This window comes from Sarcophilus harrisii, chromosome 1 (assembly GCF_902635505.1).
Source record: "Sarcophilus harrisii chromosome 1, mSarHar1.11, whole genome shotgun sequence".
In the NCBI taxonomy this organism is placed as follows: domain Eukaryota; kingdom Metazoa; phylum Chordata; class Mammalia; order Dasyuromorphia; family Dasyuridae; genus Sarcophilus; species Sarcophilus harrisii.
The window spans coordinates 328,092,315-328,164,403 of record NC_045426.1 but is presented as its reverse complement, the minus strand read 5'-3'; the positions used below and the strand labels follow the sequence as shown (position 1 = coordinate 328,164,403).

At 35.6% G+C, this 72,089-nt stretch overlaps 1 protein-coding gene across 1 annotated transcript; it reads right to left on the bottom strand.

Moving 5' to 3' along the window:
• Positions 1 to 22,697: 22,697 nt before the first annotated feature.
• Positions 22,698 to 68,979, bottom strand: GALNT12 (polypeptide N-acetylgalactosaminyltransferase 12). Its single transcript, XM_012543098.3, has 10 exons — positions 68,125 to 68,979; positions 62,551 to 62,720; positions 57,559 to 57,748; positions 47,354 to 47,539; positions 43,597 to 43,714; positions 34,659 to 34,835; positions 33,091 to 33,222; positions 32,799 to 32,912; positions 29,631 to 29,777; positions 22,698 to 24,933 (listed from the first exon to the last, which is right to left on the bottom strand). Exons 1-10 carry the CDS (start codon positions 68,553 to 68,555, stop codon positions 24,796 to 24,798), a joined length of 1,803 nt encoding a protein of 600 aa, XP_012398552.2. The 5' UTR covers positions 68,556 to 68,979; the 3' UTR covers positions 22,698 to 24,795.
• Positions 68,980 to 72,089: the final 3,110 nt, after the last annotated feature.

Genomic DNA, 72,089 nt, shown 5'->3' with positions numbered 1-72,089 from the left:
ATTCAGATTCATGCAGTGATGGTAGATAAATTCTTCAGTAATGGTTTTCATGAGTTATTATGGTCAAAATGATTCACAACCTGGTGGTCCAACCTCCCATCCTTGATTAGCCTAGTGTTTAATTAAATTAACCAATTAGCAAATATTTATTAATATTAATATCTAGCAATATGCTGGATGCTGAGGATACAAAACCAAAATAAAATAGTTCCTGCCTTCAAGAAGGTGACATTCTAAATTATGGGTTCTTAACAGGAGCTCATGAACTTTAACTATATTTCATTATAATCAGTTTCCTTTGTAATCAGATGCATTTTTATGTATTTAAAAAGCATTACTCGGAATAAGTGTTCACAGATTTCACCAGACTTCAAAAGAAGGCCAGCACACATCATCAGGCCCATATGTAGGACTTTTACAACTTACTAGGTCTGCCCTTCATTTTTTTCTGTCCCAAGGAAGCACCAAAGGAGACCTTCTGCAGAGGTTGTTATCACAAAGCACTATAAAACCATGAGTTGTTGTTATTATCTCTGATAGATCAGCAGCCCACCAAAGGCTCCTTAATCTGGAGAAAATATATAATTTATACTTACATATTGTCCCCCCCATTGGACTGTGAGCTTCTTCATCACAGGGATCATTTTTACCTTCTTTGTACCAAATAGACCCCATTTCCTCCAATTTTGGTTAACAAGTTTCCATTTTGAAAATATGGTTATCCTATGTAGCTCTACTTTGGACAGCAGGGACTTGGGGAAAAATTGAGATGAAAATTACACTAAACGGTCTGAACAAATTGATGATCTGCTCAGACCATAATTACCAGAGAAATCTACAAAATGTTCAGGAATGTGCTGACTTTGACCAGAAAAGTCTGTGGGGTACTTCAGATCAGGGTCACTGACAAAAACCTGAGTTTTGGAAAGTTCTGAATTTCTGCTGTTAATGACAGTTGAACAGTAAACCAAGAAAATAGCTGCAAGGAATAGAAAATACATTAAAGGACATACATGTGTGTATGTATATAAATATATATGTATATATGTACATATATACATATATATATTCAGAGAGACAGATCAGATAAATACATAATCAACCTGAAAAGAAACTTCCATAGACCACCAAAGAATACTGTCCCATTTCCTTTCCCTTTCACATTTTACACACACACATACAGAGACTACATTTATGACATCTTCCCCTTTTATGTTTCCTGTGACTATATTTCATTTGACATGAAAATTATGATTGAACATAACACTAGTAAGGGGGCCTTGTTAGAGCCATCTTTATCAGCAAATTCTGGGTTTTAATAGCCAATTTTGCTGAAATATTTACAAAATGCTTATCTCTCCAAAACTATGTGAGGTAAATAAAACAATTATCTTTAACCCCATTTTACAGGTGATCCCACTGAGGCTCAGAAAGGCTGAAGAATTTATCATGATCTCATAACTAAATGTATCAGAACTGGATTCTTTTTAGGTCTACTGAATTTAAACCTAGTACTATTTCTACCACACCCCAATGCTTCTCTAAAATAGAATGTAAGTTCCTAGAGGACAGGACTATTTTTCCTTTTTTATTTGTATCCTCATTCCCTAGTAGAGTACCTGACACAACATAGTTACAGAAAAATGCTTACTGAATATGCAAAACAGGGTGATGTAGTAGCAATGTGCTAGAATTAGAGTCAGGAAGATATGGCTTCAAACCTTCTCTCTGACACTTGAAAATATGGATTTATTTTCACATGCATGTATTTAAAATCTGTCTGAGGCAGCTAGACAACACAGCGGATAGAGTACCAGCCCTGAATCAGGAGAATCTGAGTTCAAATCCAGTCTCAGATATTTAATACTTCCTGGCTGTATGACCCTGGGCAAGTCATTTAACCCCAATTAACTCATTAAAAATAAAAAATTTAAAAATTTTTATCTATCTCCTCTCACTTTACTCCACCTTTACTGAACAAAAAAAATAATAATAAAACTTATGATAAATACTCAAAGTCCAACCAAACAAATTCTGATATTGGCTATGCCAGAAAAGATATTTCTTTATATTATGTTTGTCACCTCTAGCTGGATCTTCTTTCTTTTTTGCAAGTGAATCAAGATTAAGTGACTTGCCTAGGGTCACATATCTATAAATGCACTTTCAACTCTTCTTAGCTAAATGACCCAGGCAACTCACTTAATCTCTTTGTGCCTCTGTTTCTTCATCTGTAAAATAAGAAAGTTGGACTTGATAGCCACTCAGTTCCCTTCCAACACGAAAACTATGATCTGTTCCCCACCCCCCAACCTTCTATCAGATGAGAAAAGGTAGAAAAACCTATTTTCAAATGAAAGAAACTGGGGAGTTAGGAGTTATAAAAAAACATTTCCTAAACTATTAATATTATCATTTTTAGCAGGGAGGGGGAAGATGTAAATTTGATGCAGAACAGCCTGACATGTAAAGAAAAAGCCGTTGTTCCTGGGAGCATTCTGTGTGGGAGTGTCATTGGCTGCCTCCTCTCCCAGGAACATAAAACTCAGCAATATTGGGTTGGTGCCCATGGGAACTTAGCTTCCCTCTCCAAAAGCAAGTTTTTGGCCCCTCATTTTTCAAATAGGAAAAGTCTTTGTGAACATCTGCCTAGTAAACAGCCCTCGCCCTGGCTTCTAAATCTACTCCAAAACTCACGGTGATTGCTCATTAGTTAAAGACAGCACATTTTGGGGGGTCACCGCTAATGATCCAAAAAAACAAAGAATGCTGTTTGCTGCAGTGAAATGAGGGCTTGTCAGCTGTGACCTAACTGCTGGGATCCACATCTTTACCCAAGAAATCTGGATGTCATTAGGAGAGATTTAGACAGATGTTGCTATTTACAATTTCCTGTAGAAATTATGTGAGACTAAGATGGACCTTATTTAGGGGAAGGGAACATAGGAAAGGACTTATGTAAAAAGGACATACCAGCAAAGATAATGACTTATTGGATTAAAGTGTATTTATTTCCCATTTGGATTCATAAGCAAAGCAAAGTTAACCTCTCAAGAAGCCCTTACCTCAAGAAGTCTAGGCTTGAGGGATCTTGACTGTGACTCGTTGGCAAAAGAAGCCTTGCCTAATTCTTAGAACCAAAACAATAGTTCACTTTTATGGATATTTCAGTTTCTTTTGATCTCTACACCAAATTTACTGAGAAGATAACGTAAATATTATTTCCATTTTGCTTATGAGAAAATTCTGCATACCATTTAAAACTTGAAAAGACCTTAGAAATTCCAAATCAGAGATTGAATTTTTTTTCAACTGACAAAAATTCAACTCTTTATCCTCCCATCCCAACTAAAAAAAGAAAGGAAAGTAGAATCTTTGTAATAAATATGCCCAATCAAGCAAAAAAAAAAAAAAATAGTTGGGTAGTAATGTCCAAAAAGTTGTCATTTGACTAGCATGTTTCATCATAAGTTTCTAGGAATCAAGTTTGGTCATTGATGGATGCTAGTTCTTAAGTCTTTCAAAGTTGTTTTCCTTTACAATAATGTTTTGTATAAATGATTCTTCTGGTTCTGCTCACTTCACTTTACATCAGTTCATACAAAGTCTTTTCAAGTTCCTATTAAATCATTCCCTTTGCCATTTCTTACAACACAATAGTAGACCATGACATTTATATACCATCATTTGTTCAGCCATTCTCCAATTGATGGGCTCTGCCTTAGTTTCTAGGGATTTTGAATGATAGGAATTCTTGATTTTTTTGTCTTTTGTCATGGACTCCTTGTTTTTTGTTGTTGTTGTTGTTGTTGTTGTTTTTAAAAAAAAACTCATAATTAAAGGAAATGCTAAATTCCAGTCACACATTGTTGAAAATGAAGATATATGTATATATGTATGTAGGTGTATATGTGTGAATTTTTTTTTCCAGTCTATCCTTAGACCAAGGACCCAGATTAAGAATCCTGAATTTCATGTAAACCTCATTCCCCTGCCAACTGTAATGCCAGAGAAACTGAGGCAAGATAGAGATTAGAGAGTTTTTATTATTTTATTTGGATTTTTGAGAGGGAGAGATTGTGCTGGGGGCATGTTGCCTCCAGGGTGTAATGGGCTGAGGCTTGAGTTGATGCACTGAGGTCCCAAGCAAGTGAGGCTAAATAGTAATTGGACTATATTAATATACATGCTTGGATAAAGAATGGCCTCCGCCCACTCTCTGTGCAAGTCCTGATGTGTTGTATAGGAAATGACGATTTTGATGGGTGGAGGCAGAGAGACAGGAAGAGAGGCTGGGAGAGATTGAGCCTGGGTTCTATTCTGGTAGCTAGCTGCTGGTCGTTTGGCTTCTGGTCTAGTTAGCTTCTTGACTCAGCTGCACACATTGCTATTGCCCATTCTCTTCCACCTCCGATCTCTCTTCACTGAGAATAAAGATTGACGATTTTTCCCTAACCTGAATTCCTGACTCTGGCTGATTTTAAAATATGTGGTCATCACACGAGGGATGATGTCCAAAGCATCCAGCTGTGAATGTGGGTTCTCAATGACATATATATGCACATATAGCTCCAAGCTGGGATAGCCAAACAAGGGGTGGGGTGGGGGGGGAGAGACAGGGGGAAGGAGGGTGGAGTCCAAACTCTGGTGAAAGGGAATCTCCAGGCAGGGACCTTCAATCAAGTTCTGACAATTTTGGGGTAGGACCATAAATTCTTATTAATTTAGGAGGAGTTAGGAGCCAGGAAGTCTGAACTTCCCCTTATCTTGAGTTTACACATTTACAATTTATAATCTTCAAATGACTAACCCTAAGTTATATCAGTCCTAATGATCAGAAGGGGGGTTGTAAAGCAGGGGAATTAAGGCAGAAAATTCAGGGAAACTGAGGCAGAACAATTGGGGAAACTGAGGCAGAACAATTTAGGGAAAATGAGTCAGGACAATAAAAGAGAACTATGGCACAACACCAACTCCTCCTCATATACACATATACTCCCATACATACATATATATACATTTTACAAATGAAGAAATGGACATCTTTAATCTTTAATCTCTTTGGATTAACTAATTTGTTCCATTATGCACAGGTTGAACCTATTTTATAATCGAAAGATCATAGATATGGAGCTGGAAGGAACTTCAGTGGTTTAGTCCAATCATTTTACAGTTGAAGAAACTGAGGTCCAGGGACACCAAGTGGTTTGCCCAAGATCATAGCCATGGTTAGCACCAAAGTCAGGATTTGAACGGAGGATCTTTTACTCCAAGTCTAATACTCTTTCCCCAAACCTTCACTGCTCTCATATAATTCGAAATTGGAAATGAATGATTAGAACACATTATATCTGCAGTTAGCCTCTGTAAATATGCTTCATCTTCTACAAAACTGGGATTTCCAATAGATATTTTTTTTGAGTCCCATCCAGATATCATTCTGATTGAATAATTACAGGATAGGAAAATTGAGAAAAGAATTTAAATCTGATTGTTGGATTAAACCTTAGAATCTGCTGACCTGTGACTAAGGATAAGAAAGGAAACTTCAAAGAAACAGAGGTTATCTGATAGAAAAGAAAGCTTATTCATTTGTATTAGCACCAATGTAATATACCCCCCAATGTAATGATGCACATCCTCTGATGGCATCGCCACATGAAACAAGGCAGCAGGAGTTTGTGAGGGTGAAAACATGTAAATTACCTCACTCCACAGTTGTCACAACACTTGAAATGGCTCAATGCTTCTCTGATTTTAGAATTCTTGTCCTTGGATGGACTTCCACATATAGCCAATATCATAGCTATACTAGCAGCCAGCACTTTTTTTCCCCTTATCCCCTCCAGATGGAGGACATGAGAAGGTTATTCTATATTGAGTTACCACTAGAAAAACCACTTTGCTGCTCTTCAGCTGTTTGGGGGTAAGAGAGGGAGCAAGGGAGGTCAAACTTACAGAGTAAACAACCCACCATTTGCAAGGCTGGGTCTTCTAGGTTTAAAGGGCTCTCATTTGTTCAAACAAACCACTGTCTAGATTCTGAACCCATTGTTCTCTGGTACCACAACAGAAGTAAAGATGCTAATTTACCCAGGACTTTCCCACAGTCCCCAAAGTTACAAACTCTCATTCGCTAAGGATTGAAGCTCACCAATCCCTGAATAATTCCTTCTCAAAATTCTAAACACAAATCTGTACTCTATTCCATTGCTGTAAAACTCAAATTAAAAACATATCCCAGAAGTCAAAGATTAAGAAACCTCAAATTAACATAAACTATATTGTATTGTATTTTTATTAATTTCATTAAGCATTTTTCAATTACATTTTAATCTGGTTAGTGTTATTTTGCCCAGGGCTTGAAAGCCCAGCAGGCCTAGAATTTGCTACCTCTACTCTAGGTCCCTGGTCTCCCCATTCACCTGACTAAACTAAAACATATTTTACTGGGCAAGCCTCCAGAAACCTGGGGCTTCTCAAACATACCCTTGTATTCATTCTTCAACCTCTTTCCTAAATATTTCTGCCCAGATTTCATTATCCCCACACCATATTACTCATAAATGTTGAAATTTATTAATATAGTCTACTATAGACTCTCCCTTCTACTCCTTTCATACTTCTAATGCTGCTTTGAATACCCAAAAGCTGCTAAAAACTCATCCTTGAAAAAGCTAGAATCCCACCAGTACAAATATCATCTTCTCCTGGGAGCTCCTCATGAGTTCTTTGGATTCTACAATTAGCAAAGTGTCCCACACCTTATCCTAGGGAAATTCATGGATATGTGGGGTTTTTCTTTAATAATAACACCTGCCATTTTATCAAGACTAGAAATGATAAGATAATGGGTCAATAAGTGGGATTGGCAGAGAAACCCTGAAATACTGATGAAAATTACTCCCTGAGGCAAGTAGGCAAAGGCACTGAAGGGGATCAGCTCAATTTTACAATCCCACTTCTTGTAGAGGTCTTGTGTAACCCTCCCTTACTGAATATAATCAGAAATACCAAGTTATGTCAAACCCTAAAGTTTAAATTCTCCTATTAATCTGCCCATGGCCTACCCCAACTTTGTTGAATCCTTTTTTGGTTAGCCTATCACAGCATTCTTGTTATGGGCCAGAACTTGAAACAAGGTACTAAGTGGAATTGAGGAGACAATGGTTAAATCTAGTTTAGCATTGATTTAATCCTACAATAAATAATGGTTTCCTAGTGATATAATGATTGCTTTATACTCAGTGTGGAGCATATAAGCAGGAACTGAGAGTCACAGAAGAGAAGCTGGCAAAGGCAGAGAAGTCAAAGGACTGGTGGCAGGAGCTCAAGCTCTCAGAATCAAGAAGAGAGATAGGCCTCTAAGAAAGCTAATTGGGCCCCAAGAAAACCCACTAGAGAACATTACACTTTCTGTCTCATGATGTCTTTCTCCTTACCCATTCCCCCATGCCTCATTGTGTCTTTTTTTTTATAATAATAGCTTTTTGTTTTTCAAAAGACATGCAAAATTTTCAACATTCACCCTCACAAAACCTTGTATTAATGATGCCTTTCTCTTTGTTATAGCTAACTAACTCTTTTAAAGCACTAAACTCCTCTAATGGATTTAGGCTTCCAGTCAATGGAATTTTTCCATCTCATAGTATATTCCCTTTCTCCTGGTTAATTGTGCATTCCATTAGAGAACTTGTCTTTTCTATTGTTAATTGTTAAAACCTCTTTCCTTTCTAACTCTATGCTCTTCCAAATCTATTTCATATTTTACCACTCCTGGTGCCCATTTTACCTATTCATTTTGTCTGTAACTTTTTCATAAATAAGTTTACTTTTTGCCAAAGAAAAAAGGCCATTGTGAATTTGTCATGTGACTGAACCCCAACATTTGGTACCAAACTCTAACATTTGGTGCCAGTTTCTCACCTTAAGCACATCACATACAGTCATTTGTTTGCTTGTTTTTTTAATTCTGACTTTCAATAAACTATCCATTCATCATTTCTTTCAAGCTTCACAATTTCCTTGTGACATAGGTATTCTGAGTATTAATGATGGGGTGCAGGAGTTGAACTCCAAAAAGATATTAGGGTTTGGAGTCAATGTCCCAAGGTGTCTTAAAAGAATTTGTAGACTTAGACCTTCTCCACATCAAGAGGCAAAGATTTTATTATGACATTGGCAGTGGGCTAAATTCCAAAAGGAAGATGGTGATCAACAAGGGGAAAGATGAAGGCTATTTTCCCCAGTGTAACTCATGATTAACAAGGAGGAAGACACCATAACAAGTTCCTAATGAACTAGAGATTGTGATATTTAGTAAACAGGCAAAGATGCTAAAGAACTTGCCATCAACAAGGGGAAAGATAGGAGTAATGACATGATGCCATAAGGCAGGCTGCATTCCTAATGAACTAGCAATTTGAAAAGGAAGAGAAGAGGGCCTTATATAACAAAGGAATAACCTTGGAGGTTGATTATCTATAGTCCAGATTGCATACATTAACATTGGCTACAGGCTACATTCCTAATGAACTAGCAATTTGAAAAGGAAGAGAAGAGGGCCTTATATAACAAAGGAATAACCTTGGAGGTTGATTATCTATAGTCCAGATTGCATACATTAACATTGGATAACATAATTGGAGGCCAAGATAATCCTGTCGATGCAAGGAATTTAACATAAACCTACTGCAAGAAAGGCCCATTTAAGCACAACAAAGGTCCATTTAAAGACAAGATAATACTGTCAATATCCCTCCCTAAGTAGCAAGTAACATCTATAGCTTGAACAGCAATATGGGAATTTAACAAAAATCCACAGACAACAGAAGCCCACTTAAGTTCCACAAAGGTCTAGAGCAAAGACCCTTTCCTGTTAATGCCCCTCCCTATGACCCACCTGGCTACCTGGGACCTAGTCTTTTTGCTAGGGTCTTATTCACCCCATCTTTATTGGCTACCTTTTATAAATAAGAAAACTAAGATTGTGTAGATTGTCCAAGGTCACACACCTGGGAAACATCAGAGGCATTTATGTTTTAAATGCTGATTCATTGAGATGAAGGAAACCTGGTTTGATTCTGAGCCTCCTTATTGGGGAGAAAGAGTGCAGCAACTTGATATCATAGGTATAAGCATGGGTTTGGACTATTGTACCAGGGAAACTGAGGAGAATAGAGACTGGTTTTAATTTTAATGTGGAGAGTTTAATAAACTAGCTTAACAAATGGGACTATAGTCCAAAGCACTTCGTTCAAATAAACAGAGGCAAAGAGCTTATATAGGGTTTTCTTAGCTAACTAGGGTTTGTTTCCTTTCCTATCTTCCACAATATTATGTATCTCAGGACATTGTGTGGCAATGTGACATCCTCCTGAATATATTTTTTACCTTATAGAACAACAAAATGATACATTATCAAGAGCATGTGAGCAACAGATACTTTAGAATTTTTTTTCTAATTCCTGAAAGCACATTGATAAGATTAAGCAAGACAGTCTGAAAATATCCCAATCTGCTGAAGGACAGCACAATTTGTGATCACTTTATTATAAAACCAAAGAATTTTGTTGTTAAAAGGGACCATATTTTCAATCAGCAAAAAGCATGTATTAAGCACCTAATATGTTTTAGGTACTATATGTTGAATGCTGGGGCAAATTCAATTTTTTAAAAAATGCCTGTCCTCCTTAAGGCTACCTCCTTAGCTTTTCTCCGAGGAGCCTTGCCACATATTATTATACCTTTTCTGATTGTCAGTGCTCAGATTGTTAAGATTGGATATCAATAAATGTCTCGAAAATTAAAAAAAAAAAAAAAAATGCCTGTCCTCAAAGAAGTCACACTCTAGAAGAAAGACAAATAAATATTCCATCAATACAAAGACCAAAATTGTAATGCCTCAGTTTCCTGCCTCAGTTTTGCTGAATTATTATGTCCTGAGTGGAATTTTTGTGGCTACCTCCCTTCCTTGCTCCATTGGGACTGAGAGAATTGGGGCCTTGAAGATCTTGTTACTCTCACATCCTAGTGAAAGTCATAAAACTCCACATGGCTTATCTCAAATGCCTGAGTATTGCTCACTATCTCTTGTCCTAGACTCTCTCCTGCTCCCAACCTTCTTGATCCCCATCCTGTCAGGCTTGTCCACTCAGCCAGTGTTCTATTACCATCCCCCTTGCCTTTGTTTCCCTGAGAACTGGAGCCCTATAAAAATCTCTGGAATTAATTGCTCGTTGCTAGATGCTTTGAGACAAGAGTCCCATTCAGCCAGCTAAGGGTTAGACATCTTTTGGACGTGAGTCCTGTTTGATTGCTAGCCCAAATTCTCCACTATTAAAATATTAAAAACTAATCTCTGTCTTGCCTCAGTTTCTCTAGCATAGCAAATGAAAGAATTCCTTCCCCAGAGAATAGAAATCTCCTTTTAAACATTCCTAATAAGTGGTCTGCAATCTTTCTTTAACTATCTAGAAGTGAGACAGAATCTGCTTTCTCCCAAGAAAGACTATTTCATTTTGGAGACAGTTCCAATAGTTAAGAATATTTTCCTAACTTTGACCAAAATCTGCCTCTCTGCAACTTCAGTCTACTATTTATTATCTACTACTGCCCTCTGAGGTCAAGTAAAAAAAAGCCTAATCCCTTTTCCCAAGACCATCTTCAAATGCAGGAAGGGGAAAGAGTAAATATAATACCATTAGTAGATGAAATTCAGGCTGCTATACTTTTCCCTTTGGCAACAATCACCCCATGTCACTGCTGAACTGCTTGTAATGGTGGCCCAGTGCTACTAGTTGCTGTCAAGATTGCTTGCTTTTCTGAAGTATGGTGCTGACAAAGTCATCCATCCACAGCCAACTTCACTGCTTTCCCTAACCATGGTGCTGACATTGTTTTTCAAATGACCTAGCACTCTGTAACAGCCTTGCTCTGAATTGCCATTTCTCTGTGCTTGGCAAGAAAGTTTTGTTTGATGGTTAAGATGGTTTCTGGGCTCCTTTGGCTTCCTTGTTGTGGTTGCTGTTTTCTAACTGTCAAACATTTTTAGGAAATGTGGATAGCTAGTGTCATTACTTTTTTCCATTTTCTAATTATTTTTGGAGACAAGAGCTTGCTTAAATAGGTTGGGTTGTTACTGTCATAATTGCATGCAATGTTATCTCCTCATGTTTTAATTTGACTCCTGCACTCACCAGCTAATGATTTGACTATACACAGTAAACTGATTCTAGAACACTTGCTAAGTCAGAAATCAATAATTTCCTGACCATTTAAAACAGAAACAATTTTGCTTTTTTTTTTTTTTTTTTAAGTGTGGCATTTGACATTTGCCATATCCAAGGCCTTGCAACTATCTGGCAAAAAGTACTCATGAGTACTTACTTCTGAGTAACTTTTAAGTCTTTCATTTCTTGATCCTCAAACCATTTTTTCCAATACACCTTTTGCTATCTTGCCATCCTGTGCTCATTTCTGCATTAAATCCAATAAATATAAAAGTAAATAATGATATTTAGAAGGATCCTATCAAGTTCTTTATAAAATTTCTCTACTCATCTTTTCTTTTACTTTTTGATTTATGGAGCAAAATAAGCATTTCCATAATAAAAAAATGATTGTGAAACTGTAAATAAATTATGTTCAATTTGCTATTCCTTTCAAATATGCAACAAAATAAGCATGTATTTTTTTTTATTTTTTTTTCTTTCTTACCTCCTCCCCACCCTAGATATAGCTATATCAGTATAGCTTATATCAGTAGACATAAGTAGATATATAGGTAAAGCTACTCTATACATACTTCTATTTATAAATTCTTTCTTTGGATACAGGTAGCATTTTTCTTTATATGTCCTTTAAAATTAATTTGGGTATTTATAATATGCAAAATAACTTATTCACTTAAAGTCATTCTTAAAACAATATTGCTGTTACTGTATACAATGTTCTTTTGGTTCTTCTCATTTTGCTCTTCATTATTTCATGCAAGTCTTTTCATGTATTTCTAAAATCATTGAGCTCATCATTTCTTATAGTGCAGTATTTATCACAAGTATATACCACAACTCATTCAGCCATTCCCAAATGATTGCTATTTACATTGCTTTTTTCTCCTTTTATTTCCTATTCTATTTGCTTAAATTTATCCTAAGCATGGCAAGGTAAAAAAAATCAATGTGTTTCTTGTTCTCACTGCTATGTAAAAATAAAGACATTTTAACTTTTAAAGAATGATCCTGATTTTTATTATCATAAGAAGCATGGATAAAGTATAGCCAAGAAATTTTTCACCTTTAGGAAGTGGCAAGAAAATTGTTCTCAGTTGGAAGAAGAAAGAAATCCTTGTGTATCACAAAAGTTGTGACAGGAAGGATGCTCCAGATGTCACTTTTAGGAATCAGGTCATTTGGTAGCTTCCAATTTAAATGCATAAAAATTAGTTGCTAAAGTCAGTTTCTTTTCTTTTGGCACCTAAGAAGTCTGATTATGGATGAGGGGGGAGGGTGATAACAAATAGATGATTTGGGAAAAGGAACTGAAAGAGGACTTAAAGCCAATTCCTCTAATACTCCATGAGGTCTATTAAATTAGAACGAGAAGAGATTTTAGGGAGCATCCAGCCCAATTCCTTAATTTTATGGTAGAAAAACTGGGTCCCCAGAGAAATATAAAATGCTTGTCCAAAGTCACCAAGGAAAGCTCAGTCCACTTTTGATAAAATTGAAGTTGTCCTGGGGAGGGTGTGGGGTGTGGATGGTTTGGGGAAAGCCAAATGGAACCTTATTCTCACAGATTTACAAACTGTTCAAAATAAGAAAAGGCATTAAGATGGTTTCACCGACCTTCTCATGTTACAGAGGAGGAATAGAGACCTAGAGTTGTCAAGAAGGTAATCGAATCCAGGTCTGCTATGTCCCAGTCTTTCACTGGGGCTAGATAGTTGGCAGTATGGGTACAATATTCACTTGAAGTGAAAGAGAACTGAGTTTAAATGTGGATTATCTGATCCTGAGCAAGTCACTTATCTGAGTTTCCTCATCTATAAAATGGGAGTAATAACAGCATCTATCTGTTATGAGGATAAAATGAGTTAATATTTATAAATTGCTTTATAATTCTTAGAGCACTATATGAATGAATGAATGATGACTTCACTATTCCAGGACTAAGCTTCTCTCCCCACTAGTCCCATTAGTAGTGTTCTCTGTCCAAGGAACCCTATGAGACAGCCAATCTGTTTCTACTGTGGGAGTCTGCTGTGTATACATTCTCACCATCCTCTTATTAATTCTACCTAGCTATAGCTCCAGTCCCACCCTATTACCGTGCTCTAAGCCAAATCTACCACCAAGCTTCACGTATGCATCCTTCCTATAAAAATATAGTTATAACCTAAACTTGAAACAGCTGGATAAAGTGCCAGGCCTGGAATCAAGAAGACTTGAATTCAAATCCAATCTCAGACACTTACTGTGTGACCCCAGACAAGTCACTCACCCTGTTTGCCTCAGTTTCCGCATCTGGGAAGGGTTGGAAGGGAATGAGTTGGAGAAAGAAATGGCAAACCACTTCAGTATTTTTGTCAAAAAAAAAAAAAAAAGTGGATAGGCAGACATGAGTAAACAACAAAAAACTAAACCTTTCGATTTCTTACCTTTGAACAATTTTCTGCCTTGAGGAAATTTCCCATCCTTGTACAAAGCTCCTGGCCTGCCCTCTTCCCCATTATGGCTCTAGGAATTTGGAACATGCAATATGTAATCTTAAATTTCTCTGAATTACAAGTTCTTCATTTGAAAGAGTATCCTGTCTACTTTAAAGATTGACTGTGAAAAATAAAGCAAATCATAGCTAAAAAAGGTTTTATAAGTAGCAAGTCACATGTAGATTAAATTATTACTATTAATTAAATTATTGGTGATATAATGGTCAAACCAAAGTAAATTATCTTAATCTTAGTGATAAATTGTGAGGACATTTCTTCAAGTAAAATAAAAGATTGAAAAAAAAAGAGTCATTCAAGTTAAGGGATTTAGCTAAGATTTCACAGTGCCAAAGACAAGATTTTCTTTGTGACAGACTACTTCAAATATTATTGCCAAGGACAGTGGCTATTAGAAATGATGATGATGATGATATCAGTGATGACCATGATGATGATGGTGGTGGTGATGACAATACTTTCAGCTCTTAAGACAGTTTTTCCCTTTTTTTATATCAAAATGAGAGGAAAGAGGTGCCATTTAGTCATTTATCAAACTCCATACAAACCACATGTTTGTTATATAAATAGAAATGATAAAATTATGCAACCCAAAAACCAGATCACATTTAATGGTCTAAAAAGGACTAAAAAAAAAATTGGTAATGTTAAAACAAAAATAATTTCCCTACATTTGGATATTTTTAAAAACCTACCTATAAAGAACCAAGGCAGTTTTTCTGAGATGGCAGTGCCATCTACTGGTAAGAGTCAGGTACTTCTCTGCCCATTTTCTTTTCCCAAAGGGTAAATAATATCATAGAAATAAGGATTTAGGGCTGAAAGAGACTTCAGAGGTAGATAAGAAGGAGGAAGGGAAGAAAAGGAAGAGAAGGAGGAAGAGGAGGAAAAAGCCAACTATAGGAGTTTGCATTTATATAGAGCTTTAAGATTCAAAAAGCAGTTAACAAATATTGTTTCATTTGATCTGCACCCTAGGTACTATTATTATCCCCATTTTACATATAAGGAAACAGGCAAGCAGAGATTAAGTGACGTGCCCAGGGTCACAAAACTAGGAAGTATTTCAGGCTGAATTTGAATTCAAGTCTTCCAGTCTTCTGGTCTAGTATTCTATTCACTGCACCACAGAGGTGTCTTATTTTAGTCCAACCCTCTCATTTTTTTCAGATTAGGAAACTGAAGTCCATGGAGAGTAAGTGGCTTAACAAAGGCCATAGTCTTTTTATTTCTTTTAATATGTTGTTTATTGTTAGACATTGAGAAATGATGTGGTGCATTTGATAGAGAAGCTCCTTAGAATAAGATATTTAGATGCAAGTTTCACATCTGACACATGCTGGGTGTATGATCAGTGTCCTCAAAACAATACTAACAAGTGCAGATCTGCATTTATAGAATAAGTTACTAACTGGAAGTTCTTTAAAATTATGAATTAGTAAATCTGGTAAAAAAAAAAAAAAACTAGGAACTAGAAATAGAAACTAAAATTTGAAAGACTCTCAACCTAGAGAAAAAATACAAATGCAAAACCTTAACAAATAGTATCTATGTAAGACTACTGTTGTTGAGTAATTTTTTAGGCATTTCTAGCTTTTTGTGACCCTTTTTGGGGTTCTCTTGGCAAAGATACTGGAATGATTTGCCATTTCCTTTTTTAGTTCATTTTACAGATGAGGAAACTGAAGCAGAGTTAAGTGACTTTCCCAAGGTCACACAGTAAAAAGAGTCTAAGGCTGGATTTTAACTCACAAAGATGAGTTTTCCTGATCTCAGGCCCGGAGCTCCATCCACATTATTACAGAGATAAAGACTTATTTTGTTGTTAGGTTTTATGAGAGGTATTTAAGGATTTTTCATTCACTGATAAATGTGGTTTTGAAACAAAACACATTGACCTCTTCCCCCCAAAAAAAAACCCCACAAACCAATCCCCCTATAACATACAGTTCAATAAAACTGATAGAGCCTTGTAGTGTTATTCAGACTATTACTTGTCACTTTCCTTTTCTATCACTTAAGTGTTTGCTACCAGAAAGATCTCCAACCTGGAGATAACTCCAACTTTGGCCATTATATTTGGCCCATATTCTATTGCTTTTTGTGTTGTTTTTGTTATCACCATGGATTTTTTTTGGTCCCTCCATTTTCACTTTGAATCACTCCACACAAGTCTTCCTCTGATTGTCTGTATTCTTCATAGTCATCTTTCATTATGTCATAGTAATTTATATTATGTTCATATGTCATAATTTGTTCAGTCATTTTCCAGCCTTTTGTTATCACAAATAACTCTGCTATGAATGCTTTTAAACATAAGAATTTTTAGGCATGAACCCACAATTAACACCCACCGTACACCAAGATAAGATCAAAATGGGTTCATGATTTGGCCATAAAGAACGAAATTATAAATAAATTAGAAGAACTAGGATAGTTTACCTCTCAGACCTGTGGAGGAGGAAGGAATTTGTGACCAAAGAAGAACTAGAAATCATTATTGATCACAAAATAGAAAATTTTGATTATATCAAGTTAAAAAATTTTTGTACAAACAAAACTAATGCAGACAAGATTAGAAGGGATGCAATAAATTGGGAAAACATTTTTACAGTTAAAGGTTCTGATAAAGGCCTCATTTCCAAAATATATAGAGAATTGACTCTAATTTATAAGAAATCAAGGCATTTTCTAATTGATAAATGGTCAAAGGATATGAACAGACAATTTTTAGATGATGAAATTGAAACTTTCTACTCATATAAAAGGGTGCTCCAAATCACTATTGATCAGAGAAATGCAAATTAAGACAACTCTGAGATACCACTACACACCTCTCAGATTGGCTAAGATGACAGGAAAAGATAATGACAAATATTGGAGGGGATGTGGGAAAATGCATGCATTATTGGTGGAGTTGTGAATGGATCCAACCATTCTGGAGAGCAATTTTGGAACTATGCTCAAAAAGTTATCAAACTGTGCATCCCCTTTGATCCAGCAGTATTTCTACTGGGCTTATAGCTCAAAGAGATCATAAAGGAGGGAAAGGGACCTGTATTTGCAAAAATGTTTGTGGCAGTCCTTTTTGTAGTGGCTAGAAACTGGAAATTGAATGGATATCCATCAGTTGGAGAATGGCTAGGTAAATTGTGGTATATGAATATTATGGAATATTATTGTTCGGTAAGAAATGACCAGCAGGATGATTTCAGAGAGGTCTGGAGAGACTTACATGAACTGAGGCTAAGTGAAATGAGCAGAACCAGGAGATCATTATACACTTCAACAACAATACTATATGAGGATCAATTCTGATGGAAGTGGCTATCTTCAGCAATGAGAGGATCCAATTCAGTTCCAATTGATCGGTGATGAACAGAACCAGCCACACCCAGCAAAAGAACACTGGGAAACAAGTGTGGACTGCTCGCATTTTTGTTTTTCTTCCCAGTTTATTTTTACCTTTCTAAATCCAATTTTTCTTGTGCAACAAGAAAACTATATAAATATGCACACATATATTGTATTTAAGATGTACTTTAACATGTTTAAGATGAAAAAAGGGTTTTTTCTTAATATCAAAAATCTTTTGGGGGCATAATTCTGGCAGTGAGATCTCTGTATCAAAGGCTAATAATTTAGTAACTTTACTCAAATAATGCCATAATTTTTCAAGAACAATTGAATCAATTCATAGCTCTATCAGCATCAAATTAGTGTTATTGTCATTGCACAAAGCCTCCAATGAGTTTTTCCAGGTTTTACCTGGAAATTTTAAACTAAATTGATGGACGAACAGAAAGTCAATCTGACAATAAATTTTATTATATGAAGATTGTGATCCTGGACAAATCATTTCATTTAATGGGGTCACATATCAGTTTATTTTAATAGCTCAAGTGTGAAGACTGAGTTAGCACCCTGGATACCTTAGAATCAGCCGGAATCAGGATAAGCAAAAGTCCTTAATCTTCATTTTTTGTCCAAGTGAGAGGAATGGACACAGGACTCTCCATCTTATTCTCTCAGCCAGAAGTCATGTTACTCTCACTTCTCTTACTTCACCTTCAAATCCCTCCTACCATTCTCTGTATACACCAACAGATCAAGCCAGCACAGGATAGTGGGGCTGGCCATTTTCCAAGTATATGGTAATAGAATATTGTCCAATAAGTAATTAGCCTTAAGTGCTTGGCTGTCCAAGTGCATCTGTTCAGTTTCAGCCCATTACACTCAAGGTTAATTTAAATTGTATTTTTAAAAAATAATTAATGATTGTGAACGATTTTTTCAAAAAGTTATCCATAGTTTACCTTTTTTCTTTTAAAACTTGTCCAGAGGAAGAAGCATAGTAAAGTGGAAAGTGTGCTAGACTTGGTGTCTGAGACTTTGGACTCAAATTGTAACTCTGTTACTTACTAACTGAATGATTTTGGACAAATCAATTTCTCAGTTTTCTGTTTTCTTATTTGTACAATGAAGGGGTTGGCCTGGCATAGTGGCCTTCTTTCTAATATCTGCTACTGATGGGGATGAAACTTTAATATATAAAATTATCACTCTGAAATTGTGTCCCCTTTTGTTCTGTAAAAGAAGGGAGATTCCAGCCTCCCTTAGAAGTCTAGAAGAAGTCTGGGATTTTTTTAAAGACAAATCACCCCCCACCCATTGATCTTTTGGATAGCCAGATCCCCATTCAAATTCTGGGGAAAAGCCTTCAAAGTGATTTTCATTCAATTGGAGATCTGGGCCAGATATTTATAAGTATCTAGACCTGGGGGAGGCGGGGGCATTGGCTTGAAACCTGAGCTTCAGATTTCCTATTAAAGGGCTATTTTTAAACTCATTTCTTTGCAGAATGTCCAAAGCAGGACTATGTCTTATCAAGGAACTTCTTGGTATAGCTGCCTGTCAGGACTCCTGCTCACTGTGAAGAGACCCTCTTCTCCGCAAAAAATCTTTTCTTATTTCTCTGCCACTGAGGAAGTCAGTCTCCTAGCAAGGCTGACTTCTGCAGTGCCAATAAAATTTCCTTTTGGTCATTAATATTTCGGGTTTGTGAATTCTTTCACAAAGGATCTGCACCTTGACCAAAAGGGGATTACCATAACTCTCTACACTGCCACTAGAACAGCATCACGGAGGCTAAAGCTGGAGGATCTCTTGAGCTCTAGAGTTCTAGACTACAATGGCTTGAAAATGGCTCAACAAATTGAGTATCAAAATTAAATTTAGCATTAATATGGTGATCTTAGAGGAGCAAGAAAGGGAGAGTCACCAGATTGACTAAGGCAAGATAAAGTGGTGTAAGTTAAAAAAAAAAAAAAAAATAGGAATAACTCCAATGTGGATCAGAGTAGGACCACATCCCTAAGTAGTTCCTGTATTTCCAGCATAAGCAAGATCAAGATAGAGACCAATTGTTAAACAACAATAATGATAATAATGATTATGATGATGGAGGTTGGATTAGATGGCCTCCAAGATTTCATTCTATTCTTCGAACACTATTTAGAAAGAATCCTCAGAACGCCAAGTTTGACTTGAAGTACACGATTCTTCCTATTACAATATGTTGCCTCTCTTATTCTGATGAAATTTGTATATGTGTCATACTCATCACATGCTTGACAGAACATACTTAAGGCCCAAGAGTTGCATTTTTCATGGTATTATTTATGTAACATTAATATGTGCCTATTCCACTTATGTCCTACAAATGCTGGCAAATCCTAAACTATGAAAAGTTTCAGTTCCTGACCCATATCATTCTCATGTTTAAGAACCAACAAAGCTAAATATGGAAAGGCTCATCACCACAAGGTTGGCCACTGAGAGATGACTTTTTCAGCCTCAGAAACTCATTGGGACCATCCAACTAAACCATGGGAGAGTTCTCTTATTTGTGTTGGTAGAGGGAATATCCATATGGACTAAATCAAGGATCTTTTAAATTATTGGATTTTTATATTTTTTGAGAAAAAACATATAAATTATTTTCTGTTGTACTTTAAACAATTAGATTGTTTAGTCTGACTCCTTGGATAATAGAATGAGCACTTTCATTTAATAATATGAATTTATATAAAAATCAACAAAACTCATGATCTTCCCCTCCTTCCAAGCGCATTTTCCTTCCAAATTTTTCTAAATCTGTCAAAGGCATCACCATTCATTTCCTAAATTAGTAACCTTGGCCTTATTTCTCACTATTTTGGTCTTGGTTGATTTCTCACTATTTTGAACATATCACCCTTCCTCTACCCTTCCATTGGGAAGGGGCCCAATCTTAAACTAGTCTGCATCATCTCTATTTTAAACTATGGCCCAGAAATCCTGTTCTCAGATACCATCTTCTTAAATCAGGTTCCCAAATCTGCCTTTCTCTTTGGTAGCCCTTTTCTTTGATAGGAAGATGTAATAAAAATACCATCTGGACTTCAGATCCTAAGAACTCTTAAGATTTTTTTCCCTATTCTTTTTAGCAGTACTTTCTGAATTTTGACAGGGTTTGTTTGTCCTAATATGGATTACTAAAAGTACATAGCAGAACATGATACAGTAGTTCATATCTATGGTCTTTGCTCCTGTAGAAACAGAGGTTGATCTCTTGAGCTCAGGAATTCTGAGCTGAAATAGGCTAGGATTGTTTGGCATCTCTATCAGGTTCAACATTGATAAAATAATCCGAGGAAAGCGAAGAGAAGCCAGTCATCATGAGTAGGAAACAGGTCAGAGATTTTTGTGCCAGAGTGGAATCAATTGTGATGGATTCCTGTATCCCAGCTTGGACAAGAAAAGGAGACCCAGTCTCCAAAAAAAGAAAAGTGAACAGATTTATTTTTACTGTACTTCTTGGATATATGACCTGGGAAGTCATATTAATAATGTTCAATATTGGTCCAACAAATAGCAAAATCAGTAGTATATCACCAACCACCACTATTTGCCTCTTCTATTATTGGATAATCTCTTTTTATAGTACTTGCAGGTACACATCATAATTTCTTAAAACACAATCTGCTGCTTTCTCCTCAGAAAAAGTCCAGTCCAGCTCTATTTTGTACAAGAAGATCTTCAATCTCTAAGTGTTAAATGGTCCTGATGGGGTGATCCTAGGTCTTTGGTAGCTGGGTAGGTAAAAGGTAAGAGCATTAACAAGCCAGGACTTCCTAAGGCAGGTAAGAAGTCGTACAAACAGTACTATCTCCTTTCCATGGACCATTCTTAAGTAGGCCTTTTGATATCCTTAAGTGGGTCCTTTTTGCTAAAGGGCCTTGTTGAATGCCTCAATTCCCTTCATTGATAAAATTATCATGACCCCACAATTACTAAATCCAATCAGAAGGTGGCCAAGTTATGATGTCACACACACCCCCACAGGTTATTTTTCTTCTATAAAAGAACTTAGTGGTATCCCATTTGTTCACTAACTCCTTTTAGGGTTATACCCTTACTAAGTGTCATAATGGTGCATTCATTAGGAACTTAGCAAGCCTGTCAATGGGGGTGTTATGAAAAAAAATTTTGTCTCTGGATTTGGAGATAATCTAAGCCTACAAATTCTTTTGAAACAGTGACATTAGCCAGAAACCCCAATATGTTTTGGGGGCCCAACCCCTATTCTTCAACATTTGCTGGACCATACAGGGAGAGTCCTGGAACCCCAATATATTTTGGGGTATTCTGTACTTCTGCACCTCCCCTCCCCCAGTCCTATCAGTTCTTCACTTTCTTCTCTATCACATTTTTCCACCTTCAAAATTCCTGCCAGTCCAGCATTTTTCTCTGCTAGATACTTTTATCTCTTAGTTTTCATCTTCAGGGAACATTTCATTCTTCACATTAGAAAGGAATTCTTCAAGCCCCTTTCCATTTGAGCAAAGATAATAGCCTTCTCTTTGAGCATAGACATAGCAGTTATTTGACTATCTCAGAAAAATAAACATTGCATATGCAATGCTAGTCACTGTAGAAATTCTTCCTCTATTCATTACTTGATGAATCAAAGCTCCCCAGTTGCTCTTTTCTTAAGAATTGATTTTGTGGTCAGTTCTTAAATTGCTGTGGCCAAAGTCCAGCAGTCTTTGATTCTAGAGTCATCATTCCTTCATTAGTAATCCTTGCCAATACACTTTTTCTTCACTCTTCCTTATATGAGTAGTACTTATTGTGCACCATTCTTTCTGGGTTTAAAAAATTATAATTAAAGATCTTTCCAGACTTTCTCAACCCCACCAGGGGCAAATTCCTCTCCTGTTCTTGAGAAAGCTGGGTAGAGTCACTCTTTGGTCCTGTTCACCAGTCCTTCCTAGCTCTCCATCTTCCTCTTCTAGCTCAAGCCTCCTAGCTATATCCCCCATCCTTCAAAAAACAGCCCCAAACTGAGATATCCTCTGCTGCCCTACTGCTGAAGCAATTCTCTAATTCCATACTTTATGACCTCTATCAGAGTTCAGCAAATGTTTTGTTCCGATCTCATTCCTGAACCTGACTGAAAATTCCAATCTAAATCACTTTACTGAAGCAATAACTCCAGTTCTTATCCAAATTAAATCTCAGAGAATTACCATAACTACCATTCCAATTCCCAGCAACAAAAATTTTGTGAAAGAAATTCTGCAATATTAAAAGAGTGAAGAGATGCAATTCCCTCAGAGTTTTGAATTGTAATGTCAATGGATAAATTGAATAAAATGTAAAGGGTGATTTAAATGGAGTCATAAATAAAGAAATTATAGAGATTCATTTCAGATTTAAAATTTTTTAAAAATAGATGAAGATGTAATTAAGGAAGTGATATCAAAAGATATCAATGGAAGTGGCAAAAAAGAATAGATGAAGTAAAAAATGATCAATTGAAAAAATAAAAATGAGGAACAAATGTAAAATATAGCACAAATGAACAAAGAAGTAATGAATTTACAGACAGAACGTAGAAGAGGGAAGGGGAAAACAAAAAGGGAATGCAAGGAAAATCATTTAATAGGTACCAACTATGAGCCATACATTGTGCCAAGAGCTTTGCAAATATTGTTGTCGTTAATCTTCATAACAATTCTGTGAGGTAGGTGCTATTATCACTATTTTACAATTGAGGCAGACAAGTTTAATGGAGTCAATAGCAAGAAACTGAAGCCACACTTGAATTCAGGTCTTCCTGAGTTTAGGCTCAGTGCTTATCCACTACACCACCTAACAATACAGACAGGAAGTATTCTATGTCCTCTAAAGTAAAAAACAAACAAAAAACAAAGTCACAGGTAGAAAAAAAAGTGTTTCAAACAAAGTCACAGAAACTTTAATAAATTTGGTATGTGTCATCATCTTACATCGGATTGAATGAAAAATAACAATCAGCAATTGTTTCGAAAGACTTCAATATTCAAAATAGCACACTTCATATTTACATATTTCATTTTTTTTATCTTCAGCAAAACCATAGAAGTATATCTAGAATTTATAAGAAAATCAAAACTAGCTAGAGAAATAAAAACATTTAGAAAATAATTTCAAATAGCATTTGCTACAACTTTCAGAGTACTAAAATTAGTGTTCAGATTTAAATGATGAATTATGTATTAAAATTTTATTTCTTAAACTAAGGTTTACCAAAAATTTTTATTATATGTACATTTTTAAAAGTCACAGTAGTAATTAGTAGTAGTAATGATGGTTAAGCCACATTAAAGTGTTATTAAAAGTTTGTTTTATATGAAAGTTTATAGTAAGGTTATTGTTTCAAAATCAGTTTTAGGCAACATTAATAGAAGCACAGTGTTCAGAAAGAGTAATTGGCAGTCCTATTATCCTAATCTCTGGTCAAATCATATTTACTTTACTTGCTGGCTTCAGTTTGGGGCCCAGCACTGACAAACTAGAGTAACAGGATTGTTTCAGGTACTCAAATGCATGTCATATAAGGAATGGTTTGGATAAATTAGGGTGGGTTAGTCTAAAGAAGAAAAGAGTTAATGGGGACATGATAGCTTTTTTAAAATATTTAAAGATACATTATGACTCCAGAAGCCATGACTAGAATCAAATGGAGTTGAATTAATAGGAAGGCAGCTTTCAACTCAATAGAAGAAAAATATCTTAACAATTATGATCATCTGAAAAAGGAATGAATTGCCTTATGAGGTAGTATTTAAGCAAAGGCTGAATAGTCATATTCTGAGAATATTATAGAGAGCTTTTGGCTATTCAGCAGGAGTTTGGACATAATACCCTTTAAAACTCTTATGATTCTAGGTATCATTGGTAAGACCTCTCTGACTGTTGTTGACAGCTCTGTAACATACAAACAGTTTTATTTAAAATAAGCTTTGAGTATCCCAGTGATATGAAGGAGTTATCATCCCTTTCCTTATATGCAGCTTTTCTACAGTTTCATGCACTAGGAAAATTCTGGCCAAAATATTAATCACTGCAATCTACAATACATGTGGGATTTTTGTTTGTTTTAACTGTGCAAATAGCTTAATATATGAAAAAATATCAATATTCAACCTCTACCTTATTTCTGGAAAAAAGGCACTATTGTAGAATATAGGCAATATTAAAAAGTATTTGGTAGATAATTGCTTTTAAGTCACTGAATAAAAAGAGTTATGTGCTTCTCTCTATGAAAATAGGCCATCTTGAAACAACAATAAAGCTTTTAAAATAAATAGTGCAAAGTTTAAGCTCTTCTGCTAATTCTCAAAAAAATTCACACCTTATAAAATTATTTCCTTATGAAAATATTGCTGTCAAGTTTTGCATGATAACCTCACATTGCACTGAACTCAGTAGCTATTGGCTACAAAGTCCTCCTGAGCACAATCATTGTCATACCTTACATATATACGATGTCTTATAGTCAGTTAAAAAGTCTTTCACATATTTCCTTTGACCCTCACAACAATACTGCGAGGTAGGCTGAGCAAATATTCTTAAACTGAGATTCAGACATGAAGGGGTTTGCGTAAAGTCACATAACTGTAAATGGTGGAACTGGAACTGGAATCCAGACCTTCTGATCATCAGTCCATCATCTGGTTGGCTGGCACAGTAACATATTAATTTCTTTCTTTGAAGAACCATTTTTGATACTCTGAATTTGTACATGTTCTTAATAGTGGGGCTGGATTGCCATTAGAAGAATTTGCCTCAGCTTGTACACATTTCTTAGACTGTACATGAAATAAGGTTCCATCCTAGAAAAGATTGATAAGGAATTAGTTTTTAATTGTATTATCAACACTTTATAAGAAGATGACTGTTTTCTCTTTAAATTATACTTAATAATATTCAATTAATTTTTCTAAAGTATGATTTTAAATTAAAATTTCAAAACACTCATAACATTATTTGAAATAAGAAAAAAGGTGGAGAAAAAGAGCAGTGACAAGGAGATGACCAAATAAATTATCATAAATGCATGGGATATAATATTGCATAGTAGGAAATAATGAATTATGAAAAACTCAGAAAAATATGGAAAGATGTATGAAAAAATATATACTAAAGAAAGAAGAGTCAAAAGAACAGTTTAAAAATAATGCAAATTAGGTTGACATGGAGAGGTGGTGAACCTCTAGAATATGAATCAAAAAGTATTTACTTTCAGTTACTTGAAACTATGAAGGCAGATTTGGGTATACTCACCTTTATTCTGGGAATTTCACTTAAATATGTGGGGGAATAAAGAAATAGAAAAAGTTTGAAGGCCAATCTACAGACTAGTGGAAGTTCCAAATCAAGGAACTGATAGATGCTTAAGTGTGGTAATAAGCTAATATGCTTGTATATCAGCTGCATGTTAAATTTACTCTACCGGGTTCCAGAACTAGGACTCAATAGGAAGAAGTTAACAGGGAGATATAGTTCCATTCAGTAGAGGAAAGAATTTCCTAACAATAATTGTTGCTGAAAAATGGAATGAATTGCAGTGAGATAGTAGCAAGGTCCTCATCAAAGGATGTATTCATGCAGAGAGGCAACAGATGCTGTTGGAGTAAATCTCAGTAAGGGGATTACTCAGACTTTGTGAAATGGGGAAATGACTTTCTATTGACAAAATATAAGATTGCCTAGTTCCAGATGGATTTGTCCCTCAAGGGGTTACAATCCAATTCACCTGAAAAAACTTGGTGAAATATAACATGATGGATGTAGGAAAACATAGAGAAAAACAAAAGAAGAGTAATATCAATTTAATCCAATGACAAAAGGGACCTCAGTAGCCAACCAGTCTATGCCATACATGGAAGGAGTGTCCACTTCAACATACCTGCCAATCTTCCTAAATGTTCCTAAGGAAGTAGAACCCACCAATTTTTTGAGGAAACCTATTCTACTTTTAGACAGCTCAGATTGATAGGAAGTATTTTTTAATGTCAAGGCAGATTTTGACTTCTTCTGAAAGTCTTATATCTTTTCCCCAATGAAAGCATTACGAATATTTGAAGTTAACTATCGTCTCCATTTAGGCCAAACATCCCCAATTTCTTCAATACATCCTGATAGAAGATGGACATATGGATAATAGTCCATTATTCTGGTTGCGATGCTTGGGATATTCTGTAGATTATCAATATCCTTCTTCAGAGTAATCCCTACACTCAGTGAGCCCACATTCTACTGGAGGGAACAGCCATGTACCAAGATAAATATTTTTAAAGTAAATACAAAGTATTGTAGGGTAAACAGTACACCTTGAATTGAATAATATTTAGTAATAACTCATGGAATCAAGTAATCCTCTTCTAAGAGGCAGTACCTGAGTTAGGTTTTGAAGAAAATTAGGAATTCTACTAGAAAGAGAGGAAAAGAATATTTCAGTCATAGGATCTGTGAAAAAGCAAAGCTGTAGGAGATGGAACAAGAAATAAATCAAATTTGGTCTAGAGTATGATAAAGGGGAGTAAGATGTGGTCAGTCTGGAAGTATATACTACATCCAGATTTGTGATTTCATCCTAGCGATAACAGGAGCCACTGACATTTCTTAAGTATAGTCAGACATGACATTTCAGACACACGCTTCAGAAACAAGATTAAAAAGGCTGAAGAGACAAAAGGAGGGAAACAATGGAAACAAAGTAAATACTTCTATAGGGCAATGCATAGGAGGAGAAATGCTCTTCAAGAATAGTGTTCTACACTCAATGTGGGTATAGTAATCTATCTTACCGTGCAGAAAAGTGGGAGAAGAAGGGAGATAGAAGGGGTAGGGAGTGGTCAGAAGCAAAACTCTTTTGAAAAAAGACGGGGTAAAAGGGGAGAGAAAATAGAATAAACAGGGGAAAATACGGTTAGCAACAATAATTGTGAAAAGAATTTTGAAGCAACTTTCTTTAATATAGGCCTCATTTCTCAAATGTATAGGGAAATGAATCAAATTTATTAAAATAAAAAATAAGAGTCATTTCCCAATTGATAAATGATCAAAAGATATGAACAGTTTTCAGATGAATTAATCAAGCTATTTATAGCCATATTTTTTTAAACTGCTCTAACTCATTACTGATTAAAGAAATGCAAATTAAAACAATTCTGAAATACTACCATATACCTATTAGGTTGGCTAATGGACCAAAGGGGTAAAATGATAAATGTTGGAGGTTATGTGGAGAAAATGAGACATTAATGCATTGTTGATAGAATTGTGAACTTATTCAGTCCTTCTGTAGAGCAGTTTAGAATTATGCCCAAGGGTCTATAAAATCATGCATAACCCTTTGATTCAACAATACTACTACTAGCCACATATTTGAAAAGAGATTTTAAAGAAGATCTTTGTGTACAAAAAAAATTTGTAGTAGTTCTTTTCTTAAGACAAAGAGTTGGAAATTGAGGGGATACTAATAAATTATAGTGTGATTATGATGAAATACTATTATTCTCTGGTAAATGATGAGCAATATAATTTTCGAAAAACCTAGAAATCCTCCATGACTTCACGCAAAGTGAACTGTACTGTGTACAAAAAGTAATAGCAACATTGTGGGATGATCAGCTGTGAATGACTCAGTAATAGAATGATCCAAGATTTCTCTAAAAGGCTTAGAATGAAAAATGCTACCCAAATCCAGAGAAAGAACTGATTGTGTCTGAATATGGATAGAAATATACATTCTTTTTTAAGTTTTTTTTCTGAGGATTTTTTTTGGGGGGGAGATCGATGTTTTCTTTCACAACATGACTTTTATGGATGTTTTATATAACTTCAAATATGCCTTCTCTGTAGGGAAGATTGAGAGGAGGAATGGGGAAAGAGAAAGGGAAAGAATCTGAAATTCAAAGTTTTAAAACAAATGTTAAAAATTGGGGAAAATAAAATTCCAAATGCAAATGAAGGGGGAAAAAAGAATGTGTTCTATTTGGAACCAATAACACTAGCACTAGGGCTATACCTCAAAAAGAGCAAAGGAAGAAGGAAAATTACCCATATGCCCCCAAATTTTTATATTATCTCTTTTCACAATAACAAGGAACTAAAAATTACACTAATGCCCATCAATTGGGGAAATGGATAGACTTATTAAGGTATAATGAGTAAAATTGAATACAATTGCACTAAAGGACACAATGGAATAGTTCAATAGAACCCTTTGTATAGACTAGTATAACTAATATGCACAGTTGAAAATGAGAAATACAATTGTGGTAAAAATTATAGATTTATATGTCACAAACAATTTAGACAATGCAGATTCCAAGAGGATATTGATATGAAATACCTGACGCACATCATAAGTAATGAGTCAGTGCTAATAAGAATATTTCGAGCAGACCAGTGAAACATAATAGTAGACATTGTTTAGCAACAATACTAGATATAGATCATCCTTGAGTGATCTAAGTCCATGTTCAGCAATAGCTATCTCACAATATTTGTGGTCAAAAGTATAAATGATTTACTGATTACTAATCACTTAGAAAAAACTTGGTACTGAATGATGGACCTAAAACTCATACCACTCTATTAACATAAATGTCCTATTTTCTGGGACACTTTTTATACGAGATGATTATCTCCTATCACATGACGTTCAATTGGGTTAAATAATTCATTATGAAGTATATTCAAAACTATGAATGAGACAAGAACAAATAATTATTAATATAGTAACTAATGAATGATATCATAAATTATAATATAAAATATTTAAAAATATGTAACATACCTACATTTTTTTGGATAGTAGGAACTAAAAAACTGAGACTGATAGTATGGCTATGGGAAAAAACTTAGGAACGAACTATCTCCCTTAAGATAATGCTGAACTAAGAGTTAACCATCAAAGATATTCCATAGAATTTCAGAAAGCTGCATTTAGTCAAAGTTAAAGAAATCAAAACATATTAGATCATTATGTGATAGAAAATAAAAAAAAAATGAAACAGGATTATATTGTAAAGATCACATATATGTATCGATATCTTTAATAGCTCCACCGCAAGACTATCTAGTTCTACTGGGATCATAAAAATAGAAAAAAACAATGATGCTTATTTCGGAAATGATAATTCTGAAATTAAGATCTTATAATGGCAAAATATTCATTTATTATCTCTACTCACATAAGCCTCTAATTGATTCTGAACCACACTAATAGCAAGATTACAACTATCTACCCACATCAGAGCAAGCTGAGTTCCAATGTGTATGCAATCAGAGGAATCATGTTTTCTTGACTAGGACACAGAAGTGTACAAATAATAGAGGAATTGTTTAGGCACTAATTAATTTAGATCATCCTTGAGTACCTTCTAATTCCAGGATTCTGAAGTATGACTATCTCTCACAGATATTTTTGTGGTCAAAAGTATAAATGGCATTTTATGTTACTATAATCACTTGGAAACAATGGTACTGGAATAGATTAGGACCCTAAAAATATACCTACCTCTTTAAAAATAAATTTCTGATTTTCTGGGACATTTTTATAACAGAGATGCATGGTCAGATGATCAGTGCCTACATCAACAGCTGCACAGGCTTCTGGTTGGCGGGTGTTATATCGTAGTTCATTATGTGAAGTATATTCAAAAAACTATGAAAATGAGACATAGAACAAATAATTAAACTATAGAGACATAAGAAATGAATATAAAAACTTCTGATAAATAAAAACATCACTTTTAAAAATATTAATATACTCTACATTTTTTTTTTTTGTACATAGTAGGAACTTAATAAATACTTGCAGACTGAATAGTATGGCTCATGGGAGGAAAGGGAAACTTCTAGGAAGGAACTATCTCCCCTTAAGAAACTGGGCTGAATCCTAAGAGTTTAAACTGATCAACAGAATTTCATAGAATTTCAGAGAAAAGCTGTGCATTTTAGTCACAAAGTTTTAAAGTAATAGTCAACAACCATTTATTAGATGTCTATTATGTGCATAGGAAAATAACAAAGACAAAAATGAAACAGTGATTATATTGTATAAGATCACATATATTCATCTCCTCATTTATCTTTAGTGTCTCTCCACCTCCAATACTTCTAGTTTACTTGGATCATATCACAAAAAAAAAAAAAAAAATGATGCTTTCATATTTCAGAAATGGGATAATTTTCCTGAAATTCAAGATCTTAATAATCTGGCAAAATTCTGTCTTCATTTTATTTATCTCTACTCCTCAACATAAGCCCTCTAATTTTGCATTCTGAACCACACTCAAAGCAAGATTATCTAACTATCTACCCCCAATTTGAGCAAGCTGGTTACTCTAGCTATGTGTTAAGGTGGCCAAATCAGGAGGGGTCATGTGCTTTCCTGTGACTAAAAGGACAAGAAGTTACTACAATAAATATACTGACGCTTTGGAGTATCAGGTTGAATTAGACTATGGGTTTATAACTTAGAAATCAAGGGCAGCTAGGTGGCACTGTGAATAAAATGCCAGGTCTGAAGTAAGGAATTCTCATCTTCCTGAATTCAAATCTGGCCTCAGATACTTTCTAGCTATGTGACTCAGGGCAATTCACTTAATTCTGTTTGCCTCAGTTTCCTCATATGTAAAATGAGTTAGTTGGAGAAGGAAATGGCAAACCACTCTAGTATTTTTGCAAAAAATAAAACAAAACAAAATAAAAAACAACAAAAAGGTTAATCTAGACCAAAGCTTCTTAAGAGGTGGGTTACAACTCCATAAAGGGTCACATAATTGAATATGGGGGTTGCAAAATTTCAATTTATTATCTGTAAGTCTTTGATTTGCATACTTATTTTGTATACCTATAAACCCAGGACCATGTAAAAATTTCTCTGGCAAAAAGGGGTTGCTAAGTGGAAAAAGCTTAAAAAGTCCTGCTAGACCTAGAACCTGCCCCCCCCCAAAAAAAAAAACAACTAAAAAAAAACCAAACTGATTTTTAATTTGTTGTTGCTTCTTTCCCAGCTCAAATTTCCTGTCCTCTATCTCCAAGGAGGATTTGGCAGTTTCCTATCCATTGGCACCTGTCTAGAGAGGGGAATAAGCATAGTCAAATTACAGACAAGATTTCTCTAGCTCTTACATCCCAGCTCCTTGCAATTCTGGGTGATCTTCCAGCAGGGGGCACCAAGGCATGAGACATTATAAATGTCAAGGTTGGAATGAGCCTTGATCTCCAAACTGCCCATCTAGAAAAACTCTGTATGTTTTTAAAATTCAGGAAGAAAAAAATAATCCAGAATCCGAAACACTAGATCTTGTAGCAAAGGAATTAATAAACATTGATCAGGATCTTTGACATACAAAACAACCATAACCCAGAATCCCTTCTCTGCTTATTCTCTGTGTGGCTTTGGGAAATCAATCCATTAACAGAGGTGATTTATCAAATACCTACTGCGTGCTGAGCTCCAAGCTGAGAGTTCTGAATACAAATACAATGAAAGAAACAATGTCTACTTGCAAGGAGCTTTTACACTAATAGATGATCTATGTATGGGAGCTGGCACACACATACACAATTACTATCAAAAAATGAAACATAAATAAATACAAAGTAGCTGCATACAAGTTGATTTGGAAAGGACCGCTGCTGAAAGGATCAGAAAGTCTTCATGCAAAAGATAGTGCTGGAGTTCCTTTAAGGGAGTAAAGCATCATATACAGAAGGGAGAGCATTCCAGGTATAGAGAGAAGAGATATGTGCAATAAGGCTGGAACTTTCCTGGGACTCCTTCTTGTTTAAAAAAAAAAAAGTAGCTGAGTGAAATTCCAAGAAAGGGCATTGGTCCTTTGTCTTTTTTGGCTGGATTCAACTACAGACCTTAATTATAACTTGAAATCATTGGAGTCGGAAAAGACTTTAAAAGTCTCCTATTTTACAAATTAAGACACTGATGTTTGTTCCTGATAGAGGAAGTCAGAATTCAACCCAAACCTTATGATTCCAGATTCAGTACTCTTTTTATCTTTTCCCAAAATAAAGGACCATGATTTATAACTGTAATTTCAAAAAAAGGAGCAAAATGAACCCTGATGTAGCTGACTAGTCCATCATTTTTCTCTCCTAGTAAAGTGAAGTCAGAAACAAGGTTACTATTAATTGCCAGTGGTCAATCTCTCCTCTAGGAAGAGTTGTGGTTGCAAAAAAAAAATCTAAAATGGGCAAAAGGAGTAAAGACAGGGACTTGCAGGATGCATAACTTGAGTTATATGCTAGATTTAGGCAACAGGAGTAAAATTAGGTCCAACAAATTTCAAGCACAAGGTGAAATATTAGAGAGAGTATTCAAAAAGCTCTGCCACTAGCTTATGTGAGTCTGAATTAGATGACTTCTCTGGGTCTCTGTTTCAGCAATTACAAAATTAGGATACTAGTGCCACTTCCCTCAAAGTATTGTTCTTGTAAGCATTTAATAAGACAACAAAAATAAGTGAAAACATTTGGAAGTCCAGGAAGTATTATGCAAATGGGATATTATTACAAAGGTGGTTAATTTTGCAGTAGTGTGGTCTGTCTACAAACAATTCTGCAGTGCACACACCTTTTTAATTCAACTGAAGAAAAAAAATCTGATCAGTATTAAAATACTACTCATCCTAAATGAAATGCTGATGAAAAGAAATCTCACCTGATTCTGACCCATTCCATGACAGAGATAAAGAATGACTTGGTTTCCTGTTATTTCACTTTCACTGGGAGGATTATAGTCAAAACAATAATCTGCCATTCCTCTGTTTACCAACTAAATAAAAGAATATATAGAAATATTTTAGACATAAGTATATCAATCTGCCCACATACCCATGTAATCAACCAATTCTCTTTAATATTCCCAAAGTACTGCCAACATTATAATTATTATTAATAAAAAAGAAAGATCTAGACAATAGGAGACATCTTGTACCACAAAGTCTACTTACCATTCCAAAGTAGCCAGGTCTATCTTCAGGAATGTGAAGTTCTGGATACACATTCTCTAGGAACCATCTGAAATCCTTACATTTAAGCTTATCACGAAGTTCTTTCCTCTCTGTTATATCTCCATATGGTTCCTCAGGGAGAAAAAAAAAAATCAATCAGTTTTGGAATTTAGCCTTCTATATTTTAGACATTACCAATAAATTTACACTCTCACCTATACCTAACCCAGGCTTAACTCCAGATTAAGTCCACTCCTTCTATGAAGCCCACCTTGATCACTTCAACCCATAATAATCCTTCCTTTCTCTGAACTCACAGCACTTTGAGGCTAAAATAAACTTTGACACAGCAGCATTGGAATCAATAACATGCAATCTTATATCACTTGATGTGCTGTTAAATGATTTTATTCTGCAGTATATTTTATTAATGTGAACTCACATTATTTTTTATATGAACTCAAAGAATTTTTTTAAAATTTTTTTTCAGAGGAAACATTTATTGCTATTAAAAGAAATTAAATTGCTAGTCAATAAATGAAAGAAATTAAAACAACTACACTAAATTTTGCATAAAAAATACAAATCATTTTAAAATGAGACACAAAATACCAATGATGTTTTTGACGATATTAGTGTGTCTCTAGGCATACTGAAGATATCCCACACACATGCCTAGTTGTATTGCCTTGTTATTTAGCTCTTATACTGATGTTATCTTTTCTTTTTTTTTCAGTTTTCAATTTACATTTTCATTTTTACTGTGTTTTAAGTTCTACAAAAAAAAGGATCACTTATTGTACTTTTTATATATCCAATAATATTTAATAAAATGCTGTGTACATAACTCAAACTCAATAAATATTGGATACATGAATGGCTTGCATATAAGGTATAGCAGACAAAGCACCTGATCAATCAATCACCCCTTTAGTTGTGTTTGATAGGAAAGAGCCTACAGATAAGTAGAGACTAAAGGACATCATACCTAGAAATAAAACATGGAGCAATACAGCTTATATAATAAGAAGGGTAAAATAGAAGAACTGCACTTTTGTTGACCCCATTATCAAGGGGAAAATCAACAGAAAAATCTAAGGCTAAGAGGAGACTGTTCTTTTTTCCTTTCAGTCATGTCCAACTCTTTGTGACTCCATTTGAGATTTTCTTGGCAAAGACACTGGAGTTGCTCGCCATTTCCTTCTTCAGCTCTATTTTACAAATAAGGAAACTGAGGCAAAAAAGGTGATGTGATTTGCCCAGGATCATATAACTAATAAATGTCTGAGGTCATATTTGAATTCAGGTATCCCTGACTCTAGACCTGGCACTCTGGCACTCTTATCTACTGTACCACCTGACTGTCCTGCCAAGATTAGGAAACAATCCTAATTCAGCCTCAGTATGTAGCAAATTAATTGAGGATAACTGAGGTTATGAGTCACAAAAAGGGAGGCAGGGATGAGGAGGAAGACATCATTCTTCAACATAGCATCAATGGAGAAAAAGGCAAGATGAAATTGATTCTTATTCGGTTCATTGCACAAGAATTCAAGTTACAAACTCACCTTACGTGCATGCATATTTCGATGGTAATAAATTTCTTTAAATTCATCCATCCAAACTTCAGCAGCACGAACACTATTAGCCAGAGCCTTGCTCCGTGAATAAGGAGCTTGCTTAGGGAAGACATGACCTACGTGAGAACAAGGATGGATCTCAAGACTTCCTCCACACTGCCAGATCTAAACATATAACATTGGTGGTGAATCATAGGTCAGCATGCACCATAAGGATACTATACATAGTAATATGTAAACACCTCACTTTTACCTTCTCCTAAAGGTTCTAATAAAAACACACATACACACAGAGTTCTATAGTCACTGTCCTGAATCTGCTTACTTTACTCAATATCAGTTCACTGCTTTAAAATATACTTTAATTTTTAAATATTGTATGGCTTTTCTTTTAAATAGCATGTTTATGGGAAGCAGAAAACTGGGGGAAAATTTTTTTCATTCAAGAGTTCTGATAAAGGTCTCATTTCTAAATCACTATTATTCAGAGAAATGCAAATTAAAACAACTTTGAGATGCCACTATACATTTCTCAGATTGGCTAAGATGACAGGAAACGATAATGACCAATGTTGGAGGGGATATAGGAAAACTGGGACACTGATACATTGTTGGTGGAATTGTGAATAAATCCAACTAGTCTGGAGAGCAATTTGGAACTATACTCAAAAAGTTATCAAACTGTGCATACCTTTTGATCCTGTAGTATCTCTACTGGGCCTATTTCCCAAAGAGATCTTAAAGGAGGGAAAGAGACCCACATGTGCAAAAATGTTTGTGGCAGCCCTGTTTGTAGTGGCAAGAAACTGGAAACTGAATGGATGCCCATTAATTGGAGAATGACTGAGTAAGTTATGGTATATGAATGGTATGAAATATTATAGTTCTATAAGAAACAACCAGCAGGAAAATTTCAGAGAGATCTAGAGAGACTTACATGAACTGATGCTAAGTGAAGTGAGTAGAACCAAGAGAATATTGCACAGCAACAACATGATTATGTGTTGATCAATTCTGATGGACATGGCTCTTTTCAACAATGAGTAGTTGTGAAAATGCCTTTTAGCACTCATGATGTTAGCTAGCGCTCAAATAGGTCACATGACTTACTAAGGGTTACAAAGATAATAAGTGTCAGAGGTAGGATTTGAATACACACCTTTCTTGAGGAAATAGGATAGCAAGAAAAGTAAAAATCCCCTTCAATTAAAACAGGCTTTTCAGAAAGGCTAGCCAAACAGCACTGAGGTAACAAGAAGAACTTTATTTATTCTTCTTAACAATTATACTAATCATGATAGATAGCATTTACATAGCACTTCTCATATGCCAGGCTTTCTGCTAAAGTACTTGACAAATATAATTTCATTTGACTCTCATAATAGTCTTGCAAAGTTGGTACTATGATTATCCCTATTTTACAGATGAGTCACTCAGCTAGTCGATCTTTGAACCTGGATTTGAACTCAGGTCTTAGTGATTTCAGACCCAGTGCTTTCTCTATTATGCCACCTAGCTAACTATAAATAATCACAATGGTTAGCTACATGATTAGGTTGGTTTTTTTTGTTTTGTTTTGTTTTGTTTTTGCTTAAGTTTGAATCAGAAGTTTTTATTCTTCAAACTTGTTCCTGTCTATGCTTTTATGGTTTGTCTTGTTTTTTCTTCATTTCTTAGTAAAGTTTCTTTTAAAAAATTCCAAGCATAATTCAGCTGACTTAGGAAAAAGGTTTTTTTCTACACTTAGATAAATACAGAAAAGAGGGAATAACACACTCATACAGATTGGGTGTGATCATAACAATATTCAAAAACAGCTCTAGAGCCAGCAAAGGTATTTTAGAATTACAAGGCCCAGAAAAAATTAGAACCAGCTATCTGTAACTATTACAACCTTTCCTTGCCTGGCTGACTTATTATATTACATAATGAGTTGTATATCAAATATAATATTTTTATGATTTTTAGGATTCAGAGTTAATCATTATGAATATCAGTTATTGTACCATGATGCAATACGATGTTGTCATTCTGGACTACTTGGTAACCTTTGCTTACCTCTACACTAAAAATACCCTAAATTATTGTGCTCCAAGTTTTACATTAGCTTTTTATACTTTTTAAATGGTTTTTATATCTGCTCTCTTGAAAACTACCTCCAAATTATTAGAAAGTTACAATTAAGAGTCTTACCAAAATTGTTATTACTTTACTGCCCTACAATATTACTATCTCTCTAAAGATCCTGAATAATAGAAAGGAAAAAAGAAGAATAAACACACAAACACACATACTCACATACATATATATATATATATATATATATATACTCTTTATTTATAGAGAGGAGATGGGTAAAAAAGGAAGAAAGAAAGCTAACAAAAACAAAAATGATAATAAAAGAGAACAAACATCTTTTTAAACTTTCTATCTTAAATAGTATATTAATTTCTAGTTTAAATGAGGAAAACATAATAAAAATAGAAATGAAATTTGAAACAATAGTGGTTTCACTTTGCACCTGACAAATTGGCCACAAAAAAAAAAAAAGACAAAAGATGGAAATAGTTGGTGTTGAATAGGATGTAGGAAGACAAAAACCCTAATAAACTGTTAGCGAAGCTATGAATTAGTAGAATCATTTTAGAAAATAATGTGGAATTATGCTTTTAAAAAATTAGCTAAAATATCCAGACCCTTTGAGCAGGAGATCATTTTACTGGGTATATAACTCATAGATCAGAGCAAGTCAAAGATAGAAAGGACTCATATATTCCAAAACATTCACTGGAGCATATTTGGGGGGGCAGGAAGGGAGAAAAGAATCAGAAACAAAGAAGGCACCTGCCTATTATAAAATGGCTAACAAATTATAGAACATGAATATAACAGATTATTACTATACCAAAGTGAACAATGACTACTGTTCATAGTACATAGAAGTCAGAGAAACATGGAAAGATAAATATATGTGTATTAAGATAAATATATGTGTATAAGATAAATATATATATATATATATATACATATATACATACACACACGCACACATACACCACACATGTAAATTGATAAAGAGTGAAGAAGCAGGAAAACAATATAAATAAAGACAATAATAACATAAAGAGTAAGAAAAAGAAAACTGAATCCCAGATAAATATTGAGAAAAAGCATGTCTTGCCACTATCTCTGCCCCCTTTTTCTGCAGATAAGAAAGCTATGAGTATGGAAATTACTGTCAGATATGATTAATAATAATAATGAATAATAATAAAATTGGTTTTGCTTAATGTTTTTCTCTTTCTTTTCACATTTTTCTTTTCACATTACAAAGAAAAGTTCACTAGGTATAAAGAGAAGTATATTCAGAATTGAAGATGATGTTAAAACAAAAGATAGCAATTAAAACTTTAGAAAATTACATTTAAAAAATAAACTGGTGTAGTATAGAGTAAGCAGAATCCAGAAATCAAAACATAAAAATAATAATTACAACATTGTAAAGGAAAACAACTTTGAAATGCTTGCAGAACTATAGTCAGTGCCATGATCACAACAGATGATGGTGATAAACTGCCTTCCAACTTCTTGACAGAGAAGTGAAGGAGAATGAAACATATTTTTGGGTAAGGCCAATGGGTAGATTTATTTTGCTTTGATTATACTCATTTGTTACAAGAGAAAGTTTAGAGGAGGTAGCAGTGTAAGAATGATGCCAAAATGAAGAAGAAAAGAATGAAAAGACTATCAATGAAATATTTTAAAAACATATAGATGTGACAGCAGAAGAAAGTTCAAAAAGGGACAAAGAAACTAGGACTAGTGTTTGAACAATTGTGTTAAATTTACAAGATACTATTTTTAGAAAGCTGTGTATAATAGATCCATAAGTTTTATAGGCAACTTTTTTCTGTTCTGCTTTGTATATAAACATAAGCAGTCAGGTGGAGCAGTGAATAGAGGCTGTGGGACTGGATTCAGGAAGACTTAAGTTCAAATTCAGCCTTAGGCACTCCCTAGGTGTAAGTTCCTAGGCAAATAATTTTACCTCAGTTTGCATTAATTTCCTCATCTGTAAAATGGGGATAATAATAGTACTCATCTCCCAAGGTTGCTATGAGGATCAAATGAGATAATAATTATAAAGCACTTAGCATAATTTCTTCACAAAGTGTTACACATGAATGTTATCTAGAAAATTATAAAAATGTTCATATCTGTTATTTGATGTTAGTTCAAAAATAATTAGAGGAATTTCTATTTAAAAAGAAAATATGCCTTCTTTCCCTTCATTGTAAAGGAAAGGACAATGGCTATGAAATATAGCACATACTAACAAATATGGTCAGTGTTTTGGGGTTTGATAAACTGGGTTTCCTGACACACACTTTTTAATCTTTGTTACATTTGTTTTAAAAAGTAGGTAAGAAACATTCTAAAATGAAATGTCTTTAATTTTAAAGAAATCTCTTTGAGATCAAATTGTTTCAAAATTTGTAAAAGATAAAGAATATTGGCTCCTTAAAACAAAGCAAAGCAAAACCAGTTGTATCACTTTTGTATAGGGTCAAGGAAGCAACAATGAATAACAATCAAAGACATATGCTTTCTTAACCTTCAAAAGGTACTTCAGAGCCATCAGAGATGAATAAAGAATCCAAACATACTACTGCACCACTCTTGCCAAGAAATAAATGGTACTATTCTCTATCCCTGAGGAATGAATTATTCTATATAGATGAATTTTCTAGATAACTGAAAATGTAGTTTGTTTTATCTATAACTGTAATAAAAGTGAACTTTCTAGACAACTGAATAGATTAGATTATCTATAATTACATATACATATATGTGGGTGCAATATATATATTTAATATTCTCTATATAGAAAACAGTGTTCTAATAAAAACCCTTCATTGATCATAATCATCCTTATTATATAAATTGAAACAAAAATAAAAGTTAAGATAAATATTTCCTCTATATAGCTTAATGGTATGCAGTTGTTTTCATGTTGTCTGCCCCATTAAACTGTAAGTTCATTGAGAGAATGGGCTATCTTTTGCCTTTCTTTTTATCCCCAGTGCTTAGCCCAGTATGGGGCACATACTGACTGACTGTTCAGTATTAAAACATTTGGTCTTTTTAGTACTTTTAAAAAAAAATCAAAGGTATATAATGGCAATTTACAGTTTTTTATAAACTAATTATCTAAGGTAGACTAGCTATAAGAAATCTTGCTTTTGAATTCCTGACACATTTATTTTCATTACTTAATTATTTTGTTGATATTAACTGTTTGGTGTTACTCAGCATAGCGGTCGTACAGTGAAAGCTGAACATCTCAATACTTGATTTCATTGTACCATAGAAGGCATAATTCAGAAAAACAGCTTAACAAAAAGCAACATTAACTTTGGCTGATATATACTACTATTAGCCAGAATGAACCAACTGTAGCACAGATGAAAACCCAGGAGTCATACAGGATGTGGGAAGTGGTTAGCTTGTTACTTCCTGTTGAGCCAGAGCATTATAATGCAGCTTCATGATTTTACCTGAAGTATTACAAATTCTCCAAATGTAGTTCTGTATATAGAAATTTGTTGGCTTAAGATCTGTATTACCACTAATGAAATCTAATCCCCTATTGCCTACTTTTGGCATTTCACTACTATGGGAGAGTAAGGAAAAGAAAACTTAAATAAGTTAAACATTTCTACTTATTAAAAATCTTGGCAAAAGTTTGAAAGGGGAAAAAGAGATTGATATCCCTTATACTAAGAATAGAGAGAAAGAAAGAAAATATAGGAAGGAAGGAAGGAAGGAAGGTAGGTTGGAAGGAAGAGATGGAGGGAGAGGTGGAGGGGGGAAGGAAGAAGGGATAGAGGAAAGGAGGGAGGAAGGGAGGGAGGGAGGGAGAGAAGAAAAACATGAAAGAGAAAGAGATAGAGGGAAAGGGAGGAAGAGAGAGAAAGAGGAAGGAAGGAAGGAAGGAAGGAAGGAAGGAAGGAAGGAAGGAAGGAAGGAAGGAAAGAAGGAAGGAAAGAAGGAAGGGAGGGAGGGAGGGATGGGAGGAAGGAAAGAAGGAGAGAGGGAAGAAGAGATAGAGGGAAGGAAGGAAGAAGGGATGGAGGGAGAGAGAAGAAAAACATGAAAGAGATAGAGGGAAAGAGAGGGAGAGAGAGAAAGAGGAAGGAAGGAAGGAAGGAAGGAAGGAAGGAAGGAAGGAAGGAAGGAAGGAAGGAAGGAAGGAAGGAAGGAAAGAAAAGGAAGAAAGGAAGGGAGGGAGGGAGGGAAGGAGGAAATGTAAGAATTTCATGTAACAAAGTCTAAAGTTCACTAGTCTTTCTAACCAATATAATCACAGGGTATCCTAAAGACCTCACCAGAAAATATTCATCTAGAGGAAAAAAAGAAGACTCGATAAGCAAATACCAAATTCACGACTCACTGGGGCAGAAAGAATTTGATGGGTTGTTTTGAGTAATAAATTTAAGAAGTAAGAATTGAAGAGACAGCACTTGATGGATTCCTTCACTCAGATAATGTAGAAAGTATAAGTAGAACACAATAGGTACCTCGAATGGGTAGACCCTGAGGTAATATAATTCAGGTACTTTAGGAAAGAGGTTCTGAAGGGCATCAGTGATTCTGCCCAAACTGCTTTAAGATTATGTACTGCTTTGCTCTTTATTAATGTAAGCCTTTCTGGATGTTGGTATATGGATTATCAGTAAAATTGACATTTACTAAGGAGATGATGTGATTGAGGTTCAGCAACAAATGATAAGATTGATGTAGACATCAAATGATGAGACTGAAGTAAGCATCTGGCACCAATTGTTAGGGTTTGACCATGTGAAGAATTCATTAAAGCAGATTTATGAATTCTTCATTAAACCTAGTTTAACCTGTCTACTAAGACAATTTATGAGGGTGTGACCATTGTGCCTGCTATAGCCACAGCTCCACTGGGTTTCTAGCCACAGCTGAGAGTTGAGTGAAAGGTGGATGCCAAAGGTGAATGAGCAGCCCTAAAAAGGGCTCCATAAGCCTTTACACCAGAGCTGTTAGTCCTCTCTAAACATTCTGATGTGACTAATGTAGCACCAGATGATGTGCTTTAGAAGAAGTACCAAATGTTGGGGTTCAGTCATGTGAAAAATTCACAATGGCCATTCTCTTTAGCAAAAGATAAGTTTATTTAGGAGAAGAGGTTACAGACAAAATGAAGAGATATAACAGACACCAGGAATGGTAAATATGAAATAAAGTGGGAGAACACATAAAAAGGAAAGGAATTTTAACAATTAACAATGGAAAAGGTGAGTTCCCTAGTGGAATTTACAATTAGCCAGGGGAAAGGAAATACCCCCAAAAGTTTGGGATATGCCTTTAGCTGGCAGGGTAAATCCTAAAAGGGATTTAGCACCCTAAGAGAGTTAGTTAGCTATAAGGAGAAGAAAGATACCATAAGGCATGGTGGAGGTTGAGAGGAGAGAATAGTGGGGGGATGAGAGGAGAGACACTATGAAGCATGGTGAGGGAATGAGAGGAGAGACACCACGTGGCATGGGAGTAAGGGAAATACAGAGTGCCAGAATAGGCTGACCCAAAAGCATGTAGCTGAAAAAGCAGGAGCCATAAGCAAATTTATAGGGGCAATTTTACCTCAAGGATAAGGATTTCTGAGAGGACATAGCAAGGTGAGGCTGCCCACGACCCCCAAAAAAGGTGGGCCTCAGGGGTGTGACATAACTTGGATTTCTTGGCTGGATACAGCAACTGGGGCCACTCAAAGGGGAGGGGGAACTCCACAAAGGGCAGGATCATGAGGCTAACCTGAGTCCTATCAGTGCTCTTTCCTGCTTGCCCCAGCAAGTAATTGCATCTATGTGCCATCCCTTTCCTGCCAACTGCACCCAACTAGTGAGGGACCTCATCAATTCTACATACTCCCTGGTACACAGTGGACATTTCATAAATGTTTGGTGAATGACTGATTCTTGTCACTAATTAACATATATATAAACACCAGGATTTTTTTTTTTTTTTTGGTTCAAACTACCTGTGATTTTATTAACATAGGGCAAGAGTCAGCAAACTCCAGTCCCTTGGCCAAATTTAGAAGAGACTTGTTTTTGTATGGTCTATGGTTATAGAACTAGGAATGGTTTTTATATAACCACAATAGGATTTGGTAGCAATACTTTGCCTACCTCTGGCAGGGAATTCCTAGTACAGAAACTTCATATGAACAATTGTTCTACAATGTATATAGCTTCAGACAATTGCCTGGGGCATAATTTGCCTGTAGTCATATAGTCACTATTAGAAACAGCTTTCAGGTCTTCCTGACTCTAGAATGAGTCAATTCACAATCACCCTGATCCATCTCTTTTGCTATTATTTGGTCATTTAATATTCTAGGGTTTTCTAGGTAAAGATATTAGAATGGTTTGTCATTTCTTTCTCCAGCTCATTTTACAGATGAGAAAACAAGGCACACAGGGTTAAGGGACTTGCCTAGGGCAACACAGTCTGAGCTCAGATTTGGATTCAAGAAGAGAGTATGACTGACTTCAGACCCAGCACTCTATCTACTCTACCATCTAGCTGCTAATGTACCTCCATAATCATTATAGAACAATTATTTTATGTTGTTGATGGAGTTACCATTTTGTAAAACTAGTGAATGTCTATACCTGGTTGAGTGGAACAACCTGAGTTACGGTTCCATACAAGTAAGAGCTAACATAAAGCTAGTAAAGGTTATATATTTAGTTTATACACTCATATAAATGACTGTTGTTACAGAGAGAGCATTCTCAGTACATCTTCATCAACAGTTCATGGTTTTATATTCCTGAGACCAGTTGAAAATTTTGCTAAAATTTAATTCAAATAGTTTATTGTAACTTACCCTAAATGAAAACTCAAGGTTTTCTCCTCCCCATACTTCCATTCCTGTATCATACGATCCAAGATATTCAAAGTACCTCTTATTCACAGCAAACAGTCCACCAGCCATGGTTGGGGACCTAGAAAATATTTCCATATTGATTCTAATATATGTAGAAAAAAAGCTACTGACAACTTTAATAAGTCAAGTATGGCTACATCTTCAATTTTGTTAGTTTAAGAGGATCAAGTTCAGTTAGATTAGAAACAAAAGAAAGCTATTTCCATTTATTTGAGCTTCTCTTTGTCCTATATACAAGGGCTATCAGCAGCCAAGTTTAACAGTTTCTGATTCTTCTCACAGCTATCCATTAGCCTCTATTATGACTAGGCTTAATTTTTTCTACCACATTTTAATCCAAATATAGGCTGCCCTGGATATAGGCAAATTAGATCTCTTTGAAATGGAAAAAAAAATATATGTATAGGTACTTAATCCTTCAGGGACTTATAATATTGTTAGCATGAGTACACTTTGTACTGGCACAGATTGCATCTCTTCAGTGACTCACTGTAGCTCTAAAAAAAATAAAAAAATAAAAAAAGGAAAAAAATCCATCACCCTATTGCCAGTTTGGGGATGGGGCTCTACAACCTTGGTTTAACTAGTCTTCAGAATAACAGCCATACAATTTGCTACTGGGCCTGTACCAGAAGTCATTTCCATCTAATATCACCTGTTAACATCTACACTACATAGAAATAGCCAATGAGAAATTGCAGTGTGGCTCCTGCAGGAATATTTAGGAAATCTAAGACTTTGGTGGAAATAAACCTAGGAAAACTATGTCAATTCCTAGATACAATCAGCTTATAAACAAGTCAGATTTTGAGGAGAAATAGCCTTTATTCAGTCCAATTTGGGATTTTGACTGTAAATGAACAATTATACTCCCAAAAAATTTGATTAATGCATTGATGTCACTTAAAAGGGGCAGATTCTCCAGAGGTGCCTGGATCCTGTCCTGTTTTGTTTGTTCATCAGTAAGTTGAGCATATCAACATTAGAAATATTAACAAATTTGCAATTGACCCAAAGTTAGAAGGGAGAGCTAATAGGATAAACAATAGAATCAAGATTCAAAAATTACAAAACAGGCCAGAATGATGTCTAAACTGCCATGGCCATCAAATTTAAGAGGGACAAATTTTTGTACAAATTAAAGGAGATTTAGTTTGTCAGTTCATTAAAACAAACAAAAACAAACCTGGGAATTACCATTCAGGAACACCTTAGTATAAATGAGCAATGAACAATATGACACAGCCGCTTTTAAAAAATATGACTCACGTAATATTGGGTTCCATTAATAGACTGTGGTGTTTAGACCACTGAAAGTATAACAGCCTATACTGGTCAGCCCACATCTGAAATACTGGGTTCAGTTCTAAGAACCATATTTTAGAAGGATGTTAGCAAACCAGAAGAATGTCCCCAAGAGATAACAAGAACAGTGAGAGTTCTAGAAATCGTATCATAAGGAAAAGCTGAAGTCATGGAAATATTTACTAAGAAATCTTGTGAGTAGTAGGAAGGAATAATTATTATCTTCAACTAATTAAAGATTTGTTAGTATCAGCTTAACAAAAAGAACCAAATGTTCTTTTGGCATGGTTTGGTCTTGGTGAAAGCTACAACTTCTGTCCTCTAGTCTCACCTTGTTTGATTGATGGCTGCTTCAGTCACCCACTATCTCAAAGATTTACTTCCCATGCCTACCAGACCAGAAAGCAAGTTCAACTGGATTTAATCCTTTCATTCTCAAAATCCCATCCCTAAGATCCCCATAGTACTTATAGGTGATTATCTTAGTCACCTACTATAACCAGGTCTATTTTCAACTAAACTTCACCTCACTCTCCAGTCATCTACTTCTAAAACACTGAGGATGACCTCCCCATTCCCATCTACTTTCCAGTGTAAAAGGCACGACAATCTACTTCTTCTAAGGCTTTTCCTTGTGACTTTCCAAATCTAAATATCCCTCTTTGGCCTTCACTCTCCTAAATGTTAGCTCTCCCTTTAGAACAGTGGTTCTCAAACTTTTGTTTTCAGTGTCTTTATCCTATTAAAAATTATTGAGGATATCTCCAAAGCTTTATCCTATAAAAAATTATTGAGGATATCTCCAAAGCGTTTTTGTCTATCTGGGTTATATTTATAGACATTTACCATATTGGAAATAAAAACTATTTTTGAATTTGTAGACCCTCTAAAGGGATTTCAGAGATCCCCAAGATTCTCTAGACCATACTTTGAGAACCACTGCTTTAGAATATAAGCTTATAGAGGGTAAGGACTACATAAACTGTCATAGTTACACCCCAGTCACTTAACATAGTAATTGACAAACAATAAATGGTTTTTCATTCACTCATTGATGATCACCAATTTCTTTTAAAATGGCTAATTAACTTTTGCCTAGAAATCCCACATTTATCATTTGTTATGGTTCAGTATTAGACTTATAATCAATAGTTTTCTGAAACCATTTTTTCTCCCTTTCTGAAAACTGAGACATAACTTCATTGACCCCAGACTTTTGGCACCTTTTATTTTCTCTTATTCCTCAAAGATTACTAACAGGGTTGCCATAATCACTTTTACAAGTCTTTTCTGAGTACTCTGGTAGAGCATTTGCCTAGAGACTTGAACTAATTTTAAAATGCTCCCTTTCTATAACAAATAGAGCATCTAACATTTATATAACCCTTTAAAGTTTTCAAGTCTGTTTGTATGTATTATCTTATCTGATCTTCACAACTATGAGATAGGTGCTGGTATTACATGCCTATTTTACAAATGAGGAACTATGAACCAGAGAGATTAAGTGAATTGCCCATAATCACGTACCTCATAAGGGTCAGAAGGGTCCCTCCTGATTCTGGATCTAACACTTTTCTCATCATAACAGGATGCCTGTAGGCTTTAATTTCCCCCTTTATGAAACTTATTTTAAATTTTTAAATTTGACAAACTCTTTCCTGGAGAAAACAGAAACACTATGGGGTCAACAAAAATCACAATTAGGGGAGGTCACCATTCACTTCTCAGACCACTGTTGACTCCAGTCACCTTATGAATTGGAGTTTACACAATTTATCAACTTGCCAGAACAAAAACTGGCTACCCAGCCCTATAATGGGCATTCCAATAAGAACTTATGCAGTCTAACAAAAACTCAAAAGAACACATGGTTTTCTTGATCATTATTAACTTCAATTCTGTACCTATCTTACAAGCTCATCCAACTGAACAAAATTTAAAAGGCCTTACTTATGATTTAACTGGAGTGTCATAGGATTATAAATTCACAACTAGAAGGGATCTTATTAGGTTTCATCCATTTTTGAAACTAATAGTCCTCTTCAAAATATAATGAACCTGATTATTCAACACATACACACAAAACACATGCACACACACACACACACACACACACACACACACCACTTGGGAACACAGATAACTAAACAACAGGTAGCTAGAAAGACTCCAGCAAAAAAAAATTTTTTTTGAGCAGATCAATAAGAAATGTTAGTTTCCTAACAGGAAAGGGCTGAGAGATCAAGATGGCAACCAACTCAAGATTGTGTCATGGAGTTTCCTGGGCATACAAATATCCAAGTCCAGGCCCTGAAAATACTCATAGTTACAAATGACTTGTAAAACAATGAGCGTGAGAAATCTTGTAAAACAGAGATAAATGATTCCTCACCTGATGACATCAATCTTGGAACGCCTTCGTTTTTGCTCCTTTTCAGGCACTGAATGCCAAGTGAACACCAGTCTCCAGTCAAAACCTCCAATCTGTGGATCTCCTGAATTTCCCAGATACTCAAATGTGTTCCAATCAATGACATCAATCACAGGACATACAACTGCTGATTCTTCTTCATGAATCCTGAAATTAGCAGTTAGACATTTTCCCCTTAGTACATTTAAAAAGTAAAGCTCTATTTGCACTTCTATTTTGAAAGATAATTGTCCATAATTTCAAATAAGAACATATGCTTAGATTGTACTTGTCACACTACTATGACTAGAAATGGAACTTTTTTACTCTCTCAGGTGATAAATTCCCCATCTATTGTCAGTGTTGGTGCAGAAGTTTGTCGGCAATGTAGAAGATGTTGGAGATAGGCTTCCTGCACTGGGTGGAAGTTTAGACTACATGAGCTCCAAAGTCCCCTTTGAGACTAAAATACGATGAGAATATTGTCTGACTTTTGGTCTTTGCTGTAGAACATTAAAAAAGTTACATATTTATTCACAGTCAGTTTTTAATTAAATAATAATATATGATTAGCCATGACAATAACATTATAAACAGAACCTCCTAAAATGATGTTTTTTATCATTATTTTTCCTGGTTACCATAGCCTATGCTTGGTCTTTATTCAATTAGTCACTGACCAAAGTAAATATCTAAGATCTGATCTGAACTTAGAAGCACCTGTTTGCCATAAAAATGTGCTAAAGTTGTGCAAGATATAAATGAATTAAAAGCTATTACTGTTTTTAAGGTACTTATAATTAAGTTGGGGAGTTAGTCCATACATAAAACCATTCAAGAAAAATCAAGTCATTTCATGTCCAAACATAAATTCAGGCTATAAAAACATAACTGATTTAAGAATTCTGAATAAGGAGAAAAGCCTTGGGAACGAACTAGACCATATGGAAATAATTCATGAAAAAAGTAAGTTTTGAGTTGGGTTCTGAAGGAAACACAGAATTCAATTCAACTAATACTGGAGACTCTACTTTGTACAAAGTACTGTGAAAGCTACAAAAAGGAGTGAGACAGAGCCTCTGCCTTAAAGAGCTTAAAATCGGAAAGGAGGGCTAAAACAAGAATGTAAATATTTTTATACAGGGTACAGAGTGCTAATGTGCCTTGGCAAAAGAACATGATGTCTTGTGTTTTCAAAGGAAGAAAAGCTGATATTTAGTTGGGAGATATAAAAGTTTCCTAAAGGTGGAACTTGAGATAAACCTTGAAAAACAAACAGGAGTTTGGCAGGAGAGAATGGACAGAGGAAAAACACGAGTAAAGCACGACCTAGATGGCTCAAGAAAGGATTAATTTCAGAAATAACAAATGATTCCGTTTGGCTAAAACAAATGGTATAACATTTACTGTTGTTCAATCATTCCTTACTCTTTATGATGTCATTCTGAAGTTTTCTTGGCATAGATACTGGAGTGGTTTGCCATTTGCTTCTCCAACTCATTTTACAGATGAAAAAAAAATGAGACCCAGAGTTAAGTGATTTGTCCAGGGTCACACAGGTAGTAAGTGTCTGAGGCTAAATTTGAACTTGGGAAGATGAGTCTTTCTGACTTCAGGCCCAGTACTCTATCCACTCTGATGTCACCTAGCTGCCCCTTGTACCAGTGGTCTTCCCTTTCTAGAATGTAAACTCCTTGAAGGAAGGGATTATCTTTATTTTTGCATATATTCCTTGTGCTCAAATGAATACATGACACATAGCAAAAAGTTAATCAGTGCTTTTAAAAAGAAATTCATTAATTTATTCTCCCTTTATGCTCCATTTTAAAAGAGTCAAAAGTGATAACTTGTTTATTCTAGTATAATAATGATAATGCCAATTATGTCAACAACAATGTTACCTAATCTTTATATAGTGCCTTAAAGTTTACCCTCAAGGAGCTTACAATCTAATAGGAGAGACAAGATATGCATATGTGTATATATGCAAAATAAATAGGTTTTGAGGAAAATATAGTGAGTTCTGTTGTGGGAATGTTGAGTTTAAGATTCCTTCTAAATTTCTAGTTTGAGATATCCAAAAAAGTAATTTGTGATAATTAACTGTAGCTCAGAAGAGATACAAGAACAAGATATATAAATGTGAGAGTCTTCTGTGTAGAAATGATAATTGAGTCTAGGGGAATTAACAAGATCACCAAGTAAAAGTATGTAGAGACAGAAGAGAGCCTAGGACAAATCTTTGGGTATACTTATAATTGGGCAGCTAGGTAATGCACTGGATATTGTAGGTTTGAGTCAGGAATATCTAAGTTCAAATCTAGCCTCAGTCTTACTAGCTATGTTTCTCTAGGCAAGTCACTTCACCCTATCTGCCTCAGTTTTCTCATCAATAAAATGAGCTGGAGAAGGAAATGATAAACTACTCCAATATCTTTGCCAAGAAAATCCCAAATGGAGTCATGAAGAGTGGGACACAATTAAAAACAAGCAAACAACAACAAATACCTCTAATTAGGAGAAAAGACTGAGAAGGAGCTTGTCAGAGAGGTTAAGTGCAAAAATCAACAGAGAAGTGTCACAAAAACCCAGACTGAGGAAAGTATCCGGGAGGAGAAAGGGATCATTAGTGTCATAGGTCACAGAGAGATCAAGAGGGTTGAGGACTGAGAAGAGGTCATCAGTTTTGGTGATTCAAAAATCACTGGGAATTTTTAAGAAAGCAGTTTCATTTGAGCAATCAGGTCAAAAGCTAGATTTATTAAGTGGGCATAATAGTGCCTTGCATTGACTTTCTAATATTTTTATTATCTTGATTTTGTTATTAATATTCTGAAACTCATCTATCCATTTTTTATTGATTATACTCTTATCTGGTACAGTAAGAACAACAAAAACAACAAAAAAAAAAGATTATTGATGATTTTTCAAGTAACCATAATTGAAAACTTCCTTGCAGGGCATCAGAAAATTAAGATCATAGGCTTCCCTGAATTATGTTTAAAACTTGCCAAGCAGATTGTGTTTTATATTTCTGTTGTTGACTGATGATAAATAAATATATGATTTAATACAAATAAAAAATACAAAAACCCTATTGTTTAGTTCTGCACACTAATCAAAGTATTATTTCTGTTGTTGATATATACAGATATTTCATGGCCATCATGCAGGTCTTTATCACTTCAGGTTCAAATTGACGTAATGGTCTCTTAACTGGTCTCCTGGGCTCAACCCTCTTTGTTATAATCCTGTCCAAAAAATACTACTTTCATTATATCTCTACCTTGTTTAAGAATTTATAATGGCGCAGGACCAGGAGATCATTATATACTTCAAAAACAATATTATATGATGATCGATTCTGATGGACGTGGTCCTCTTCAACAATGAATTGAAGCAAATCAATTCCAATAGAGTAGTAATGAATTGAACCAGCTACACCCATGAAAGGACTCTGGGAAATGACTATGAACCACTCAGAAGAGATACAAGAACAAGATATATAAATGTGAGAGTCTTCTGCATAGAAATGATAATTGAGTGTAGGGGAATTCCCAATCCCTCTATTTTTGTCCACCTGCATTTTTGATTTCCTTCACAAGTAAATTGTACATTCAAAGTCCGATTCTTTTTGTGCAGCAAAATAACAGTATGGATATGTATACATATATTGTATTTAACATATACTTTAACATATTTAACATGTATTGGTCAACCTGCCATCTGGGGGAGAGGGTAGGGGGAAGGAGGGGAAAAGTGGAACAAAAGGTTTTGCAATTGTCAATGCTGAAAAATTACCCATGCATATAACTTGTAAATAAAAAGCTATAATTAAAAAAAGAAGAATTATTTATAATGGCTTCACTAGTGCTTATATATAGGATCATATCCAAATTTGTTCACTTGACATTCAAGCACTAGTGTCTTCCTCTGTTAAAATAGAATACTATCTGCTTTACCTACCATAAAAAGGTCAGTGAGAAGATCAAATGAAATTATATATATGAAAGCAATTTGAACAGAAGTATGGAACTTTATAGTTTACAAATATATGGCACTATGCTAGGCCCTTTAATATAAAGTATGACTCTTGTCTTCAATGAGTTTGTGATGTAACAGAAATAACATATATGTATGTGTGTGTGTGTGTGTGTGTGTGCGTGTGTGTGTGTGTATGTATAGGACTCCAGATAATGGGGGAACTCTGAGTGAGGTATAGGATTCAGCTCAGAGGGAACCTGATGATAATATCTGGTTTTGCTCCCCATCTCCCTTTAGTGTTTCTTACCCTTCCTGAGAAGTCAAGGAGGGTGTGACCACCTGTGTTCTACTTGAAGCAAGGGATACTTACAGTAAGGAGGCATTTATATATCACTAGCAGGGTGCTTATAGCTAACACTTGCGGTGTGCTGTGGTGACATAATGGTTCTATAGTTGGCACATGCTCAGTGTGCTGTAGTGATGTAATCTATTAAGGTATTTAGGGGCTGAGAGGAATTGAAATAAATGGATTCCATTTCTGACTAGCCTCCTGGGTCCCCTGCTTCATCATTCTTCCACTAAGACCAAGAACTCGGGCTAGTCCCGAGATCCTCCAGAGAGCTAGTCTGGATGGTATATTTTGGCACCCCAGCGTGGGGGCTCTAAAAAGCATACTACATACACACACACACACACACACACACACACACAAGTTGTTAAATAATAAAAGAACTAAATAATAATAATCACATCCTTCTTGTGGTTTATGGCATTAAAACTAAAACTAGAAAATGGGGACATGGCTAATAGCTCCACAGATTCTAGTATTTAGAAGGTCCTTTGCAGTTTATCTTCTATTTTGCACTATGCTTTTGATAATAATGAATTCTAATGAATAAAAACTAACAGAATATAAAAACATAAATTTGACACAAAAAAGTGAGATGATAATGGCACTGCTGCCATAGCCACTGTGACATTAAGTGAGCTGGATGCAATTTCAGGACAATTTGGGTTCAAATCTTACCAAAACAACTGCTTTCTCTGTGATCCTAGGTAAGTCACATTATATCTCTCAAGCTCAGTTTCCTTATCTATTAAATGGGGATAATAATAACAATCACCTTGAAGAGTTGTAAAAATTACATGAACTATTTATGATCCATGACAAATTTCAAAACACTGCTTGTTCACAATGACTTCCATAACTAAGGCAATTCTGATTCAGATAAAACTTAATAGCTCACACTTCCCAATTGATAAACGGCCAAAGGATATGAGCAATTTTCAGATGAAGAAATAGAAACTATTTCTAGTCATATGAAAAGGTGTTCTAAATCATTATTGATCAGAGAAATGCAAATTAAGTCGGCTCTGAGGTATCACTTCACACCTCTCAGATTGGCTAAGATGACAGGAAAAGGTAATGACATTGAAGGGGATGTGGGAAAACCGGAACACTAATAAATTGTTGGTGGAGTTGTGAATTGATTCAGCCAGTCTGCAGAGTACTTTGGAACTATACCCAAAGGGCTATCAAACTGTGCATACTCTTTGATCCAGCAGTGTTTCTACTGGGTCTATATCCCTAAGATATCATTAAAAAAAAATTGGAAAAGAACCCATACGTGCATGTTTGTAGCAGACCTTTTTGTAGTGGCAAGAAATTGGAAACCGAGTGGATGCTCATCAATTGGGCAATAGCTGAATACGTTATGGTACATGAATGTAATGGAATATTATTATTCTATAAGAAATGATGAGCAGGCTGATTTCAAAAAGGCCTGAAGGGACTTACATGAACTGATGCTAAGTGAAGTAAGTAGAACCAAGGGAACACTGTACACAGCAACAATAAGATTATGTGATGGTCAACTGTAATGGACTTGGATCTTTTCAGCATTGAGGTGGTCCAGAGAAATTCCAGTAGACTTGTGATGGAGAGAGTCATCTGCATCCAGAGATGGGACTATAGAGACTAAAAGTGGATCACAACATAGTATTTTCACCTTTTTAGTTGTTGTTGTTTGTTTGTTTTTCTCATTTTACACCTTTTGATCAGATTTTTCTTGATAAATGTGGAAATATGTTTAGAAGAACTGCACATATTTAACCTACATCGGATTACTTGCTGTCTGGAGGAGGGGGGAGTTAGGAAAAGAGGGAGAAAATTTTGGAACACAAGGTTTTGCAAGGGTGAATTTGAAAACTACCTTTGCATGTTTTTTTGAAAAATTAAAAGCTATTATTATTAAAAAAAACAAAAAAACAAAAAAACTTAATTGCTCAAACCTAGGGTGCTGTGGTCTAGAATTATTACCACAGTAAGTGGATGTTAGGTAAACCAATTCAGTTCCAAATATATCCATGAGGATTTAGATTAATATTCTATAGACTTCAAGTATAGTTAATAGTACAGGACTCCCAAGAGCCACTGCAAAAACTTCCATGGAGCCTTTTCTCTACAGAGAAATCGAAGGCTTCTCCTGAATTTGTTCTATTATGTCTTGATTCAGATCCAAAGCCTGATTCATGAAGTTCTCTCAGAAACAGAACATTTCCAATCTGCTAGATACTTAGTTTCTAAACTATTAACATGTCTGATTGATGGCTTACTAGCAAATAGATTTTCTTTGGATATTCTGTATTGAGTGAGATTCCAGAGTCACCAGCAGAATGATTTGGCTCTGAGAACCTTTCAACCAGGGTCAAGGTCACTCTCAATATAATTGCACTGTCTGGCCAAACTACTTTGATACCTATTTGATATTTTGATACTTGATACCCATCCTTGGTACCTATTATTTCCCTAGTGTCCTCAAGATCTTGGGTAAATGCTAAGTCTTTTTCTGTAGCAAAGAAAGTTTTACTCATTTCATATCCCTACAATTTCTGTTGTTCAACTCAGTCTCATCCATCCCTTTTATGACCCCATTTGGGGTTTCCTTGGCAAAACTAACTAGAGTGGTTTGTCATTTCCTTCTCCAGCCCATTTTACAGAAGAGGAAACTGAAAACCGAATTTGCACAATGAAATTCCTGGCCCAGAGGTGACACAGCTAATAAGTATCTGAGGCTGGATTTGAACTCAGGTCTTTCTAACTCCAGGTATAGTATTTTATTTATTGTGCCATCTAGTTGCCCATATTCCTCCATAGCAGGCAGCTATTTTCTTCCATTTGTGAAACCAATATACAAAATTAAGATACCTAGCTAAGATTACACAGTAAGGAAAGGGCAACTTAGCCAGTGTGATTATCCTAAAACATATCAATATGACATTGAAAAGCATGGAGAGTTTCTACTGGTAAGAAATGTAATCCCAATTTGGGGATCAGAACTAGGTAAAAGTGCCATTGTTTTCAGTGCCCAGGGCATGAAGGAACAACCAGAGATCCAGATCATCATAGTATTTCCTTAAATTCCTTGTCTAAGGCAGAGAACAGTTAGCATTTTTCCTCTACCACTGGCACTTCTCCCAGTTGCATATTTATTATGTAAAGAAAACCAGAAAGATAATTTGATACATGTCTCATTCTAAGATGCTACTACTTATTTTAATGTTTTCTCCTAGGGAAAAAGTGGATCTTTTCTTTTTAAAAGGAACATAAGCAAATTCTATTTTTTTTCTTCTAGTGTAAGTTCATAGTGTTTTTAAGAACAGGCTAAATTTTCCCATAAATTATAAAACTCTTTTAATAACTCTAAGCTTCCCATGGACATAAAGTCTCATCTGTCTAATATGAACAACCTACCAGTGCTGATGTTTTGCAGTGAGACATGGAATACAATAACTTCCTCAAAATTAAAAACAAATATAGAAAGCAATAGAGGGTATGAGTAAACAGAACATAAAGCTAATGAGAGGCTTTTACAACAGTAAAAGATGTCCTCAAAGAAAGCAGGGATAGGGTGAAAAAAAGTGATCAATCTGTCAGTAACTCAACAAGCATTTGGGAAGTGCCTACTATTCAAAAGAAGAATGATGGCACTGTCATATGGGAAGCATAGGGGGCAAAGAGATGCAGTTACAGAAGAAAAAAGGAAGGCCTTCAGTACTTTGAGTAAACCCTCTATGGCAAACTTATGGGAGAATATGGAAAAAAGGACTATATAATAGGCAGCCATGGAATACTTATTAATGAGATTACACAGCCACTTATGTAGTTAAATGTTAAAAGTTCTTTCCAGGACATGTATACATATATTGTATTTAACTTATACTTTAACATATTTAACATGTATTGGTCAACCTACCATCTGGGGGAGGGGGTGGGGGGAAGGTGGGGAAAAGTTGGAACAAAAGGTTTTGCAACTGTCAATGCTGAAAAATTACCCATGCATATATCTTGTAAATAAAAAGCTATAATAAAAAAAATATAGAAAAGTGTTTTAAAAAGAAAGAAATTAGAACAAAAGAAACTCAAGAAAAATAAAGTTTTAAAAAAAGTAAGAAAAAAAAAGTTCTTTCTAGTCACTTGATCCTCCCAATAATTCTGTGTATCCATTTTACAAATAAGGAAACTGAGGCTAAGAAAGACTAAGTGAACTAATTCAAGATCACACACAACTATTAAGTAACAAAGCCAATACCTGAATCTAGAGTTTTCTAACACTAAAATGTGCATATAAGACTATTCAAGACTGTAGAATTAGAAATTAATCAATCAAAAAGCATTTTTTAAACCTTGCTATGTGTCAGATGTAGTTTTAAGCCATGGGGATACAAATAAACTCCTGCTTTCAGGGAGTTTATATTCTAATAGGGAGAATAACATGTAAATAACTAAGAATATACAAGATGTATACAGAGTACATGGGAGGGGATCTTAGAGAGGAGTAACCAACTGAAGGGGCTTTAAAAATCTTCCTGCCAGCCTTTTTTGTAGTGGCTAGAAACTGGAAATTGAAGGGGTGCCCATCAATTGGAGAATGGTTGGGTATATTGTGGTATATGAATGTTATGGAATATTATTGTTCCGTAAGAAATGACCAGCAGGATGATTTTAGAGAGACCTGGAGAGACTTACATGAACTGATGCTGAGTGAAATGAGCAGAACCAGGAGATCATTATATACTTCAACAACAATATTGTATGAAGATCAATTCTGATGGAAGTTGCTCTCTTTGGCAATGAGAGGATCCAATTCAGTTCTAATTGATCAGTGATGGACAGAAACAGCTACACTTAGCAAAAAAACACTGGGAAACAAGTGTGGACTGCTTGCATTTTTGTTTTTCTTCCCAGGTTATTTTCACCTTTCTAAATCCAATTTTTCTTGTGCAACAAGAGAACTGTATAAATACGTACACATATATTGTATTTAAGATATACTTTAACATGTTTAACATATATGAGACTGCCTGCCATCTAGGGGAAGGAGTGAAGGGAAGGAAGGGAAAAGTTGGAACAGAAGTGTTTGCAGGGTCAATGTTGAAAAATTACCCATGCATATGTTCTGTCAATAAAAAGCTATAATAAAAAAAAAATCTTCCTGTCAAAGATAGGATTTAAGCAGAGAATTGAAGAAGATACGGGATTCAGCAGGCATAGGAGGTGATGGAGAATTTCCAAATACAAGGACAGCTAGAAAAAAGGAACCAAATCAGAAGATGAGCTTTGTTTATGAAGAGACAACCTAAGTAAATCATTGAAGCTGATTGATGGAAAGTGTATAGAGGATCAGACTGGGAAAAGACGGGATGGTTGGAAAAGGCCACATATGAGGAGGGGGAAGGAGAAAGAGAGGAGGGGGAGGAGAAGGAAGAGAAGGAGGAGGAGGAGGACGAAGAGGAGGAGGAGAAGAAGAAGAAAAGGAGAAGGAGGAAGAGGAGGAGGAGGAAGAAGAAGAAAAAAGACAAGAAGAAGAAAAGAAGGAAGGTGAAGGAGGAGGAGTAGGAATAAATAAGACAAGAAGAAGAAAAGAAGGAAGAAGAAGGAGAAGGAGAAGAAGAAATAAAAATAATAGCCTAGACAAGAGGAAACTAAGAGTCTGAATTAGTATGAATTTAAAGAAGGCAACTGCTTGATAGGAAGAAATTCCAAGGTTCTCAAACTACTCTCAAAGGTGGATCGAAAAACCAGTTACATCTGTGTTGGTAGTGCCAAGTACAAATCACTTAAGGAAAGAAAATAGATGGTGGTTTCTTAAAAATTATTCTTTCTTCATTTCAAATCATTTGACTAAAAGAGATTCTCCTACCTTTCCAACAACGGCTCCAGCCACCCATCATGACATTCACAGTGACAGTCAAGGAAAGTCAGAATTTCTCCAGTTGCTATAGAAGCTCCCAGAAGTCGAGCTCGAACTAGTCCTTCCCTTTTATTTGCCCGGATTAAACGTACTTTACGCAGACCAGACAAATGGTTTTCCAAAGGCTCCTTTAAATGTTCTAATACGAATAAGAACAATAACAACAAAAAACTAAGCAAATTATGAAACTCTAATGTAAATGGTTTCACATTTTAGAAAGATGAAAAAGTTTTCTGAATGTTTTTTTCCTTATTTATTATATATCACTTCCTTCCAAAAGAAATCTAAGTGCTTTGCAAAACAAACTGAAAAATAACCTTAATAGTTATGCCTTAAAAAATAAAGAATCAGAGGGTGACAGATTTAGGGTTGCAAGAGACCTTGAAGATTATGCAATTCAGCCTCCTTCATTTTACTGTTAACAATTCTCAGATCCAAAGAGCTTGATGACTTACCCAAGTAGAATTTGAATCTAAATCCTTGGACATCAAATCTACATCCCTTTCCACTGTATCATATTGCTTCCAGCTACTTTCTGTCTTTTGAATACAGCAAACCACATATATTATTGTCATCAGGTGTTTTCAGTGATTTGAATTGTCTACTTTCCTCCAATACAGAATAATTAAGATGAGTCTGGACCTGGAATTAGGAACACCTAGGTTCAAATTCACCTGTGCGATTGTAAGCAATTCCTAGCTTCTCTGAGCCTTAAGTCACTCAGAGATTTATCTACTAAATTATAGATTGGATGCAATCTGAATTGGTAAAAAATATTTTTTCTACCCCAACAAAATCAGATCCTTTGATGGATATCTGGAAGACCCATGATGTATATTGTCCTCCATGCCAATTTAATGTTAATGGTGTATCATGCAGGTATAAGAAAAAAAGCAATTTATCACCAACATTCAAAATAAACATACATTAACTTTCCTTGAAATCTGAAGTACAAATTTAGCCTCAATATCCCCCATTTAAAAAATGGGAATAACTCCTCAAGATGTCAAAAATTCAATGAAATTCACTTTTCCTTATATATAATGGGTTCTCAATAAATATTTGTTAACTGATCTTATATAGACTGTTAATAGCAACTAGGTATGGTACTTGCAGCTAATTGTAAAAGCATATAAAAAGTATTGTAAAAAAATTATCCATAGTACATACTCATACTGTGTATTTACAATACAGTACAATAAACATTTGTACCAAACACTGTGCTAAGTGCTGAGGAAACAAATAAGAAAAATAATGACAATACATGCCTTCAAGGAGTTTACAATATAATGGGGGAAGACAACACAAAAACAAGCTGTAAGTGGGGAAGAGGAAATACTAGAGGCACCAGACACAAGGGCATAATGAAGGTAATAATATAGTTAAACAAAACAGAGGAGCTGGTAACAAATGAAGAACCTAATTATAATATTATAATCTTTATATGTATTATAGTTCATGTCCTATTACAGTTTACATGTGAAGACACTGAAACTCAGGTATAAAGCTCTAATTCATTATATGTTTATGTTCACATACTAGTTGAACTGCATTATAATGTTATAATTATGCATACTGATAAACTATCAGCCTGGCCAAAATTCTAAAGGTATTAAAAAAGATGTGGATCCCAAAAAGAAAGTCCCTAGCCTTTAATAGCAATTCCAGTAATATCTTCTTGATGCTTTGATCATAACCCAGAAAGGATGTCCTTTTTCATTCAAACTAAAAGCTCCAGTTCTCTCTAGAGCTGTATGACTTTCCTCACTCTGAGATATACTGAACTGCTTTTGAGCTAAAAGCTCAAAATACCTCAAATATACCTGTAACATCAAAACTACCCTTTCTTATTCTGTCCCATACTCCTCTGACCCTTCCACTTTCATGGGAGATTCTGAAACAAGTGTGAAATTAATCTTCAGCGAAGCTGTCATGTCTACTTCCCAGTTTAGAGATTCTTGTCATAGCTCACTATACTCAGTTCTGTTTCTAAGAAATTTATTCCTCCTGTAACATTGCTTTTACCTACCATTATATTCCCCTGGAGCCAGTTAATGACATTAGGAAGGTATATGCTGAATGGATAGTCTGCCAACCTTTCTTTATCTCCCTTCTTAAAGGCTGACATTAAGACATATCTGAGGCCAGATGGAACTCTCCCATACACCACATCCACAAGATAAAAAGTTAAGACAGCATGCTCTGTTTTCTTCCTCACCTGATATTTCTGGCAGGCCTTCTAACACTGATGGAAAGTTTGCCTTATTTTACTACTTCTTCTGTTAATTTTCCCTCAAGAGTTAAAGGCATTCTGAACTCATCTCATATACAGGCAACATGAAGTAACATGGGGAGTCAGGGGGCTTGGATTTGCCTCCTAGATCTGACCTATATTAACTGGGTGAGCACAGGCAAGGTATTTAACCTCTCTGCAATTCGGTTTCCTAATCTACATAATGGGGATAGTAATATTTAGAACTAACTACCTTCCTCATAAGAATTGTTGGAAAAAAAGAAAAAATCATTGAAGCATTAAATATTTTGGGTTTTTTCTCCTTCCCTTTTTTTCTTTTATCCTTTCTTCCTTTTTCCTTCCTTTTTCTCTTCCTTAATTTTTTCCTTCCTTCTTTTCTCAAGATTCCACCCAAACTGGAATTTCAGTCACTAGTCACAGGCATAATTCTATTGTTGATAAGCAAGGAAACTTTAGCCCATTCAGTTTCCAACCTAAGCTAGTTCACCCCCTTTAAGTAGTCCAGTGAATACTTCTCCCCAAACCCCAATACTTTTTGTTAGTGCTGGACTCAATGTGGACAAGTGATCAGTTTTAAACCCTATTCCAGTTCAGAACTTCCAAACATAAGCAATCCAACAGCTTAGCTTCCTAATAACAGAGACCATGCATGTGTATCACACATGCTACAATACCTAATACATATAATATATAATATAATTATGATTATCTCTAATTGTAGGTCATGCAATAATGAATACTCTCTGAAAACAGTCTCAGTAGAGGATTTTTGAATATTCCTTCTGACATAAAATGACAAGTTTTCTTTTTGAGTAGATGGCTCTCTCCTTGGATTCCCAGGATGATTGGTCTCAGGACTCACATCACAGAATATTTGTTCTCCCATCAAAAAACACTATATACTTGTGTGCTGTTTACTTTGCCTTCCAGCTTTTCTATGGAATAAACCTTCTGTGACTTATTGATATTTCATTTTTGGTTCTGTGGATCATATTTTGCATAGCGCTTAAAAAATTAATCATACATTAACAACGTTCTATCTCTTTATCATTCTCTTCAAACGTATTTTATTGTAGCCATGATAATTCAAGTATCTCAGAATTCTTCTACCTCTTGAGGAAAGTCATCAAGAAAAGGAATGAAATATAGTTACTTCTCTCCATGTACAAGGATGATGGATTTCAATCTGCACTATGAAAACTGTTCCATTGTCCATTTTATCTGCTTATAATTGATCAACTTGAGACTGACACATGATGAAAAAGGTTTTATCTCAGTGAATTCTTGTGTTAGCAACCAGAGCTAGGAATTTCAAATTTGACCTCTTATGACATGAGTTGGCAAGGTTATGCTTCCAGGTGGTACAGTGAATATATCATTGAGAAAGAAATCAGGATGATCTTACTTCAAAGCTGGTCTCAGACACTGTGTCTAACCCCAAACTAGTCACTTAACCTCTGTCTGCCTCTTTTCCTCAACTGTAAAATGGAGATAACAAAAGTATCTACTTCCCAGGGATGTCATGAGGATCAAAGGAGATAATATTTGTAAAGTACTGGTACATAATAAGTGATTAATAAATGCTTGTTTCCTTCCTTTCTTTCACAATTTCTAATAACTAGTCCCTATATCCTTAAAAAAAAAAAAAACTAAGATATATATATCTTGCAGATCAGGACTAGTTCTGGAGCAGCATGCCTTTTCAATCATAAAAGTGATTGTATTTGTGTAGGTACTATATTTCTCTAAATAGTCCTCCCAATACCATTTTCTCTTGATCTTGTTGCTGTCATCACTCAATTATTTTTAGGGCTATCCAACTCTTTATTATCTCATTTGGAGTTTTCTCCTCAGAGATACTGGGGTGGGCTGCCATTTTCTTCTCCAGCTCATTTCAGAGATGAGGAAATTGAGAAACAGAATTAAGTGATTTGCCCAGGTTCATACAGTTAGTAATTGTCTGAAGCTAAATTTGAAACCAGGAACGTGAGTCTTGCTGATTTCAGATCTAACATCCTGTCCATTATACTACCGTGACTTCTTTTCTTCCAATAAAAAGATAATCATTAAGATAAATAAGTTACAGTGTGTGCCTTGAGGAAATTATAATTTACTTGGGCATAGAAATCCTGACTCACTCCTCTTTATAATGCTCATTTCTCTTTCCAATACCTCCTTTATAATGAATTGATCATGTAGTTGAACATGTTTACTAAAACAAAAAGCTTCAGAAAGCTTTGCAACTTCTACCCCAAATCAAAGGCCAATATTCAAAATTTCTGCATATTTGTAAACAATTTTAATTTGACAGAAATTTTTAGATATCATTACAATGAAATTTCCTCATAAATTTTGAGAAAAGTTTTCAGTCATTTCAAGTGCATAATCTGTTCATTTTGTAAAGCAGAAGATGGCTTCCCCATTGTCTTTTTTTTTTTTTTAAATCAATGGTTCAATCCAGAGATTCACGATTCTTCCTTGGTTTAAGTCCTTCAGACTGACAAACAATCTTAGGCCAAAGTGACATAAAATTTCTTTCTATTCTAAATGATGACAAAAGTCAGACCAATTATACTATGTAACACACACACACTAAACCTTTATTTATCTTTTACAACTTTTTTTGTCATTTCTGTGCCAAAAAACACTACATCTTTAAACTAAATAAATTCTAAAAAGTTGCTCACCTCTGTCACTGTAATCATCCACCAGGATAATTTCCTTAAGCAAAATATCCGGAGATGTCTCAAGAACACTATACACTGTTCGTAGAAGAGTTGACCATGCTTCATTATAAAAAGCTATTACAACAGATGTTTTTGGTAAATTTTCATAATCATATTTCTTCTCTCTGCACCTGCAAATTAAAAAAAAAACTCATTAATTCAGGCTCCACCAATTTGTAAGTCAGAAATGAAGCTGTACTGAAAGTAATTTATAAATGGCAATAGTTCACGTTATAGAGCATGATGGTTTATGAGTGTTTTCTTCAAAATAACTCTGCTCAGAGATAAATAGCAAAAGATTTATTATCTCCATTTAACAGATTAGAAAACCTAAGTATTTGGAGTATAGGTACTTAGAGAACACAGACATACCTCATTTTATTGTATTTTGCTAATTATGCTTTGCTTATTGCTTTTTTTTAAACTAATTTAAGTTTTGTGGCAATCTTGCATCAAGTAAATATATTGGTGCCATTTTCCCAACAGTATTTACTCAAATTATGTCTCTGTTACATTTTGGTAATTCTCATGATATTTCAAACTTTTTCATTATTATTTTATCTGTTATGGTGATCTACGATCAGTGATTTTTTGGTGTTACTATTGTAATTATTTTGGGATAACATGAATTACACCCACATAAGATAGCAAAATTAATTGATAAATATTGTGTATTCTGACTGCTCCACCAATTGGCTATTTCTCATCTCTCTTCCTTTCCTTGGACCTCACTTTTCCAAAACTAAGACACAACAATATTGAAATCAGGTTGATTAGTAATCCTACAAGGAAGAGAAATCTATGAGGCAAACTTCATTGTTTTCTTATTTTAAGAAATTGCCATAGCCACTGAACACCCTTTAGCAACCAAAACCCTGCTCAGTCAGCATCCATCAACACTGAGTTAAGACTATTCATGAACAAAAAAGATTATGACTTGCTGAAGATTCAGACAATGGTTAGCATTTATTAAAATAAAATATTTTAAATTAACTTATGTACATTTTTTAGACATAATACTATGGGCAGTTAGATGGTATAGTGAATAGAGTGCCAAGCCTGGAATCAGGAAGACTAATGTTCCTGAGTTCAAATCTAGCTTCAGACACTTGCTAGCTATGTGACACTTTTACCTCAGTTTCTCACCCGTAAAATAAGCTGAATAAGGAAATGGCAAACCACTCCAGTATTTTTGACTAGAAAAATTCAAATTGGGTCACAAGGAATCAGACATGACTCAACAACAAAACTATTGCACAGTTAATAAACTACAATATACTATAAACATAACTTTTATATGCACTGGGAAACCAAAGAATTCATGTGACTTTCTATGTTGTGATAATCACTTTATTGTGCTAATCTGGACCAAACTCACAATATCTCTGTGGTATGCCTGTATTTGACAACACTGTTCCCCAAGTTACATTACATATCTGAAGGTAACAAAATGACATGGCTTTAAACATATTCTGTGATGTCAGGCACTTCTCAGAAATTCAAATTGATCTGTATAGCATTGACATAAAAGTTTTTTTTAAGTCTAGATAGATGCCAATGATTAAGGCTTGAGGACTTAGAACTTAAATATCTAAGAACCCTATAGATATTAATAATCTCGGATAGAAGATTACATCAAAAAGTAAATTAAGACTATTCTGCCATCTACATATATACCTGCATGCATATATACATATATATATTCCTTATATATGTATATACATAAGGATGGTTAGCAGAACAATCTGTGTATGTATTGGGATATGTGTGTTTATGTATACTCACATATATCTACATACATTCATGTATACAAATAATCTTGTATGTATACGTTACTCAATCTGCCAAACTAAAATCACACTATCATATGTGTGTGTGTAAAATAAAACCTCCTGCAAAACTATAGCAACAAATGTTTAAAAATCTAAGTACTTTACAAAATAGGGCAAATAAAACATGTTATCAGATTTTTGTGACTTTCTCTGGCCACAGAAAAAATCATAGATTCATATATCTAATTAGAAGAGTCTTCATATAATCCAACCCCTTCATTTTATAGATGAGGAAACTAAGTCCAGTGACATTAATTGACCTATCTATGGTCACAAATGTGGCAAGTATTCAGGGGCTGCCTAGCAAAAGGCTAGCAAAGATGACTTTTCCTCTCTATGGAATGTTCCCTGATTATTAGAGATAGCTAGCAAAGGATTAGAAAAAGTGGTTTCATTGGGTCAACTATTCCCTAAGATGGCAGAATTAAATGGTCTAGGCTATCCCATACTTATTCCTAACATCTGACACAGTTAGCTTTCAAGAAGAATAAATGGATACTAGGTATATCCAATGCAACTGAACAAAGGTCAGAACTGACCTAAGTTAGAAAATTGAGCTAAATTAGTCTTTTCAGAATGTATTACGACAATAATGGGATCATAGGATTTGGAGTCAGAAGGAGTTTTGAAGATCTCTAATGAAACTTTATTAAGAAGCTTTTTAATTAACTTAGGTGAACCTTAACTTCAGTGAGACAGAAAAGCCAATCTCTATCATTTTGTGTTTGAGAGTAGCTTATCTGTCCTGTTTATCACTCAATATATCACCTGAGCTTAGCAATTACACTTGTTCTCAGAGAACAAGGTCTGAAGATATATGTCATACACAGGGCTCAGGCAGCATGGGATGAACTAGGATGGGCCAGGCCTGAGAATTCTAAAAGTCAGAATCTGTACCCAATTAAAGGGCTTAGTTAAGTCCTATATTCTAAACATGAGAGCAAAGTTGAGGGCCTTTTATTTTAGGACATGTAGAGACATGAGTACAGAAAGCAGAAGCAAAATCAGTAGATTAGACCAAAGGAGAATTAGACAAAGGGGCATAAAACCATGATCCAAAACCTACAGAGAGTCCAGGACTTAGGATGACTACTTAAGTAGAAGAATGGGAGGCAGGGAATGAAAGGATGATTAGTTGGGAATTTAATCAGAATAGTCCATCCATCAGGTTATTTCCAGAAACCCAAGAGAACAGAAAGTGAGTAGTGAAGAGTTCTGACACAGGTTTTAGGCACCCAGGTCCCAGGAGACCCTAGAGTTCAGGATAAGAAACCAGTGACTCACAAGTTTACTCCCTCACATACTCTTCAATCCAGTGATATTGCCCTCCTAGCTTTTCTATTAACAGGACACTCCATCTCTCTGCTGTGGGCATTTCTCTAGTTATCTCTCAGGCCTGGAAATCTCTCCCTCCTCTTCAACAACTAGTGATCACCCCAATTTCTCAATAAGTCTGCACTTAAGTCCTCTAAATCCAGCCCCTTTTTATCCAAAGCATATAGCTTGCTATCCACTTTGTAAAGTTGTCTCTTAGTGCTGAAAGATTATAAAAGCTACCATCTGCCCTCCAGGAATTAAAATCACTAGATTCAGGCAAGCTACTTTCCATGGTAATAAACGAACTAATAGATATTACTAGTCAGTGGTCAGTGATTGTTGAAAAATAATGGAAAACAGGAGAAGTTTGTGTTGTATTGTGTTGTGTTGTGTTGCAATATTGAAAGACAAACTTCATCCCACTTCTCAAACTATGGCTGTTGAGCATGACTTCAATTCTAGCAAAATTCTAAAACATAGCATTTGAGGGATAATTTGTGAGCATTTAGAAAGGGAAGCATTGATCATTAAGAGTTAGCATGACTTCATTAAGAACAGGCCATTCCAGACTAACTTCATTTCCTCTTTTGGCAAGTTTATTAGATCAGGGAAATACTATAGCTAGAATATAATGTAATTTCAATGAAGAATTTGATAAGTCCTTGAAGCTATTCTTGTGTACAAAGATGTCAAGTTATGAGCTAAACTCATGCACTGGCTTCACAACTGGTTGAATTACCAGACTTGAAGATGAGCCATTAATTCACTGATGAATCAATGTCAACTTTGAGGAAAGAAGAGTGTGTGAACTCAAGAACCTATCCTTTACCCTATAGTGCTTCATATTTTTATCAATAGTTTGGAGGCATATGCAGATAATATTCAAGTTTGCAAATGACAAGCTTTTAAAAAGAGAATATTTATTTAAGATCAAAGTCAGAATACAAAAACATTTTTACATATTAGAATGAATGGCTGATCCTAATAAGATGAAATCCTATAGCATTAAATATTAAGTGCTACAACTGAGTTCATAAAATCAATTTCACAAGTACAGGATAGAGGAGACATGTCTGGGACTGTTCATGAGAACAGGGATCTAGTGGTTTTCATAACTGTTGTTGTCTGACTTTTCATGATCTTTCTGAGATATTCCTGTCAAAGATAGTGAAGTGACTTGCAATTTCCTTTTCCAGCTCGTTTTATGCATGAGGAAACTAAGTAACTTGCTCAAATAGTAGGTGTCTAAGTCTAGATTCGAACTCAGGTCCTCTTGACTCCAAGTCCAGAGTTGTTCTCCATTTAACTGTTTTGACAGAGTAAAGTTCAATAGAAATCAAGAGTGTCAAGCATATAGCCAAAAAAGCATAGACAAAAGAGACATAGTGATCACAGGAAGAGAAGTAATTCTGCTCTGACCAGATCAATCTGAAATATAAATGTTTTAGGGATAGAAACTAAATTGAAATATAAACAGAGGTTGACCTGGTACAGAAAAGTCTAAGAAATGGGGATAGTTGCTCTGGAAAAGGGGGAAAAAAACTTTGAAAAATCTTAATAAGTTATTTTCAAATATATGAGAGGGCAATCCTGCAAAAGATTGTTAGAAGAAAGTGAGAAGATTGTTAGCAATGATTATGTTATTGAAACCTATTTTAAGTTTGTTTTTATTCAAATATGCCTTTGGAAGGGCACATTTCAGTGTTTGGAATTCCTTTTGTGTATTAAAGCAAAATACCACTCCTATACCTGATTTATATCGTACAATAAATATTTTTTATTGCCTTTAGAAATACCCTAGATGTGAGCCTAACTCATGATTTAAATGCCACAGGGTGCTGAGGCTGTGGGTTAACTAGTAGATAACACTTTGTGTAAAAAGTCAAAGGAATTTACAAAATGACAAAAATGTTAGAGTTGGAAAGGAGGGATCCTCCCTTCTCTTAGTTTTATTCATTATGAGAATGTCAAAATGGATAGGTTCATTTCTTCTTCTAATATATTGACTGACCACAGACAGGCAGAGACAGAGACGGAGAGAACAGCTAAATTGAGTTCCTGTTTTTAGGGAAAAGCGCAAGCTAAGATTAGAGATTCTCGGTGAAGAAGAGACTGAGGAAGCCGAAGTGTCTTGACCAAAAGTCACAGCCAGAACAAACTAAGTAAGCAGCGGAACAGCACTGGCTTCAAAGCCAGAGTTCTCTCCACCACACCTGGGGTTGCTGCCACCCCCTCACCACAAAACTTTTTTGCAAAGGATATAGATCCAGCAAGGAGACGTGACTCCTTCGCCACGGTCGCACCGAACGCGCCTTGGTGACCGGGCCAGAGCTGGGACCAGGACCCTGAGCAGAGGGAGCCCCTGCGCCCGGGGTGCGTCACTCACAGCGGGTGCCATCGCTCGGGCAGGCGCCGGTGCAGCGAGATGAGGTCGCTGAGGTAGATGTTGATCTGGTGCCGCTGGATGCTCTCTTCCTGCAGTTTCTTGCCAGCTTCGTCCAGCTGCAGGCTCACTGCCCGGCCCAAGTCTCCCACCGCTCCGGGCTCGGGCGGCGGTCGCGGGTACACGGGGCGGCTCAGCCGTTGCAGCCGCTCCTCCGCGCTCTCTCCCGGCTGCAGGGCACCAGCCCCGGCGGGCTCGGGCTGCAGACCGGGAAGCTGGAGCGCCCGCGCCTCCCGACCCGGGGCGGGGCTCCTTCGGAGCACCAAGGCCAAGGCCAAGGTGGCGGCAGCCGCGGTCAACAGCACCAGCAGCGCCACGGAGCCCGGGCCGCGCCGGGGGCCCCGCCAGCAGCGCCGCCACGGCTTCCACCACATGGCTCCGGGCAGCGGTCTCACTCCCTGCCCCCGGCGGCAGCCGCAGCAGTGAAGGAGAAGAAAAGACGAGAGGGAGGAGGGTACTACCCGGATCCCGGAACCCCGCTCGGGCGCGGGCTCCCGAGGCTCCCCGCCCCCACCTAGCCTAGGGCACCCCGCCCCACCTGCCCTCCTCCGGGCTCGCCCATCGGCGCTCCCGCAAGAGTCCCGCGCGTGCCCTCCCCTCCTTCGTGCCCACGCTCACTCGCACTCTTGCCCAGCTTCCTTTCCCTCGGCCCAGCCCTTTCCCGCGGCCTGCCCCTTGCGGACCGATCAGCCCCGCAGACGGTGACGAAAACAGAGTTCTCGCAAAACTTAGAAATGCAGCCCCTGGCCTGATCCTGCTACTAGGAGATAGTCCTCCCTCTGGACAAGCAGAAGCAGGGGAAGAAGGGAAGGATGGGGCGGGGGCGGGGGCGGGGGCGGGGGCGGGGGCGAGCTCATTCAGGTTGTTGGGAAGCAACTCCGATGGAGGCTAACTTGTTGATCGAAACTGGAGTCTACTTTATCTTTTTTTTTTTTTTTTTTTTTAATTCGGAACTTAACTTTTCTTTTTAAAGAAAATGGTTTTTTTTTTTTCTTTTTTATGTAAAGTAATTTACACAAAGTAGAGCAGATAAAGACATAACAATGGAATCAGGGATCGGCATGTATGTAAATACTACTTCCTTTAAATAGAAAATAAAGGCAACGTGTTACTTTCAGACTTTTCCAATGTACCTTTTTTTAAAAAATTCAGCGACTTTCTTTTCTTTGTCGTTAAGATGAAGATAAACTTTCTTGTCTGTTTTGTTAGCAAAAAAAAGTCTTTATTCTGAATTTTAACAATGTGCACAGCCGGCCTCTTCTACTGGAAATGGAGTCCCACTAATTAACTTCGAAAGGTGTGGAAGCACTGTCCATTGTTTTGTTTATGCTAACGTACACACCCAGAATTTGTGGTCAGATTTGCAGACAAATGAACTTCCCTATGATAAATATCAAAGATCTCTTTTGTATAAGAGAAGTCAGTGTTTCCCTTTGAATGCAATAGAGGGAAAATCTCTTGGGTGGATTGGCCACCGGTGGTCTGTTTCTACTCTTACTAGATATCTTTAAGAAAAGTTCTTTTTGTTCTTGACTGTGGCCTAAGAATATTGAATGACTTATCCAAAATTATAAAGGTGGAAAGCATCAAAGGAAAAATTTGAACTAAGTTCCTGTAAATCCAGAATCAAGTCTCTTTTCCATAAATAAAGTGGAAGCTAAACGGAAGTGTATACCTCTTTTGAGAGGCAAATAAAGATAATGGCAGAGTTGGTTCCATCACAATACAAAAGCATCAAGAAACATCATTTCATGAAACACTTGCTCATCTCAGCTTGCATTATTCATACATGATAAAAGCTAAATGACCATCAAGAAGATAATTGTAGGTTATTTATAAGTATCAGCTGCAAAGAATGAAGTAGAAAAAGTCTATGATCAACTCAAAAGATTCTTCAAAACAAGTCAACAAAAGTTGTGTATATAAAAGTTATATGCTATAAAGAGTCTGGCAAGTCCTTCCTCACTCTTACGTGGAAGGATTGTGGAGTACATTCACAAAAGGGGAGCTGCTTCCTTCTCAAAGGAGACACTCAAAGATGGGGAACACAGAAAAAAGCAAGTTCATCATGTAGAACTGGAGGACAGAGAAGTCAAGGTACATGTGGTCAGGGTGAGTAGCCTATATGAAAGGAATTTCATGACTATTTGTCCTGAAAAGAAGGAACTACCATGAACCAAGTCCCAGATAAAGACAGAGCCACACAGATCTAAAAAGGGTATTATGTCTCTTCAAAGCCATTGTTTCTAAGGTCCTTAGAAAAAAAGCAACTGGCTCTATAAGAAGCCATTGAGCCTCCAGTGTCATAGTGGAAAGCCATGAAATTGAGGAACAAAGAAAAGTCTGAACCTTAGCAATAGAAGAGGAAATATGAATCTTGTCTTTTAAAAGTACTAAGTCATGTGCAGTTCTAGAGCAAAGGAGAAATTGATGCCCTTAAAACCCCAAACAACACAGGAAATCAGAAAGATGGTACAAGCCCCTGTAGAAAGTAGGAGCATTTTCTTGACTACTATCATGGATTTTTGAGTTGGAAGGGATCTTACAGGCTATTAAATTAAACTATTTTACAGATTATGAAACTGAGACACAGCAAAGTTAACTGATTTTCCAGAGTCCCCCAGCTAATAAATATCTGAGGAAAAGTTTTGAAGTCTGGTTTTCCTGATTCCAAGTCCAGTACCCTATCTATTTTACCATTCTCCTTTCTTATGAATATGAATTTTTCAACTTCTTGTGTAAACAAACCTTTTCTATTTAATAATTTGTTAGTTTGAATGCTTAAACAAGGGAACCAAAAATTGGTTTGGGGGGAACAAAACGAGCCAGTTCTGAAGTTTCAAGGGTTTCCTTGGGTGGGAGTCTAAATAAAATAAAAATTTTTGTGAGAGATAACCTCAAAGTTATAACTAGCTCCTCATTCCAGGAGATGCTATTTGGGATATAATCCTGATGTCTGAGTAAGCCTTTCGACACAAAGAACCAGATATGATTTGCAAATATTTAATATTGCTTAATTGTTTAGCTATCATTTCAGAATTCCATTTGTTGTCACCCTTTCAGCATGGATGTGATGTTCTTCAGCCCAGGCCTCTCTCCAAATTCTCAATGATTGCATCTTTTTGTCCTTCCTTTGGCATGCAAAGATTACTCTTGAGGTTAATATATGCCTTAGAATCTCTACCTTCTCTAGCCTGTTGGTGCAGTTTCATCAGATATGTGCTTATCTATGTATTCTCTTCCACACACAATGTACTTCTAATTTCTCTGCAGATTTTCCTCTATGGGGTTCTTACTCTCACTTCTTTATAAATGCCTTGCTTTGGTATTTGGTGACTTCATTGCAAAGATGAACAAAGAAGAAGATTGAAGAGGAAAAATATGTTGGAAACATAGTTCAGTTTGGGATTTAAAAAAAAAAAAAATAAGAGCTCAAATACTTTTGGACTCTTTTACAAGGCCTATACCAGTGTTGTGAATATTATTTCAAGAAGAAAGACAATACAACTTTAAAAACTGAAGCATTCTGATCAAATCTGATCAATCTCAATTCCAGAAGACCAATTATGATTTTTACTTCCCTCATTCTGAAAAGTGATGAACTCAAAGTACAAAAAGAGACATAATTTTTTAAAGATATGGTCAAATCAGGAATTCATTTTACTTAACCATACATGTTTTTTTACAAAGGTGTTGTTTTATTTTGTTTTAAGGAAGGAGAGATGGAAAGGAAAGGAAAGAAATGTTTGTAAATGAAAAAATAAAATTGAAAAGGAAGAGTTGAAAACACCACACATCCTTCAAAAAATGAAATTGATCATATTTTTTTTTCTGCAAGAAATGGCTGGTTACTCACACAGACATTTCATAGTCATCTGAATGTGTCAATGAGACCCTTGCCAAAAATA

Bases quoted from the DNA above. Each gene is read 5' to 3' on its own strand.
- GALNT12 (XM_012543098.3), bottom strand. From the start codon at position 68,555: ATGTGGTGGAAGCCGTGGCGGCGCTGCTGGCGGGGCCCCCGGCGCGGC. The intron at 47,540-57,558 runs GTAGGAGAATCT...TGCTAATTTCAG, and splicing joins CTGGAGCCGTTGTTGGAAAG to GATTCATGAAGAAGAATCAG. The intron at 24,934-29,630 runs GTAGGTATATTT...AATCTTTTCTAG, and splicing joins AGAAATTTATTTTTAAAGAG to GATGGAACCTTATTTCATGT.